The sequence below is a fragment of the Nylanderia fulva genome, unplaced genomic scaffold, assembly GCF_048542155.1.
Source record: "Nylanderia fulva isolate GAGA-0341 unplaced genomic scaffold, ASM4854215v1 Scaffold273, whole genome shotgun sequence".
NCBI lineage: Eukaryota > Metazoa > Arthropoda > Insecta > Hymenoptera > Formicidae > Nylanderia > Nylanderia fulva.
In genome coordinates, this window is record NW_028190340.1 from 3,426 (window position 1) to 75,514 (window position 72,089).

The following is a 72,089-nucleotide window of genomic DNA, read 5'->3' on the forward strand; positions in this document are numbered from 1 at the left end:
ATTTCTTTTAAATTACAAAAACCTCTGTAAAATGGAAACTTAAGAATGATTTTATAAGAGTTTTAACAAGGCTCTGTAATATAAATATAAATTTAACGTATAAGACGGGCAACAAGAGCCAAATCGCGGATGACAATGCGTTATCCTAACGAAACTAAATAATTTTCCGTTAGAATTAAATACCGGTGCACAAGGCACCAAATTTAACTTGGACACGGCCAAGATTTTAAAATATGAAATAATCTCATATTTGAGATTTAATTTCCATAACCCCTTTAACCCCCCTACGGAAAATAAATAAATGAATGCAAGAGAAAAATATAGATCCGAAAATCGCTGAATCGGGAATCGAACCCGAGACCTTTCGCTTGCCGGGCGACTGCTCTTCCAGCTGAGCTATTCAGATCCTTTCGATTCTATACTTTTCTCTGTTATATATATTAATGTTGGTAAACAAACGCATTTTTAAGCCAGCGTGTATCAATATAAGAGTTTTAACAAGGCTCTGTAATATAAATATAAATTTAACGTATAAGACGGGCAACAAGAGCCAAATCGCGGATGACAATGCGTTATCCTAACGAAACTAAATAATTTTCCATTAGAATTAAATACCGGTGCACAAGGCACCAAATTTTACTTGGACACGGCCAAGATTTTAAAATATGAAATAATCTCATATTTGAGATTTAATTTCAATACCCCCTTTAACCCCCCTACGGAAAATAAATAAATGAATGCAAGAGAAAAATATAGATCCGAAAATCGCTGAATCGGGAATCGAACCCGAGACCTTTCGCTTGCCGGGCGACTGCTCTTCCAGCTGAGCTATTCAGATCCTTTCGATTCTATACTTTTCTCTGTTATATATATTAATGTTGGTAAACAAACGCATTTTTAAGCCAGCGTGTATCAATATAAGAGTTTTAACAAGGCTCTGTAATATAAATATAAATTTAACGTATAAGACGGGCAACAAGAGCCAAATCGCGGATGACAATGCGTTATCCTAACGAAACTAAATAATTTTCCGTTAGAATTAAATACCGGTGCACAAGGCACCAAATTTTACTTGGACACGGCCAAGATTTTAAAATATGAAATAATCTCATATTTGAGATTTAATTTCAATACCCCCTTTAACCCCCCCACGGAAAATAAATAAATGAATGCAAGAGAAAACTATAGATCAGAAAATCGCGGAATCGGGAATCGAACCCGAGACCTTTCGCTTGCCGGGCGACTGCTCTTCCAGCTGAGCTATTCAGATCCTTTCGATTCTATACTTTTCTCTGTTATATATATTAATGTTGGTAAACAAACGCATTTTTAAGCCAGCGTGTATCAATATAAGAGTTTTAACAAGGCTCTGTAATATAAATATAAATTTAACGTATAAGACGGGCAACAAGAGCCAAATCGCGGATGACAATGCGTTATCCTAACGAAACTAAATAATTTTCAAAATTAAACAAATCATATATAGTAGGCCAACTGAACGAGCAAATAAATAAGGTGTAAAAATTTTTATTAATAGTTAAATAATTAAATTAACATTCCGTTACAGAATCGATATAAATTGTAAACGTTTCGACTGCACTACAGTCTTTATCAATACATAAAAGTTAAATATTAAAATACAAAGTTAAATGTTAAAAATACAAAGTTAGTTAAATATTAAAATATAAAATTGAAACGATTCTTCGCTGTTGACCAATAGATATGCAAGGCGATTGGTCTGAGATGCCAAGTTATGCGACATTTGAGCATGCTACGGATATAATACGCGAATTAAATCAATGTCAGAGAAAATTAAAAAATCTTTCAACTTACATTATCGTTTTAACAAGTCCTTTTCCCCGATATTTCAAGTGTGTGTTGCGAAGTCTGAATACCAAATGTCAAAATAGAGAGCGTGATGTATTTATTTATTACCAATGTTTTTTCTAAATTATGATTCAGCAAATTTTTTAAGTATGTCAAAATAACTACTGTCTAACAATTCGGTGTCTGTATTTAAATTAATTCCATTTTTCTGTTCTTTAATGTGGATCATTTCAGATATTAGTCTTTTATGGTAGTTCTTTTCGTGATCCATAATTTTAATATTGTCCCAGTCAAATGTATGTTGTTCGTTTAGAATGTGTTCTGTGACAACCGAATGTCTAGCAGAGTCTAATTTAATATTATTTTTATGTTCTTTAAGTCTCGTTCCTAACTGTCTTTTTGTCTGTCCGACATATGTGGCGTCACAATCGTTGCAATTCAATTTATAAATAACATTAGAATTCGTGGGGCAATTATTTTTGTCCTTTTGAACTTTTATGAAGTCATTCAATTTTTTAATGCAACGATATCCTACCACTACGTCAGGTCTTCTTATTGCTGAAGCAACTTTCTCAGATATTGATTCTATATATGGTATGACAAAATATTTAATGTTAGTATTAGTATTATTGGTATCTGTTATATTGTTATTATTAGGCTTGTTAAATTTCTTAGTTGAGAGATTTTTTAATCTGCGTTTTATTTCTGTGAAAATTAGATCAAGAGGATAACCGTTGGATAGCAAAATGTTAATAGCTTTCTCTATATTTTTTTTGTGAAATTGCGGATGTGATAGTAATAAAGCTCTATCTACCAAGTTATAAATTGTTCCTATTTTATGACAAGTCGGATGATTTGAAAAAAATGAAAGTAATCTACCTGAGAATGTCTTTTTGTGATACCAATCTAAATAAATTTTATTATCTATTACTTTGATCATTATGTCTAAAAAGCTTATACAACGATTATCCTCTTTTTCCAATGTAAATTGTAGTCTATCGTTATAATTGTTGAATTCGTTCAAAACATATGTAATATTGTCAGCGGAAGTGCATAAAATAATGTCGTCTACATAACGGAAATAGAAAGTCATTTCGCAATTTAAATTACTAATTACTAATGTTTCCAAGTCCTGCATGACTATATCGGCAATGATCGGAGAAAGTGGGGAACCCATAGGAGTCCCATAAATTTGTTTGTAAGTTATGTTATTAAAAGTGAAAAATGTAGAAGTTAATATAAATTTTATCATACCTATGAATTCATTTTTGGGAATCTTTGTGTGTGACTCTATAAAATGCCATCTATTATTGATACCGTTTAATGCAAGATCTACGGAAACATTAGTAAATAATGAAACAACGTCCAATGAAACTATTATGTCGGTATCTTGTATTGTTTTCCCTGATAGAATGTTGCATATATCAAAACTGTTATTTACAAAACTGTCCGCTCTAGGAAGGCTATCTTTTAAAATTTTATGAAAGAAAGAAGCAATATTATATAGAGAAGTATTTATTGAGGAAACTATTAATCTAAAAGGAATATTTTCCTTGTGGATCTTGGGGAGCCCATAGGCTTTAGGAAGAAGAGAGTCGCTTGAAAATAAATAATAATATTCTTTTTTGTTGATGAAATCTTTTTTCAACCATTTTTTTAAACAAATATTGAGTTCTTTTTCTATTTTTGTTGATGGATTGTTTTTAACTATGGTATACGTAGAATCGTCTTCTAGGAGACTCTCAACTTTTTTTATATAAAATTCTTTTTCTAGTGCGACTGTAATGCTGCCTTTATCTGCTCTAGTAAATAAAATATTAGGATTTTGATTGCAGAATTTAATTGTGTCTTTATGCATGTGAAATAATTTTTCTTGTATGTCCGTTTTTTTGTCGTTATTGTTTAAAAATAATGAAAATTGTGGAATGGCAGCATTACGAATCGAAGTAAGATTTCTGATCCCATTAGAATTGCTTTCTATATCTTTGATGAATTCGTGTATAGCTACTTTTTTATTTAAGTTAACTGGGAGACTAAATTCACCTCCCAATTGTAATAGATTGGTTACATTGGGGGGAATTTTTTTATCAGTTAAATTAATAAACCATTTCTGGTTAGTTTGTTGTAAAGGGTTATGTGTAGCACAACGAAAACTGTTGGCAGAAACAGTGTTATCAACAATATTTGTCGATGATATTGTTTTCAATTCGATAGGATCAATATTTTTAATGTACTCTGTTTCATGCGATTTACGTAGCCATAGGAATTTTTTCTTGTGTATGAGATATAATTTTTGGTTGAACAAAGAAAAGGAGTTGCAATGGTGATTTAAAATCTCCTGCCAGATATAAGATGGTAAAAGATTTTGGAGAATTTGGAATTGCCTTGACCGTTTTTTATTAAGTGAGTTTAAAGTTCTATATAAATCAAATATCTCTATGTTAAGAATTTCAGTTCTGATATTATGCAACAAACCACGCATCCTATTTTTTTATTTATAGTGGTGGAAAACAAATTTATTGTTACAGAAATTACGCAAATGGTTGGGAAACAAACAATATCTCTTACATTCCCTTAAAAATTTCAACTTCGACATTGCCTTAATTATCGCATAATTAAAATTTAGCCAAGATTTAAAATGTTTTAACGTTTCTAGACCAAAATAGTTATAAATAAAACTAGAATTAAAACGATGGTATTTAAACGGGTAATTAGTCCCACGCATTACAGTCGCACTAGAAAAAGAATTCTATATAAAAAAAGTTGAGAGTCTCCTAGAAGATGATTCTACGTATACCATAGTGAAAAACAATCCATCAACAAAAATAGAAAAAGAACTCAATATTTGTTTAAAAAAATGGTTGAAAAAAGACTTCATCAACAAAAAAGAATATTATTATTTATTTTCAAGCGACTCTCTTCTTCCTAAAGCCTATGGGCTCCCCAAGATCCACAAGGAAAATATTCCTTTTAGATTAATAGTTTCCTCAATAAATACTTCTCTATATAATATTGCTTCTTTCTTTCATAAAATTTTAAAAGATAGCCTTCCTAGAGCGGACAGTTTTGTAAATAACAGTTTTGATATATGCAACATTCTATCAGGGAAAACAATACAAGATACCGACATAATAGTTTCATTGGACGTTGTTTCATTATTTACTAATGTTTCCGTAGATCTTGCATTAAACGGTATCAATAATAGATGGCATTTTATAGAGTCACACACAAAGATTCCCAAAAATGAATTCATAGGTATGATAAAATTTATATTAACTTCTACATTTTTCACTTTTAATAACATAACTTACAAACAAATTTATGGGACTCCTATGGGTTCCCCACTTTCTCCGATCATTGCCGATATAGTCATGCAGGACTTGGAAACATTAGTAATTAGTAATTTAAATTGCGAAATGACTTTCTATTTCCGTTATGTAGACGACATTATTTTATGCACTTCCGCTGACAATATTACATATGTTTTGAACGAATTCAACAATTATAACGATAGACTACAATTTACATTGGAAAAAGAGGATAATCGTTGTATAAGCTTTTTAGACATAATGATCAAAGTAATAGATAATAAAATTTATTTAGATTGGTATCACAAAAAGACATTCTCAGGTAGATTACTTTCATTTTTTTCAAATCATCCGACTTGTCATAAAATAGGAACAATTTATAACTTGGTAGATAGAGCTTTATTACTATCACATCCGCAATTTCACAAAAAAAATATAGAGAAAGCTATTAACATTTTGCTATCCAACGGTTATCCTCTTGATCTAATTTTCACAGAAATAAAACGCAGATTAAAAAATCTCTCAACTAAGAAATTTAACAAGCCTAATAATAACAATATAACAGATACCAATAATACTAATACTAACATTAAATATTTTGTCATACCATATATAGAATCAATATCTGAGAAAGTTGCTTCAGCAATAAGAAGACCTGACGTAGTGGTAGGATATCGTTGCATTAAAAAATTGAATGACTTCATAAAAGTTCAAAAGGACAAAAATAATTGCCCCACGAATTCTAATGTTATTTATAAATTGAATTGCAACGATTGTGACGCCACATATGTCGGACAGACAAAAAGACAGTTAGGAACGAGACTTAAAGAACATAAAAATAATATTAAATTAGACTCTGCTAGACATTCGGTTGTCACAGAACACATTCTAAACGAACAACATACATTTGACTGGGACAATATTAAAATTATGGATCACGAAAAGAACTACCATAAAAGACTAATATCTGAAATGATCCACATTAAAGAACAGAAAAATGGAATTAATTTAAATACAGACACCGAATTGTTAGACAGTAGTTATTTTGACATACTTAAAAAATTTGCTGAATCATAATTTAGAAAAAACATTGGTAATAAATAAATACATCACGCTCTCTATTTTGACATTTGGTATTCAGACTTCGCAACACACACTTGAAATATCGGGGAAAAGGACTTGTTAAAACGATAATGTAAGTTGAAAGATTTTTTAATTTTCTCTGACATTGATTTAATTCGCGTATTATATCCGTAGCATGCTCAAATGTCGCATAACTTGGCATCTCAGACCAATCGCCTTGCATATCTATTGGTCAACAGCGAAGAATTCGTTTCAATTTTATATTTTAATATTTAACTAACTTTGTATTTTTAACATTTAACTTTGTATTTTAATATTTAACTTTTATGTATTGATAAAGACTGTAGTGCAGTCGAAACGTTTACAATTTATATCGATTCTGTAACGGAATGTTAATTTAATTATTTAACTATTAATAAAAATTTTTACACCTTATTTATTTGCTCGTTCAGTTGGCCTACTATATATGATTTGTTTAATTTTGAAAATTATTTAGTTTCGTTAGGATAACGCATTGTCATCCGCGATTTGGCTCTTGTTGCCCGTCTTATACGTTAAATTTATATTTATATTACAGAGCCTTGTTAAAACTCTTATATTGATACACGCTGGCTTAAAAATGCGTTTGTTTACCAACATTAATATATATAACAGAGAAAAGTATAGAATCGAAAGGATCTGAATAGCTCAGCTGGAAGAGCAGTCGCCCGGCAAGCGAAAGGTCTCGGATTCGATGCCCGATTCAGCGATTTTCGGATCTATATTTTTCTCTTGCATTCATTTATTTATTTTCCGTAGGGGGGTTAAAGGGGGTATTGAAATTAAATCTCAAATATGAGATTATTTCATATTTTAAAATCTTGGCCGTGTCCAAGTAAAATTTGGTGCCTTGTGCACCGGTATTTAATTCTAACGGAAAATTATTTAGTTTCGTTAGGATAACGCATTGTCATCCGCGATTTGGCTCTTGTTGCCCGTCTTATACGTTAAATTTAAGAATGATTATTTCTCCGGATCAAATCACTTTTGAGAAAAACCACTGCAGGGCGTTATGAGACTTGGATAGAAGAATAAAATGGCACACTTTGAGGCCGATCGGTGGGGGTCCAAAAAACCCGCCTTATTGTCCCAACTCCTTTAAATTATTTGGACAAAAACGGCAATCTAGAGTATGGCGAAAACGTAGTAAGGTTCTCAAAGAAATAAATATTCAGACGATTGTAAAACATGGAGGCGGTAATATTATGGTATGGAGATGCTTTGCATGGTCTGGGCATCAATAATTTAGCTCGAATTGAAAGTATTATGACTGCAGAAGGATATATTGATTATTGTGCGAGAATTTAGAAGAATCTCTTTTGAAGTTAGATTTAGAAGATAACTTTATTTTTTAATAAGATAATGACCTAAAGCATAAAACAAAGAAAACCACTGACTTTTTCAAAAATAGTCGTATAAAACTGCTAGAATGGCCACTACAATTACCCGATCTGAACCCCATTGAAAATCTGTGGACTTATTAAACAGAAATGTGAATAAAACGAATGTAACGTACAAGATGTCGTATTATGTAGCACTCCAGAAGCCTTGGAAAGATATTAATCTCGAATATTTAAAAAAATTAGTCGAGAGTATGCCCCGTCAATTGGAAGTTGTATTAAAAGCTAAAAGCGGCCACACCAAGTAGCATCATTAAAATTAATTTTGTTTGTTTGTAACTATTATTTACAAAAGTATGTTTTATTTTGTCCATTAGAATTTATTTTATTGTTAGACATAACTTTATTTCTAACACATATATTTGTCAAATAATAATCCTTAAGATCAATCAAAATTAATATTAGACGCTAGTGATAAAAATAAACTTGACAAACTTGATTTCGACGTAACTAGCAATTTTATTTAATTCTTTCACGACGTTTCGACCATTTGGTTGTGGTCTTTATCAAGTAAAAATTCCATTAATTAAACTGAGATTAACGCAACATCACACCGGTCTTATTTGAAATTAATAGTTAAAAGTTAAAAGAGGAACACGTCCCATCGCTATGATGTTTCGTCAACGACATTTAACTTTTAACTAATAAAGTAATAAACTAATAAAATAATAAAGAGCGCGCACTTATTTATAAAATGAGATCCCTTACAAACGGGACACGACGCAGCCGATGAAGCGGAGGCGGTATTGCTGCTTATCTTTTGTGATCGCGTAGGCTTCGTGAGGCTGAGAGGAGTGAGTTCTTCGAGAGCGCGCGCACGAGAGGAGATGAAGCGATCCAAATCTTCGTATGTCGGAATATCACTATTGTCACTTCCTCTGAGTTTCCAGGCCTTCCGCGTTGAATGATCTAGTTTTTGCGAAACGCAGTAGACTAGCATGTCGCTTAGAATCTCCGCGGGCGTACGATTTAATGTTTTGAGCGATGCGAGGGCTCGATTCGCTTTATCCCGTAGTTCGTTTAGTTCAAACGCGTTTTCGCGAGAGACTGTCGGCATATTATATAGGGCAGACACATGCACTTCAATTAATCGACGTTTATTTTCGTAACGAGACACTAGAGCTTTCCATGCTATTTCGAAGTTCTCTGCAGTGATTGGAGTGTTCTTTATTGATTCGAGAGCGCGACCCGTAAAGCTCGACACGAGAAAATGCATCCGTGCAAAATTTGACAAGTCTTTGTTCATGATGATAAGAGACGTGAAACGATCTCGAAAATTTTCCCAGTCTTCACACTTACCGGAAAACGGAGGAATAAGAATTGGCGGCAAGTGAGATAATGAGAACGACTCATCGCGTTTACTCACTGCGGAGCCGAACGACGAGTTTGCGTTAGCCGTCGGCTCGATCGCCTCGAGACACTCGGCCATGTAGTCCAGCGTGTTTTGGTAAATGTCTTCGTAATCATCGAGCTGCTGCTTTTTGAAGTAATCCATGGTTTCCCTTTTAGCTTCTGGAATGGTATGGATTAATGCTGTGTGAGTTTGAAGGCACTGGGACCAGGTTTCTTTTAGCGTGGAAACTCGCGATCGGATTTTTGCACTTGTCAAATTGTTCTTCCCGATTTTTTTGAAATTGTCTAATGAGCGAGCAACCGAATGAAGCAGCGCTTGCTGCGCTGAGATGAGTTCACTCATTTTGCCAATAAATTAGTTAGTTCCGCACGACACTGAGATGAGAGTACCGCTCGGATATCCTAATCCGGCTCGAAGGACCAAAATTATGTTCGCGAACCGAGAGTACAAAGTTCGGCTACGAACGAAATCAGCTGATATCGCTCGAAGGAGCGAAGGACACCGGAAGCGGAAAGAAAAAAAGAACACAGACTAGGAAGCGAACGTAAGAGAGAGAGAGAGAGATCGAAGACGATCAGAATCGGGCTCTGAGCGGGCCCGAGAGAGGAAGAGAGAGGAACACGAAAATCGTTACGGAAATGGACAGGAAGTCGGGAGAAAGAAAGGAACATTCAGAAACGTAATTTTCCTTTTGTTGTGTCGTTAAATTACTAATTTATTTAGCACTGAATCCTAATCTTTAATTTCAATATCGATTAGGAAAATATGACGAAATTTGCAACTGTGGGTTTGTTACACTTTGAATTACGCGTTATAAGCAAAACCGCACAAGTAGATCACGTTTCGTCGATCGCGTATTTCAATTATTTCGATTCACTCTTAGCGATGATTATTACGGTCAGATTCGCTTCGATTCTCGAAAAAGACTGACTCGTCGTTCGAACGAGCGCTGACGATTACCTCAATATTGAGAAGGGAGAATACAATAGAAGACCTGTCTTTTGAAACGGTGACACAAACAAGTAATAAACGACGAAAATACAAAACAAGTCATCAGCGAAGAAGATACAATATCGAACATGACTTGATATAAAAATAACGGACATAATATTGACAAAATTATTTGTTCCATCCTGAACATATATATATATATATATATATATATATATATATATATATAATATATACACATACCTATTGATTTATTTAGTAATCCGTCTATCTATCGAACTATCTATCATCTATCGATCAACCTATCTATCTATCTATCTATCGATCTATCTGTCTCTTTTCTCTTTTCTACATTGCATTCTTTTATATATGCACACGTATATAATAATTTTTTTTAAATATTATACATTACAAAAGTAAAAATAATTAAATTAACAATCTAAAAATATATAAAAATCTTTTATGAATATAATAATTACAAAGTTTTAGTAGATAATTTTTTGTAATAAATAAATGATTTATATAATTTATTCTTATCTAACTACTGCTCTGTTTTGATAATACTAGTATTATTATGTATTCAATCTCTAAAATACTTTTATATATAAATCATTTATTACAAAGAATTATTTATTTTATAATCAATTATAATTATTATAGATAGGCCTGTTTATATACATACACATATATATTGTGTGTAAGTGTGTGTATGTGTATAAACAGGCCTATCTATAATAATTGTAATTGATTATAAAGTAAATAATTCTTTGTAATAAATGATTTATATAAAAGTATTTTAGAGATTGAATACATAATAATGCTATTATTATCAAAACAGAGCAGTAGTTAGATAAGACTAAATCATATAAATAATTTATTTATTACAAAAAATTATCTACTAAATCTTTGTAATCATTATATTCATAAAAAATTTTTATATATTTTTAGATTATAAATTTAATTATGTTTACTTTTGTAATGTACAATATTTTTAAAAAATTATTATACACGTGTGCATATATAAAAGAATGCAATGTAGAAAAGAGAGAAGAGACAGATAGATCGATAGATAGATAGATAGATAGGTTAATCGATAGATGATAGATAGTTCGATAGATAGACAGATTGCTAAATAAATCAATAGGTATGTGTATATATATTATATATATATATATATATATATATATATATATATATATACAATACATACACAGAGTGTCCCAAAAAGAATCGGAACACTAAAAAATCTCGAAAAGTATACGTTTTACAGAAAAAAGTTTCAGACAAAAGTTATAAAAAATGTATTTATTGATCTTATCAGTTTGACCTTGGACGGCGTTACCAAGGTCAGAATAAGGTCACTTTGAATTTTTTAGATGGAATCCTATAATTTTTATTACATATTCTTGTAGCTTATCTGGAGAGTTTTCCAAAACACTAATAAAATTATTTTTTATGGAGTACTCTTTGATTTATAAAGGCTAACAATTTTTTGACATAAAATGTAAAATATCTTTGTAAAATATTCCATTTTCGGTAATCATATCTTTTTTGCACGGAATAATGAGACCAATGAATTGGTGTAAAAAAACACATAGTTGCTTATAAAAAAAAGTATGCTGCTGCATATTGAATATTACATATTCAATTATCTGTTTTCTTTAATAAATTGATTTTTTATTATACTGTGCAAAAAAGTAGGTATGATTATCGAAAATGGAATATTTTATAAAGATATATTTTATGTCAAAAAATTGTTAGCTTCTAACCTTTATAACTCAAAGAGCACTTTATGAAAAATAATTTTATTATAGTGGTTTGGAAAGCCCTCGAGATAAGCTACAAGAATATGTAATAAAAAATATAGGATTCCATCTAAGAAATTTAAGGTAACCTTATTCTGACCTTGGTAACACTGTCCAAGGTCAAACTGATCAGATCAATGAATAGATTTTTTATAACTTTTGTCTAAAACTTTTTTCTGTAAAACGTATACTTTTCGAGATTTTTCAGTGTTCCGATCTTTTTGGGATACCCTGTGTATATATATATATATGTGTGTGTGTGTGTGTGTGTGTGTGTGTGTGTGTGTGTGTGTGTGTGGGTGCGTGCGTGCGTGCGTGCGTGCGCGTGTGTGTATATATATATATATATATATATAAGAATAAAGGGCGTATCATTAGAATATCGCAAAAAATTTATAGATAAAGAAAATCTTGCAAATTTTAAAATCATCTTTATTTTTTGAATGATCTCAAGAATACAAAGTTTCACTGTGGATATCACGTTGCAGGACATCCTGCGTATATATACACATACATACATACATACATTCATATACAGGGTGTCCCATAATTCGCGAACCACCGAGAATGGGCAGATAGAGCGTGTTAAACTGAATAGAAAAGTCCTGTATCATTTTGCGATATTCGCAATAATTATTGAGTTATTTATTAAAATATCTAAACGAATAAGCAGGTAGAAAGCATTATTTGATCGAGAGGCGGCGTCATGCAGCAAGCGGCGACCAATGTAGTGGCGCCGAAAAGTAAGATGATACTTTTAATACTAAGCGGCATATAACAAATAAGTCATCCGACATGCACACCGAGTCCGGCCTACCGCTTTCTACCCGCTCATTCGTTTAGATATTTTAGTTAATAACTCAATAATTATTGCGAATATCGCAAAATGATACAGGACTTTTCTATTCAGTTTAACACGCTCTATCTGCCCATTCTCGGTGGTTCGCGAATTGTGGGACATATATATATATATATATATATACATATATGTATATATGAATGTATGTATGTATGTGTATATATACGCAGGATGTCCTGCAACGTGATATCCACAGTGAAACTTTGTATTGAGATCATTCGAAAAATATAGATGATTTTAAAATTTGCAAGATTTTCTCCATCTATAAATTTTTTGCGATATTCTAATGACACCTCCTTCATTCTTATTCAATATTTATGGGGTTCAATTGTTATAAATTTTTTTTTACTTAATATATGTATACATATTTTCTAAAAGTAACAATTTCTGAAAAATAATGCAGTCTCTTGCTTATTTTAAATAGTTGTTAGTAGTAGAAATATTATAGTAATTGTTACGGATTCAATCGATTTCGTGACAGCATCGATAATCGAAGCAATAATAACGGGCCGATCAGCCGCCCGCCACGTGAGGCTTTGGCGCCTAAAGGCGCCTTTAATCGTTCCACACGGGCCGCCCCCACCCCGGGGGCGCCCCACCGCGATCCCGGCGCGGTACCCCCGCCACGGACTCGACGCGGAGTAGGGGACCGCCGGACGGGTATATAAGCCGGCTCGGCGGACGAGCCGGCACCAGTCCCGTTCCAAATCTCCCAGACCAGGCAACGGGCTTCTCGTTGTGAAAGTGCCGGGTTTCTCGGTCGCTGGTTCCTACCGTTAGTATCGGGCAACGGGTTTCTCGTTGTAACACCGGGTTTCCGGTCTCCTCCTGTAATACGCCGGGCGACGGGCTTCTCGTCGTTACACTGGGTTTCCCAGTTTCCGGTCCATCCTGCTATCCGCCGGGCGACGGGTTTCTCGTCGTTACACTGGGTTTCCCGGTTTCCGGTTCATCCTGCTAACATCCGGGCGACGGGCTTCTCGTCGTTATACTGGGTTTCCCGGTTTCCGGACATCCTTATAAGGCTATATGCCGCCGTACGTTGGCTTCACCGCTCTCCGTTTGGAATAAAGGCGTTACGCCCCGTACCTAGTATCTCCAGCATCGTATACCGGGTAAATTGTAAGTCCCATCAGGACACCGCTATAGGCTATGCGCCTCCACCTGTTGTATCTCCAGCATCGTATACCGGGTAATTCGTAAGTCCCATCAGGACACCGCTATAGGCTATGCGCCTCCGCCTGTTGTATCTCCAGTATCGTATACCGGGTAACTTGTAAGTCCCATCTGGACACCGTTATAGGCTATACGCCTCCGAGCTTGTAAATACACCGGACGCTCCGTTCGAGCCTCACGCTTTGTACATATACCGGGTAGCTCTTAAATTCTTTGTTCAGGCTTTACGCCACCGGACGCTCCGTTCGATCCTCACGCTTTGTACATATACCGGGTAGCTCTTAAGTTCTTTGTTCAGGCTTTACGCCACCGGACGCTCCGGGCGATCACCGTTCACTACGGATACCAGCGATCCGCTAAACCCGTAGGATGACCTGTACCCTGCTATTAAACATTCTTTTCGTTGTTCTTTTTATTTGAATAAACCCACTATTTTTATATTAAGGAATAAGCGAGTCTGACTTTCCCCCTTCCTCCCGAATCCTGGAACCGGCGAGCCGATCCGCGGCGTCGGGAAAGGTGAACCGTAACACAATAATAACTCGCATGAAGCCAGAGAGGCAGCACCTCCCGTCAAGCGTATTTATGGCTATTGTTCTCACCAATCACGCAGAATACACGTGAGAAGTAGCAAGCCACGAAAACAAAATTCCTTTAGGTTTTTCGGCAGCATAAGCGAAGTCAGTCGTTGAGAGTCTCTCCAAGAGTAAAGTCGACATAAGTAAGCGCACTCTTCAATTGAAAATCATTATTAATCAAGTTGGATTAAATGATATAAATCAAAACCTAAGACTATTACTGTGTGCGAGTACTGAGTTACGCGGAGTGTTGTGCATACAATTAGATTGCCGCGAATAGTCCGGCAATAAAAACGAGGCATCGCGCTATCAAACAGGGCGCAACTCATTGTTTAAATACGAACTGTATAGTTCCTAATGATCACTCTCAATCAGCTCTCGGTTCACATGTCAGTGACCGTACATAAGTGTCCCACACTTAAGCAAGTTCACGTGTCAGTGAAATTAATCTCATTTTTTTTTCTTTCGCACATGACGATTATTAAATCGTATGTAAGAACAATTAAAGGAAATTTAATATTTGTGTAGGAGGATATTCTGCGCATACAGACCAGCAGTGTCCTTCAAATCAAACATAGTCGATGAACAAACAAGTGCGAAAAAACATTCTATGTGTACGACGAACAAAGGTTATCGAAAATTCCTTCGAATTTCAGACTCGAAATTATGATCATGAATAACAAGCGTGATCGACTTATGCATACTCAGTGTATTATACTCGCATTGTTGTGAAGAGAATAATGAAATAACTTTGTTTACGGTTTCATTTTTTTTGTTTAACGTGTACGATGTGAAGTAATAAATGCTTTTGTAAATGTGTTAAACTCGAATGTTCAATGATTTTTTGATTCGGCACTGGCCTAACTTGCTACTTCCTTCGCGCACCAAATTCGGAGCGCGTCCACCCTACATCAAGATAGTTTAAATATCTCGTTCAAATTGAAACATTTTTTGGTCCTTCGAGCCGGATGAAGGAGTGGCAGCGAATCAAAGTGTTCATTGAGTGTTTCGAAAACAAACTCTATTGACAGTCTAAGTGATAATTCAGTACATGTCGATTCAATGTTACTCTTATCGGCGATAGTGACCTCCCACGTGATACCATCAATAGCAGTTCAATAACAGTCAGTGAATTTTAGTGTCGAGATGGAATCGGCATTTGCAAATCAACAAACTGCATTCCACTCGATAGGGCGATCTCTCGCTAATTTCAAAAAACTCGGTCGTTCAAACTGGACGCCCGCAAAAATTCGCTCAAGATTAGCGAGTTTGCAAGAAACGTGGAATCAGTGCGTGCGCAATCACGCGATTCTTATTCAACTTGTTCCCGAAGAAGACCGAGATGAATTAGACTACTTCAAAGATGATCAATTTGCCGCTCATGAAGATATTTATCAGACAGCCAAGGACTTCATGAACGAGTGCCTCGAAGAAGTAGCTCCGGTCGTAAGTCACGATTCGTCAACCGACACTACATTTTCTCGAAGCGAACCCGCGTCTTTTTCGTTAAAGCATCTTCCACCAATTAAACTACCTCCGTTTTCCGGAAAATCCGACGAGTGGGAAACGTTTCGAGATCGATTTCAAGCGCTAATTATCGATAATCGAGACCTTTCAGAATTTAGTAAAATGCATTTTTTAGTATCGAGTCTCACCGGCAGTGCTCGCGACGCGATAGCCGGCATTAAAGTTATTGCAGATAACTTTCAAGTAGCATGGAAAGCATTAACAGTCAGATTTGAGAATAAACACAGACTAATTGAGACTCATTTATCTACTTTATATCATCTTCCTAAAATGACGCGCGAATCAGCTGTCGAGCTCCACGCATTGCGCGACAAAACCGAGCAAGTAATTTCTACGTTAAACCGTCTCGATCGGTCTTCGGACGATATAGTTAGTGATTTGCTAGTTTACTTTATATCACAAAAGTTCGATTCTGCGACGCGTAGAGCGTGGAAACTCAAAACGAGCGATAGCGATGATCCCCCACCTTATAAAGAATTAATACGTTTTCTATCATCGCGCGCTCTCGCTCTTGAAGAGCTTCATTCTTATGAAAGCGATAAATCGAAGTCACATTCGAAAGTGACGAGCGCAACAGCCACTGCGTCATTTGAATTGTCATGTTCGATGTGTAAACAACAGCATATTTTCTCTAAATGTCCACAGTTTGTTTCAAAGAGTCCTCATCAGCGACGCGAGTTAGTGAAAAAATTCCGACGTTGCTTCAATTGTCTGAGCAAAAATCACTCGGTAAATGATTGTTGAAGCAAATTTACGTGTCGTTTTTGTAGTAAAAAACATCATACGATGATTCATCTGGAAGCGGACTCCTTGCGACAAACCAATTCTAACGTATCAAATGCGCATAACGAGAACGAAAATGCGGCGAGCGTAGCAGCGCTTTCATCCATTACATTGACTACCGCTCCGACTCCGGTAGTCTTATCAACTGCCAAGGTAAACTTGCGTGCGTCTTCAGGCCGTTCGTTGACTGTCAGAGCCCTGCTTGACGGTGGATCGGAGCTCACTTTTATTTCAGAGCGAGTTGCACAAAATTTACGTCTAACGCGTATACGAACGTTTACGTCCACAACGGGAATCAGCTGCGTAAACACCGGAATTTGTCGCTCCGCAGCATTAATTTACATTACGCCTCGTGATAAACCCGAACCAATTTTTACTACCGTCGCCTACATTATGAAATCATTGACAAGATATGCTCCCAGAAGCGTTTCGAATTTGCATGAGTGGAAACACATTTCGAACCTCAAATTAGCCGATGATGATCCTACCGGATCAACGCAGATAGACCTCATAATCGGAGCCGACTTATACAATCAGGTACTCATTAATGTGCAGAATGGACCAGTCGGGCAACCAGGCGCCATACAATCACATTTTGGGTGGATCTTGTCAGGAACCATATCTGTTCCAAGTCATATCGAACAGAACACTTGCGTAGTTGGTTCAACCTTTATTTCATCGCTCGCGTCAAACAAAAATCAAGGTTCACGAGTTTCTAGATCAAATCAAAGATATCAAGTGGTCGCTCATCATTGTTCGTTAGAATATCAACTACGTAAATTTTGGGAGAGCGAAGAGACGCCTCAATTTAGACAACTCCCTCCCGAGGATAGGAGCTGTGAAGAGCACTTCCAGCGAACTCACTCGAGAACAGCAGATAAAAAATATATTGTGCGTCTTCCTTTTCGCGAAAACCTTCCAATTAAAATAGGCGAATCCCGAGAAATAGCGGCGCATCGACTTTCTTCACTGATTCACAAACTGAAAAGTCAACCCTCTATTACTTCAGAGTATTGCGAATTTATGCGCCACTACGAAGATCTAGGGCATATGCAACCCGTTCCTCCCGTAGAAACTCATCACTCACAAGTCGTGTACATCCCGCATCATCCAGTTATCCGAGAGGCAAGCTCCACTACTCGTTTAAGGGTTGTCTTCGACGCGTCTTGCAAGACGACCAACGGAACTTCTCTCAACGACCACATGCTTATCGGCCCTAAGTTGCAAACGGATTTACAGGCCGTTATATTGCGTTGGCGACAATATAAATTCGTCTATTCCGCGGATCTAGCCAAAATGTACAGGCAAATTCTTGTCGATCCGAGAGACCGAGACTATCAGCGCATATTGTGGATCGACAGTAACTCAAACATTCAAGAATATCAATTACTCACAGTCACTTACGGTACCGCTTCAGCTCCATTCCTTGCGCTCCGAGTAATTAATTAATTGAATGAAGACGAAGGTCCTTCTTTTCCGTTGGCTTCCGCCATTTTGCGCGATAACATCTACGTTGACGACGTACTATTCGGAGCAAATGACATTTCGCAGCTAAGACAAATTCGTAATCAATTTCGCGAATTATTAAACCGCGGCGGTTTCACCCTTCGAAAGTGGGCAAGTAACCAATCGGAGTTGTAAACAGATATTCTATCTGCTGATCACGGTCTAGCTTGCTCGAAGACTCTCGAATCCGACGATAACTTGAAGGTACTCGGCATCTCTTGGAATCCCTCGCATGACAGTTTTCAATTTCAAGTCAATCTTCCTAACACCTTTCCTATCACAAAGCGAACGATACTTTCAACAATAGCTAAGTTATTTGATCCTCTCGGATGGGTTACACCCGTCGTTCTTAAGGCAAAGTTAGTTATGCAACATTTGTGGCGACAAAAGATAGGTTGGGATGACCCCATTCCTAAAGAAATTCGGTCACATTGGAAGTTAATTTACGATTCTCTTTCTCATATCACAGATATCAAATTAGGTAGATGGATAAACCGTGATTCAGACACAACGAGTGTAGAATTACATGGATTTGCTGATGCATCAACCGTAGCTTTCGCCGCAGTAGTTTTTCTAAGAATAACCTCGCGTTCAGGACAAATCAAAGTCTCACTTCTTGCCGGACGATCTAAAGTCGCTCCCATTAAACTAATGAGCGTCCCTCGTCTTGAACTCTCAGCGGCAGTCATATTAGTTCGTTTGATTAATTTCATAAAGGAATCTCTTCATTTAACGAACGTTCCGATTCATTGTTGGACAGATTCCACAGTAGTTCTTGCTTGGTTGAACAAACACCCTTCAACCTGGAAAACATTCATTTCTCATCGGGTGTCAGAAATCCAAACACAATTACCCGACGGTGCATGGCATCACGTAAGCACAACCGATAATCCCGCCGATTGCGCTTCGCGCGGATTGCTCGGTTCCGAATTACATTCCCTTCGACTTTGGTGGCATGGGCCCTCCTGGTTAAGTCTCCCCGCAAACGACTGGCCTAAGTCTATCAAAGTAACCTCACAAGAAACTCAATTAAAATTAAAAGCTTGCAAAATTCATCAAGTCAACGCTCCTGATTTGTGGGACTTAGCTTCCCGCTATTCTTGGTGGCCGAAATTAGTGCGCGTCACTGCATATGTTTACCGATTTATAGATAATTGCCGAACAAAGCGACAAGAAAAGCATGACAATCATCTCAATTCTCACGCTCTCACAGCATCCGAATTCAATCGAGCTCGGAATTTTTGGATACAAACAGCTCAAGCTGCCGTGTTTGAGAGCGAACTTCACAAATTAAAACTTAATCAAGCAGGGCAACAAGAGCCAAATCGCGGATGACAATGCGTTATCCTAACGAAACTAAATAATTTTCCGTTAGAATTAAATACCGGTGCACAAGGCACCAAATTTTACTTGGACACGGCCAAGATTTTAAAATATGAAATAATCTCATATTTGAGATTTAATTTCAATACCCCTTTTAACCCCCCTACGGAAATTAAATAAATGAATGCAAGAGAAAAATATAGATCCGAAAATCGCTGAATCGGGAATCGAACCCGAGACCTTTCGCTTGCCGGGCGACTGCTCTTCCAGCTGAGCTATTCAGATCCTTTCGATTCTATACTTTTCTCTGTTATATATATTAATGTTGGTAAACAAACGCATTTTTAAGCCAGCGTGTATCAATATAAGAGTTTTAACAAGGCTCTGTAATATAAATATAAATTTAACGTATAAGACGGGCAACAAGAGCCAAATCGCGGATGACAATGCGTTATCCTAACGAAACTAAATAATTTTCCGTTAGAATTAAATACCGGTGCACAAGGCACCAAATTTTACTTGGACACGGCCAAGATTTTAAATATGAAATAATCTCATATTTGAGATTTAATTTCAATACCCCCTTTAACCCCCCTACGGAAATTAAATAAATGAATGCAAGAGAAAAATATAGATCCGAAAATCGCTGAATCGGGAATCGAACTCGAGACCTTTCGCTTGCCGGGCGACTGCTCTTCCAGCTGAGCTATTCAGATCCTTTCGATTCTATACTTTTCTCTGTTATATATATTAATGTTGGTAAACAAACGCATTTTTAAGCCAGATTCAGCGATTTTCGGATCTATATTTTTCTCTTGCATTCATTTATTTAATTTCGGTAGGGGGGTTAAAAAAAAAAGGGGGTATTGAAATTAAATCTCAAATATGAGATTATTTCATATTTTAAAATATTGGCCGTGTCCAAGTAAAATTTGGTGCCTTGTGCACCGGTATTTAATTCTAACGGAAAATTATTTAGTTTCGTTAGGATAACGCATTGTCATCCGCGATTTGGCTCTTGTTGCCCGTCTTATACGTTAAATTTATATTTATATTACAGAGCCTTGTTAAAACTCTTATATTTGATACACGCTGGCTTAAAAAATGCGTTTGTTTACCAACATTAATATATATAACAGAAAAAAGTATAGAATCGAAAGGATCTGAATAGCTCAGCTGGAAGAGCAGTCGCCCGACAAGCGAAAGGTCTCGGGTTCGATTCCCGATTCAGCGATTTTCGGATCTATATTTTTCTCTTGCATTCATTTATTTATTTTCCGTAGGGGGGTTAAAGGGGGTATTGAAATTAAATCTCAAATATGAGATTATTTCATATTTAAAATCTTGGCCGTGTCCAAGTAAAATTTGGTGCCTTGTGCACCGGTATTTAATTCTAACGGAAAATTATTTAGTTTCGTTAGGATAACGCATTGTCATCCGCGATTTGGCTCTTGTTGCCCGTCTTATACGTTAAATTTATATTTATATTACAGAGCCTTGTTAAAACTCTTATATTGATACACGCTGGCTTAAAAATGCGTTTGTTTACCAACATTAATATATATAACAGAGAAAAGTATAGAATCGAAAGGATCTGAATAGCTCAGCTGGAAGAGCAGTCGCCCGGCAAGCAAAAGGTCTCGGGTTCGATTCCCGATTCAGCGATTTTCGGATCTATATTTTTCTCTTGCATTCATTTATTTATTTTCCGTAGGTGGGTTAAAGGGGGTATTGAAATTAAATCTCAAATATGAGATTATTTCATATTTAAAATCTTGGCCGTGTCCAAGTAAAATTTGGTGCCTTGTGCACCGGTATTTAATTCTAACGAAAAATTATTTAGTTTTGTTAGGATAACGCATTGTCATCCGCGATTTGGCTCTTGTTGCCCGTCTTATACGTTAAATTTATATTTATATTACAGAGCCTTGTTAAAACTCTTATATTGATACACGCTGGCTTAAAAAATGCGTTTGTTTACCAACATTAATATATATAACAGAGAAAAGTATAGAATCGAAAGGATCTGAATAGCTCAGCTCGAAGAGCAGTCGCCCGGCAAGCGAAAGGTCTCGGGTTCGATTCCCGATTCAGCGATTTTCGGATCTATATTTTTCTCTTGCATTATTTATTTATTTTCCGTAGGGGGGTTAAAGGGGGTATTGAAATTAAATCTCAAATATGAGATTATTTCATATTTAAAATCTTGGCCGTGTCCAAGTAAAATTTGGTGCCTTGTGCACCGGTATTTAATTCTAACGAAAATTATTTAGTTTCGTTAGGATAACGCATTGTCATCCGCGATTTGGCTCTTGTTGCCCGTCTTATACGTTAAATTTATATTTATATTACAGAGCCTTGTTAAAACTCTTATATTAATCAAGCAGTATCTATAAAATCTCGTATATATTCATTAACTCCATTTCTTGACTCCACCGGTTTAATACGAGTCGGTGGACGACTTGAGCATTCACAATTATCATTTGAATCCAAACATCCACTCTTGTTAGCCGACTATTCAATTTCTACTATGATTATTTCATATACTCATATCGTTTCTCTTTATACCGGTATTCAAGCTACACTCTCAAAATTACGACAACAGTATTGGATTATCAAAGCTCGAAGTTTAGTCAAATCAATTATTTACAAGTGCGTTAAATGCACACGGGAGAAGGCTCAAGTAACTAATCAAATGATGGGCCAACTTCCCAATAGTCGCGTATCAGCACCCACTCGGGCATTCTCGCACAGCGGTGTCGATTACGCTGGCCCCGTACTCACACGCGCATCAGCTGGTCGAGGAATCGCCTCTCGAAAATCTTATATAGCAATTTTTATTTGTCTAGCAACTCGTGCAATTCACTTGGAGCTAGTCAGCGAGTATTCTACTTCCACCTTTCTGAATGCATTTCAACGATTCTGCGCCAGGAGAGGTCTACCCGAAGTCATGTATTCTGACAATGGCACCACTTTCACAGGAGCCGATCGAGAATTAGCACAAGCCTTTCGAGATTGCGCAACGCGATTCCAATTTTCTTAATCTTATCGCTTCAGACAACATACATTGGAAATTCATTCCCCCTCACGCGCCCCATTTCGGAGGGCTCTGGGAAGCTGGTGTCAAAAGCGTCAAATATCATCTTCGTCGCGTGTTAGGGTCACATACTTTAACTTTCGAAGAGTTCACAACTCTACTATGTCGAATTGAAGCTTGCTTAAACTCCAGGCCTCTCTCTCCACTCACTGATTCATTGGAAGATTACGAAATTCTCACCCCAGGTCATTTTCTTATCGGCTCAGCACTCACTACCAATCCCGAGCCTTCTATTCTGCACCTTAATGAAAATAGATTGTCGCAATGGCAGTTACTACGGCAGATAACGGAACGCTTTTGGAGGTTGTGGCAAACCGATTACATTAACACCCTTCAACAAAAAACAAAATGGCGTAAAGAAAAACCATCAATTCAAATTGGTTCGTTGGTTTTAATTCAGAATCCGTTACTCCCTCCATGCAAATGAGAATTAGGACGTGTCATTCAATGTCATCCAGGCTCTAACGGATTAACGCGAGTTGTCTCAATCAAGACTGCAAGCTCGGAATATAAGCGACCGATCACGAAGATATGTTTACTTCCGATAGAAGTTAAGTCCAGCGAACAAATCTCGAATCCCATCGCACTGTAAACCTACGTTTAGAGGCTCAGTATATATAAGATGCGTTCAATACAATAATTAATAAGTTTCGAAATTATAATTTCAAGGCGGGCGGTATGTTACGGATTCAATCGATTTCGTGACAGCATCGATAATCGAAGCAATAATAACTCGCATGAAGCCAGAGAGGCAGCACCTCCCGGCAAGCTTATTTATGGCTATTGTTCTCACCAATCACGCAGAATACACGTGAGAAGTAGCAAGCCACGAAAACAAAATTCCTTTGGGTTTTTCGGCAGCATAAGCGAAGTCAGTCGTTGAGAGTCTCTCCAAGAGTAAAGTCGACATAAGTAAGCGCACTCTTCAATTGAAAATCATTATTAATCAAGTCGGATTAAATGATATAAATCAAAACCTAAGACTATTACTGTGTGCGAGTACTGAGTTACGCGGAGTGTTGTGCATACAATTAGATTGCCGCGAATAGTCCGGCAATAAAAACGAGGCATCGCGCTATCAAACAGGGCGCAACTCATTGTTTAAATACGAACTGTATAGTTCCTAATGATCACTCTCAATCAGCTCTCGGTTCACATGTCAGTGACCGTACATAAGTGTCCCACACTTAAGCAAGTTCACGTGTCAGTGAAATTAATCTCATTTTTTTTTCTTTCGCACATGACGATTATTAAATCGTATGTAAGAACAATTAAAGGAAATTTAATATTTGTGTAGGAGGATATTCTGCGCATACAGACCAGCAGTGTCCTTCAAATCAAACATAGTCGATGAACAAACAAGTGCGAAAAAACATTCTATGTGTACGACGAATAAAGGTTATCGAAAATTCCTTCGAATTTCAGACTCGAAATTATGATCATGAATAACAAGTGTGATCGACTTATGCATACTCAGTGTATTATACTCGCATTGTTGTGAAGAGAATAATGAAATAACTTTGTTTACGGTTTCATTTTTTTTTTGTTTAACGTGTACGATGTGAAGTAATAAATACTTTTGTAAATGTGTTAAACTCGAATGTTCAATGATTTTTTGATTCGGCACTGGCCTAACTTGCTACTTCCTTCGCGCACCAAATTCGGAGCGCGTCCACCCTACATCAAGATAGTTTAAATATCTCGTTCAAATTGAAACAGTAATAATAAGTAGTAGTTACAATAATACAATAGTAATAATAATAGTTATAAAGTTGCAGTAGTAACAAAAAAAGATATTTTATACCAAAGACGATCCATTCGTCTGTTAGTTGCTTTAAAAATATCTTCTCCCAGAACGATTTGCATGTGCGTTCTGGTTATTAAAAAAAGATATTATATATCAGAGACGATTTATTCGTCTGTTAGTTGCTTTAAAAATATCTCCCAGAACGATTTGCATGTGCGTTCTGGTTATTAAAAAAAGATATTTTATATCAGAGACGATTTATTCGTCTGTTAGTTGCTTCTAAAATATCTTCTCCCAGAACGATTTGCATGTGCGTTCTGGTTATTAAAAAAAGATATTTTATATCAGAGACGATTTATTCGTCTGTTAGTTGTTTCTAAAAATATCTTTTCCCAGAACGATTTGCATGTGCGTTCTAGTTATTAAAAAAAGATATTTTATATCCTCATATAATTGAAGCAAGTTGTAACGACAAAAGTTTACAAATTATTGGAGAAAATTGCAGTAATCACTGGCGATGTATTTCTTTTGACGGCACCAAGCTTCGAGTGTACGACAATCTATCTGGCTGTACATACGAAACATTGAAGGCTAAAGAAAAAAATTACATTCATCGCCGTTATCCACAAATAAATAAAAATAATATAATATTTGAAAACGTTCAAACACAACCTGATGGTATATGTTGTGGAATCTTTGCTGCCGCATTTGCTACAACTATAGCTTTAGGAGAAAATCCTTGTAATGAGACATATTCTGCTGATGTTAAACGTATGAGACAACATTTCTTAAAAATAATAGCAGAAAATAAACTGTCACCTTTTGCTAACTAATAAAATTTTATCATTATACTAGAAATGTGTAATTCTAATAAATATTGTTGCAAAAAAGTGTCTAATACAAATGTCTCATTTGCAAAAATCGGAGAGACGAAAAAAATACATATATTATGATTGCGTTCTCACGGGAATGGGCGATGGAGGGGCCCATTTCATTCTATATATGCATAAAAATGTTTTGTATATTATATAATATTCTGTTATATTATATAAAAATATACAGCTAGTTATTTGAATATATTTGCTATTTTCTCAATTATTGATAAGAGAAGAAAAGCGAATTGTGCGTACTGCATACATTGTAATTTATAGAAAATTACAGGTAATATCAATATACGTACCATACACGTATGCTTATACCATACACGTATGTGTATACATGTATGTGTATATGTATATGTATGCATTTATGCATGCATTTATATATGTAAGAAATATATACATATATATACATGTATATAGATGCATATATCCATGCATAAACATATATATAATATGTACATGGTGATTAAAAAATCTGGCAATGGCCAATTATCTCCGAAAATAGTGGTCTTATAAAAAAAATACTAAAAGTGTTGACTTTTACCTAGGTGTCAAATTTTGAGATCATTTATAGGTCAACTTTTTAAAATCCTTTATTTTTTATTAGATATTCTTGTAGCTTATCTCGACAGCTTTCCAAAGCATCATAATAAAACATTTTTTCATGAAGTACTTTTTGAATTATAAAGATTCGAAGTAATTGTTTGACATAAAATTATATCTTTGTAAAATAAAATATTCAGTTTTACGTTATCATACTTTTTATTTTTATGCACATAATAATGAGACCAATTTGGTGTAAAGAAAATGCACCCAGCAAACACAAAATATAACTGCTATGTTACATGTATATAATACTATATAACGTGCATGTTACATGTAACATATACGGTAATTTCTCACTCATAGATGTAACATTTGTAATATGACATATGTTATTTATATATTGTAATTACATCCCAGATAGCATCGATATTGTAGGATGCCGAAAGATAATCTTTCGCTAAGTCACTATCCTATCTATAATTACAATAAATAATAGAATCCATAAGTGGGAAATTACAACTAACGTGTATGTTACATGTTACATGCACGTTATTTACGTGTTATATAGCAATTATAATGTTTGCTGGGCAGTTGCTTCTTGAAAATTACATATGTCTTTTGCAACTGTGTTTTCTTTGCACCTATTGATTGGTCTTATTATTCCGTGCATAAAAAGTATAAATGTATAATGAAAATTGAATGTTTTACAAGATATTGTCAATTTTATAAAAGAATTGTTCACTTCAAACCTTTATAACTCAATAAGTACATAAAAAAATATTTTATTAGTGTTTTGGAAAATTCTCGAGATAAGCTACAAGAATATCTAATAAAAATAGAGGGTTTTGTTTAATAAAAGTTGATCTTGAAATGACCTCTAAATTTGACCCCCTACGTCAAAGTAAAGGTCACTATAAAATATCTTATTTTTAATAAGGAAAACAATTAGATATTTAAAGACAAGGCTCGTATGATATTATAAAATTAAGATTTAGAAAGACAGGGCCAACTATAACGAGCATATTAAATTAGTGAGAGATGTAATGTCAAACACATAATTGATTTATTTCTTTAGTAGATACAATGATAATAAAAATAATAAAACGTTTCGGCTGTTACCTCAGCCTTCTTCAGTAAATTAAAAACAATAAAAATTCTTTAAGAAAATTATGACATATTACGCATTAGAGTCTATTTTTTTAATGAACATTTTGGTTTAATGAGTCGATGAATTTAAATTGGGTTACGCTTATAACATTTATTAAATTAGATATTTTTTCTAATCGGCTAACCATTTTTTAGTTAAGATGGTAAACTTTTTGATTATGTCAAAAAACATGTAAACGAGTTCCCTGTTGTTAGTAGAACAGGTTGACGGTCCATTCCACGTCATCAATTCTTTTGAACATTATTAGTTAAAATTATCGTCAGAACCGCTTGATATAAAAATTGAAAACAATTAGATGTTATCCAGCATCAAAAAGTTAGTCCCCATCATCAAGGATATTTCCGAGTAAGTTCGTCATTGCAGTATATTTCACCGTGATTGTCTAAGTATATTTTTATTATTTCGGTATATTAATTTATATTAATAAGTTATTTTTTTATGTGAAAGATCTTAATTGTGATTAGAATTGCTTACTTAAATTGATGAGTAGTCAAGATTCCGCCAAGTGATGTGTTCACTATACAAAGTCACAGTATGATGTGTCGAGTTAAAACTGTGACTCCTATTATTATTATTATTTATTTATTAGATAATTCTTCTAGAATGTCAAAATATGACTCGTCAAGCATATCGGTATCTTTTTTTTAGGTTTAGACCGTTTTTTTGTTCCTTTATATGGATCATTTCAGAAACATTTCTCTTCTGGAAATTAGATTCGGAATCTAAAATTTTTATGTCTTCCCAATTAAATGAGTGTTTGGTAATTAAGAATATGTTCCGAGATGACCGAATGCTTTGACGAATCTAACTTTATATTATTTACATGTTCTTTAACTCTCGTTTTAAGTTGTCTTTTGGTTTGGCCAACATATGTCGCATCGCAATCGTGACATGAGATCTTATAAACAACATTGGAATTAGTTGAAAATTGATTTTATCTTTATGAACCTTGATAAAACGATTGAGTTTATCAAGACAACGATAACCTATAGTCATTTCTGTTTTTTGATAGTTGATGCAATTTTGTCAGAAATGCTATTCACATAAGGAATAACAAAGAAATTCTTTTTTTCATTATCTCCATCTATTTTAGGAACCTTAGTAATATTATTATCATTAGTCAAGATGTTTAGTTTGGAATTAATAAGATACTTAATTCTTTGATTATAGCGGAGAAAATAAATTCTATTGATGCTGGATAACATCTAATTGTTTTCAATCTCATATCAAGCGGTTCTGACGATAATTTTAACTAATAATGTTCAAAAGAATTGATGACGTGGAATAGACCGTCAACCTGTTCTACTAACAACGGGAAACTCGTTTACATGTTTTTTGACATAATCAAAAAGTTACCATCTTAACTAAAAAATGGTTAGCCGATTAGAAAAATATCTAATTTAATAAATGTTATAAGCGTAACCCAATTTAAATTCATCGACTCATTAAACCAAAATGTTCATTAAAAAATAGACTCTAATGCGTAATATGTCATAATTTTTCTTAAAAGAATTTTTATTGTTTTTATATTTACTGAAGAAGGCTGAGGTAGGGTACAGCCGAAACGTTTTATTATTTTTATTATCATTGTATCTACTAAGAAATAAATCAATTATGTGTTGACATTACATCTCTCACTAATTTAATATGCTCGTTATAGTTGGCCCTGTCTTTCTAAATCTTAATCTTATTTTTCCTAGAAACAATTTTTATATATAACAATATATTATAAAATTATATAGAATATATAAAATTATACATATAATTGCAAAATTAAATATGAAATATGTCTATATATAATTAGATACGAGGGTCACTATTTATATTTCGGGAATTGGCAACACTGATGTCATGTGAGTCCATCTGACGGTTCCATCGTAAAGTTTGACATTTTTGACGATATACGTACTCAGAACATTTTGTCATACGGACGCTATTTGTTTATTTTATATTTAGTTGAAAGTTTCGTCTCGGCAAAAAATGGAACTGAATCGTGAACATTTTCGTGCGATGATTTTTTACGACTTTCGATGTGGATTATCACAACAAGAGTGCGTCAATCAACTTAATTTGACTTTTGGCGATGAAGCTCCATCAAAAACCACTGTGTATCGCTGGTATAGTGAATTCAATCGTGGTCGTAGTTCGCTGTCCGACGAGTTTCGTGAAGGTCGTCCAAAATCGACTGTAGTGCCAGAAAACATTGATGCTGTGCACGAAATGATTAAGCAAGATCGTTATGTAACCTATTGTGAGATTGAGGCATCCCTAAGCATTAGTTCCACCAGCATATATGCGATTTTACATGAACACTTAACTGTGCGAAAGTTATGTTCGCGTTGGATACCACATAATTTGACAATCGCTCAAAAAAAGGCTCGTGTCGATTGGTGCAAAGAAATGCTTAAAAAATACAATCGCGGTGCTTCAAAAGACGTTTATAAAATCGTGACAGGTGACGAATCATGGATATATTCGTATGAGCCCGAAAGTAAGCAGCAGTCGACTGTATGGGTGTTGCAAGATGAACCAAATCCAACAAAAATTGTTCGCGCACGAAGCACTTCAAAGAAAATGGTGGTTTGTTTCTTCGGAAAAAACTGGTCATATTGCAACAGTGCCTCTAGAGGATCGTAGAACAGTAAATTCTGAGTGGTACACAACCATCTGTTTACCAGAAATCTTCGGTGAAATAAGGAAAACAAACAAGAGACGTCGGATTGTTCTTCATCATGACAATGCGAGCTCTCACACATCGGCTCAAACAAGAGACTATTTGAGCACTCAAAACATCGAATTGATGGGTCATCCGCCGTACAGCCCTGATTTGGCACCCAATGATTTCTTTTTGTTCCCATCCGTGAAGAATAAACTGCGTGGTCAACTATTTTCATCGCCCGAAGAAGCTATTGAAGCGTTCAAAAATCATGTCTTGGAGATACCTCATTCGGAATGGAATAAATGCTTTGAAAATTGATTTAAGCGCATGCAAAAGTGTATCGATCATCGTGGCGAGTACTTTGAAAAACAATAAAAATATATTCGCAGTTTAACTATTTGTTTTTGTTCCTATTCCCGAAATATAAATAGTGATCCTCGTAAAAGAACTTTTTATATACATATACTTATATAAATATATATATATATATATTGTATATATAATAAATAAGTATTCACATATATAAATATATATAATCCCAGCAAACACAGATTATAATTATTATATAATCTACAAGTAACACGTAATATAACAGAAGTTATAAATTATTAATGTTGATGTTACATAATTTTCTTTTGTAACAACAATTTAACTGTATTTTAAAACTGTTATATTTTTTTGGTATTTTCTAGTTATAACAGTATAACAATAATAAAATAAAAATATAACATGTTATATAACAAGCGTTGCGTTAGCATTATTTAAATGTTATATAACATATTTTGTAATAAGCATTACTTTTAAATTTTGCCGCGCAACAAGTATTTCCGTGTCCTGTGTGTGTACGTATGTGTTGCTGAGAAGAAAGCTCTTTCCGGTTTGCTGTTCATCAACGGAATTTTGGCGGCTAATTTATATCAAAGGTAATCGTTTCTGTCTTTATAAATAATCATCTAATATATACTAAATATGGATTTTTTACACAATGTGAAAGTAAATTGATTTATAATATTCTTTTTTATTAATATTTGTTCTAAATTTTACAAAACTGTTGTCCAAAAAATAGGTTATGCTCCACGTGCCAATATAAATTATTCATATATATCCTATTTTGTTACATTTTAAGGTGGATGAATTAGCTTTTTATTCATTTAAATTATAAACTATAATTATGTGCAAATTTCGATAATTTTTAATAAAGAAAATATGCAGTGAAACAGATTCATAAAAGCTAGTTATCGGTTCTTATAACTCTGTTTAATTGCATATTATTTAATTAGATGTAATGTTTATTGCTATTTATAATGAACATGATATTTAATGTATTGAAATGATATTATGTGTCGATATTAATGTATTTTAAATATTTTGTTTTACAGCATACTCCAGGCTCTTTGCAGAACATTGATAGAAATCAACGCTTGCCTAAATTGGTTGATTAGCGAGTTTGATTTAATTTGGCTTCGAAGCTGTTCCCTGTGTTACAATTCATTAAAAACTGCTGTTTCATCAAAAGTGGTAAGTAATTGATACAAATATCTGTAATAATTATACTTATGAAGTGGTTATGTCTAACGATGAACATTTGCATCTAGTAACGAAAATATGTAGTTAAATAAACCTAAAAGTTATTAGTTTTTATTCAATTGCATCTTTTTTATTAATATAAATGTTTTTCAATATTAATCAATATAAGTTATTTTATTATATATTATTTTATTTTAAATCGAGTTATTTAATTATATATTTCTTTCATTCAAATATTAATATTATATACATTAATTGCTATTTATTTACAATTACAATACTTTGCTATTTTACATTATTTGAATGTTTACATTATATAATTTAATAGTATAATTTAATAATATATAATTTAATAGTATATATTATTTTTATCACCTATGCATTTTGCATGCTATGTACATATACTTATTGGATAGAACACATGATTTTTTATCAAACATATTACTTTTTAATTTTAATAAATGTAAAGTACTTCTCGTACATAGTTTGGGTTTGCATCAATAGTTTTTGCAATGAAATAATATTTTTGAATACGATTGTTACTGTTTGTGAAAATACTCCTCCAGTATCAACAAAATATTTAAGAAGAAACTCATTTTCAAATATCTTAAAAATTATAAAATAATTGATTGTTTTTTTATTAAAAAACGTTTTATTTAACATTAATGTCATTAATATTTCTTTAACATTTATGAAGTATTTATTTTATTATTTTATTCAATTTTATATATATATATATATATATATTTTTATTTAATTAAAATATATTTTTATTTTAAGATTCTTTTCAGATTTAATATAGAGGTGTGTAACGCGCGTATATTTTAACAATATTTGTTGAGGTATAACTTTATTTATCATGCCTAAAGATATTAGATATTTATCACAAAGACGAAGGAATCAGATTATTAATCGAGATTTACGTAATGAAGATTCGATTTTATTACATAATCAAAATTCGACTTTATATTTAACTTTATCAAATTTAGAACCTAATGTAGTAGAAGAAGCGGTTAATATTAACACAAATTCAGAAAATTTTTGCACGAATAGTACATTATTCGACGAAACAAACCAATCTGATGAATTATCAATAGATTTTCAACTTGAGAACAATAATATATGTACTTTTGATGAGACAAATAATATACCCACATTGATAGATAATAATAAGTGCAACCATGAGCTAAGCTTACGAGAAGATTTACAGAAATTAATTATAGAACGTAACGTTCCTCACAATACTGCTAATGAATTATTGAGAATATTAAGAAAGCATGGCCATACTGAATTGCCTAGTGATGTTAGAGTTTTAGTTAATACACCACGTAACGCATCCGTAAACATAAAACATATGGGTAATGGTCGTTATGCACATTTTGGCCTTACTTCTGCTCTAGAACGATCTATAAAAAATTACTCCCAGTTTATTAACACAAATAAAATTAAAATAAATATAAATATAGACGGCTTACCTATTTCGAAAAGTTCTAATAGTCAATTCTGGCCTATCATGGCATCTATTGAAGATATCGGTATTCATACATTGCCATTCGTAATTGGTATATATCATGGTATGTGTAAACCGAGCGATGCGAATGATTTTCTTGGTAGTTTTGTTAATAAATTTTGTTTCTTTTTGAAAATGGCATAATTGTTAATAACAAGAAATATAAAGTGAATATTAATGCAATACTTTGCGATGCTCCAGCCAAATCATTTATAACGTACACAAAAGGCCACACAGGATATTTTTCGTGTTCCAAATGTATGCAAGAAGGCGATTTCGTAAATAATAAAGTAATTTTTCCTGAAATTAATAACATTTTACGTACAGATGACTCGTTTAAGAATCGAATTCAAATAGAACATCACACAGGCGATTCTGTATTGGAAAAGCTTTCCATCGGAATGGTTTCGCAAATTCCGCTTGACTATATGCACCTTGTTTGCTTAGGTGTTATGAAACGGTTGTTACAATTATTGTTTGAGATGTTAAGTAAAATTTTTGTAAATTCTAGAATTTTCCATCCGCGTCAATAATAAAAGTCACGGTCGTTTTTGTATGTTTGTCACGGTAAAAAACTGTCATAAATTAAACCTGTCATCTCATAAACACTCTTTGCACACAAACAATTAGCGGTTTCGCAACCGTCTTTACCGGATACTTTTCGCGCTACAAGCATGCGCAAAATTGCCACGCGGCCTCGATCACCAATTAGAAAGAGCGAGCGGCCGCGCGCGCATGGCAAGACGCGAGTTCGTTGCGCATCTTAAAAAAGCGGCCAATAATGAGCTGTGCCCTCGAGTCACCTCGAGCACAATTCAAATTGCTCGCAATAATTGGCGCTTTCCAAAAAAGTGGGCTTTTTTCGGAAACCCATAAGAGAGAGCTCGCGCCCGAAATCCGGGCCTTATCGCTTTCCGCAGTGACCGCATAACGCAACCGCATATTATTCTGATCCGCTAAAATCTCGTTGACGACCGCCGCTTATTCCGTACTTTGTTCTCGATTAGATTTTCACTGAAATATTTAAATGTTATAAGTCTTGTTCAAGTAATTTGTAATTAAGTGTGTATTGAAATTAAACTTTTTTTAATACAAAAGAAAGGGTGACTTATCCTATTGTGTCGCGCGATCCTCTCTCACGCAGCGCGTTCGCGAACAATTATGGATTAAAGGAAATAAAGAAAATAGATTAAATGCAGAAAGTATTGATTCAATTTCACAATATTTAATAAATTTTAAACAAAGCGTTCCATCTGAATTTGCTAGAAAGCCTAGAACTTTAGTTGATATTGATAAATAGAAAGCCACGGAATTGCGTCAATTTTTGTTGTATACTGGAATAGTAATTTTGCAGTCAACCATTCCTCCAATTTTGTATAATCACTTTCTTTCTCTTAGTGTTGCAATAAGAATAATGGCTAATCCACAAATACGTACAAATGAGACAGGTCTTGCTTATGCACATTCTTTACTATTACATTTTGTATCCAATTACAGTACTATTTATGGTAAACAATATCTATCACATAATGTTCATAACCTTCTACATATTGCTGATGATGTAAAAAACTTTGGTTGTCTTGATAATTTTAGTTGCTTTAAATACGAAAATAATATGCATAAAATTAAAAAGAAATTGCATCAATGTGGGAAACCCTTAGAAGAACTTTCAAATTGCATATTTGAAGAATTACAGCAACCAATTATACAATACCCTATCGTAAATTATCCGGTTGTTGTATATACAAATAAAGCAAAAATTTCTCATTTTCAATATAAAAACTTTAAGATTGCAATAACTGAGAATGATAAATGTGCTTTGCTTAATGATAATTCTGTAGTTTTTATTTTGGATATTATTGAAGAGGAAGATATATTATTTTTTCGCGCAAAACGTTTTCTAAATCCGAAATCTTTTTTTACTGTGCCATGTGCTTCTGAAAAACTGGGTATATTTTTAATATCAAGTGCAACTAATTCAGAAATTATAACGATTCCACTCAATGCAATAAAACAAAAATGTTTAATATTAAAATATATGAATGAGACTGATTGTTATATAACAATACCGCTTTTACATACTAATAATTAGATGTTATTCATCGTTAATAATTTAATATTTTTATTTAATTTTCCGTACTTTTGTAAAGAATCAAAAATTTATTTTGAATAACGTAATATAAATGTCATTTTAATGTATTCCTTTGTCTTTGTGAAAATACTTTTAATTTGCATATTTGGAAAGGCGCAAATTGAATAAACATTTGTAAGATTGAGTATTTACAAATTGTATTAATATTTAATTTTTTAATTTTGCAATACTTTATGTACATAAATCTTATGCATAAAATTATAATTTTGATTGATTAAAACTATGAACTATTAAAAAATATAATTTATATCATATATATATATTGTAATTGCAAGAGACGATGTGAATTAAAATTAATTTGATTTTAATTTTTACTAGGCTAGTAATAATTTTTATATCTTTAATTTTATCTTAAATATATGTAGATGTAACAAGTATTCTTTATGTATTATTAATTATTTATTATTAACAAAATTAATATAAATGCATTTGAGGATTGTATTTCAATAATATAATTATATCAGTAATATGGCATAAAAACGTATACATAAGCAATATAATTTTATTAAAATTAAATATAAACGTATATTTTTCTTACAAAATATTTATATTATTGCATAGTTCGAGTAAAAAATATTCTTGTAAAATCTATTTATTACATTGATGAAAATATATGTGTACATATATTAATATTGTATAAAATTTTAACTTATAAAAGAATTATTTTATAACAAAAATTTGTCTTATTTTTGCATTTATTAATGCAAAAAAACTTTTGCATTAAAGCAAAAAAACTTTTATATTACATATGATATCAAATGTGATTTTTAAAATTTTGCATTAAAGCAATCAATTATTTTGATCAATAATTTTGTCAATAAGATATTACTAATGTGATTTGATGTATATACATATTTTTATTTGTGAAGAAATTAATTTATATACTGTTTTTTTGTTTAGAGAAAAATGGATTCTGGTGGTACTATAGGAAAAAGATATTCCGTTGTCAAGTTTATTATAGATAATTCATACTCAGAAATACCAACAGCGTGGCTTATACTAGATGACAATCAACAACAGAAGTGCTGGTGGCCACGGACAGCAAATGCTGCACCTCTAATCGCAAACTATGCAAGTCCGAATTTTGAAACTTGGGATCAATATAATATTGAACTCATAAAACATTGTAGTAAGTACTTATGCATTTTTATCTTTTGTGTGTTATGATTATATTATATTACACTATTAAGAGTCATTTAAGTTTGCGCAGAACATATTTATTGTAATGTTTTTATTGTGATTATTATTAGTATTATATTATTATTATCATTAATGCGCAATTTAATATATCTATTTTTTTATTATAGGATCTTTGGAATCTGCAAGAAAAAGTGCAGCTGACTCCAACTACCAAACAACCGACGAAGACAAATTGGGACGTGGCAAAAGACAGCATACTTTGTACAATCGATATAGCAGTGAAGAAGAAGAAGACGACGATTATGTACATCGACCAATTGCTAAAATTAAGAGTACGTATTAAAACAGCATGTTTTATTATATTTGATAATCTTCATTTTTAAAGGGCTATATAAGAAAATTTTTTTTTAAATATTTACAGAGAAAGAAAAAGCAAACAGTATGAATAAAATTACATCTGCTTTCCCACTGTGTCCGGACAATTTAACCTTCAATAATTTCACCAACAATGAAATTGAAAGCATCAAAACTGTGATTGATTCAGTAAAAAAGATTCCATTATCACAACCTTGTGGTACGTATAGTATGTGATATTATAATCTTTGATATTTTGATTTGTATTACATATTGTATACATTTCCAGAGAAAAAGAAAACTTCTTGTACACAAGAAGTGGATATACGTCAGATTTGTGATATTCCCATTCAAAGTATGTATATTGTCATGAGCATCGATATACAGAATGGACTGAGCATCGAATAAGAAGTAACAAACTGACGTCATTAAACGTCAAAATAACGTCACACGACGTCAAAATAACGTCATTTTGACGTTTAATGACGTCAGTTTGTTACCTGGGTTATTTATTGATGTTCAGTTCATTTTATATGTCGATGATCATAAGTATATAAAGTCAACAAAAATTATATTCATGTATATATATTGTTGCGCCCCCGTGTTACGCCCCTGGATCTACATCTTTGTATCGGGTGATACTTTTCGCGGGATCAACTCTTTACGCCTCCGGGAGATCGTCGTCAAGGGAGTTGTTGTTAAACAACTAAGGGTCTTCTTCTGTTTTCGGGAGACATGACAGTTTTGGTCTAGCGGTCGCATCGTGCGGACGTTTTCCGAGACCGGAGCTTCTTTGCATTACGAATGCACTATTTGTTATATTTCATTGGTTTCGTGTATTGGTTCCTCATATTAAAGTTCATTTCCCTATTATGCGAGTGTCTTTATTTCGCGCGCGAGTGAGAGTGACTGTGTGTGAGTGACTGAGCGAGAGGCGTCCCGAGGACGCAACATTTTGGGGGCTCGTCCGGGATCAAAACCGAAAGAATCGCATCTTCCTGAGAGAACGCCAAAATGACGACTCAACATTCGCCGAAAGCGACGCGTTCCCGAACAACGATGAAGGAGATAGACGAGACGGATGCGTTGCAGACCGCACTGCGAGAACTACGAGAAATGCGGGCCGAACGAGAACATCAGCAAGCTCGCTTTGAGACTCTTCTCCGAGAGAAGGACGAACAGCTGCACCAGCTCGAATTGAGGATCTCCTCGCAGCAAACTAACCAGCTAAGTCCTTCTAATATAAGAGCTTCTGGGGATACACGACTGAATTTAGCTTGCGCGAGTACCGCGAGTGCCGCGATAGCCGCAAGTGCCGTGATAAACGCGGGCGAGACGACCGGTGACTTTCGTGCGAAAACGGGCTTAAAACTGAAGCCCGATACATTCGATGGAAGGGTTCCGCTGCGGGAGTTCCTCTCCCAATTTCTTTTGATAGCCGTCGCGAATAATTGGGATGAGAAAGCAAAAATGATTACTCTCGCTGCAAATTTAAGGGGAAAAGCTCGGTCCGTTTTAGAAAATGTTGAGAATTTTGAAGAATTAACATTCGCGGAATTAAAATCAAAATTAGAGTTGCTTTTTGAAGACGGAAACTTGACGCAAAATTATTACTATCTTTTTACGACACGGAAACAAAAATATGGAGAGGATTTCGCTTCCTTTGGAGCCGAACTTGAGAGACTGTCGCGTCTGGCTTACCCCGAATGTCCATATGCGGTCCGCGATAAAATAGCATGCGCGCAATTTGTCTCGGCATTAATAGACGGGTTTGTCAAAAGAACCCTTCAACTGGAGGGAATTACATCTTTAAATTTGGCTATAGAAAGAGCTAAGGCTATAAAAATAATTCAGGGGGATAGTTTTGATAGAAAAAGAGACAATTTTAGTAACAAAGGAAATTACGGCAAAATAAGTCAAAATCATCAAAAGGGAGAGAGGAGCGACGCGCGAACCGATTCCGAAAAAAAGAAAAGCGAACGGTTTGACTCGAAAGGGAAAGCGCAAGCGAACAACTTTTCGGCCAAAGGGAAAGAATGTTGGTCTTGCGGGAAGATCGGACATTTGCGTTTTCAATGTCCTGAGGCGAAGGAAAACTAGAGGTAGTTGAATTTTTCGGGGAAAATTCAACTCTTACAGAAAACGCCCCGACGTCCGATTTTGTTGATCTCATTGATTGTAGTGTTAGAAGGATTTCTAAGAAAGATTCTTATTCGTATTTTGGTAGATTAAATAAAAAGGAGTGTCTTTTTAAAATAGATACAGGCTCTGATGTTTCCATATTAAATAGCAGATTAGTGGGAGAAGATCTTGAAAAGATTCGAGTCAATGATATTAATTTAAAATATCCGACGGGAGAAAAATTTTTAATTGAATTTTTAGTAAAAACAAAAATTGAAATCGGAAATTATTCGGTTGAAATTCCGTTGTTAGTTGCTGAAATTAATGATCAATGTATTTTAGGAATGGATTTTCTTAAAATGATTAATTTGGAAAACGTTTTTGATAAAGTTTTTAATAAATCCATTTTTGACGATAAAGATTTTCAATGTTCAAGAATAGAGAATTTTCCAAAAGGAATCCCGTCTATTTTAAAAGAACTTTTCGAAAAGAGCTCGATTCATTTGCAAAAAAAACAGAAAGAAACCTTTGTAAATTTTCTAAATGAATTTCAAGATCTATTCTCCTGTAATATTGTTGCTGGGAATTGCAATATTATCGAACATGTCATAAATGTAAAAGACTCTCTCCCCATAAAACAGGTACCCCGTAGGATTCCTTTTCAGATGAGGGATGAGGTTGATAAAATAATGGAAGAGATGAAAATAGAAGGAATCATAGAAGAATCTCAAAGTCCTTGGGTTTCGCCGGCTGTTATGGTCAAAAAGAAAGACGGAACACTGAGATTCTGTGTTGATTACCGGAAACTTAACACTATCACGGTAAAAGATTCCTATCCCTTACCTCGAATTGACGACATTTTGGATCAGTTATCAGATTTGGAAGGGCAACTAGCTCGTTGGTTGGAAAAACTCCAAGAATACGACTTCGAAGTACAACACCGGAAAGGAGAATCTCACAAGAATGCCGATGGATTGTCCAGACGACTATGTGAGACCTATGGGTGTGGATATTGTGCCAAGGTCGAGATAAAGAGTACGTCTGAAAACGAGAAAATGGTTGCACGACTTATATTCCAAACAGAAGATCTGGGAGAATGGCGTAAAGATCAAGAAGAAGATCCTGACATTGCCGTTTTTATTCAGGGAAAAATGAAAGAAACACGACCATCTCGTTCTGAATTCGTGACTCGTGACATTTCTGCTCAAATTTATTGGACTTATTGGGATGCATTAATTCTTCAGAATGGAGTCCTTTACAAGAAGTGGGAAGCTCCGAATTTAAAGTCTAGTTTTCTTCAATTGATTGTTCCTCGAAAGCGAGTTAAACAAGTCCTTGAGGAAGTACATGATTCTCCGTTCGGAGGTCATTTTGGTGTAAACAAAACCTTAGAAAAGGTACGAAAACGCTTTTATTGGGCGACTTACAAGCAAGACATTGAAAATTGGTGCAGATCTTGCAAGGTCTGTATTTCTAAGAAAGGCCCCACAGGAAAAGGAAAATCTCCTATGCAGATCTATAATGTCGGAAGTCCTTTTGAAAGAATTCAAATGGATATCCTAGGTCCACTTCCAATAACTTTTTCTGGAAACAGATATTTAATTGTCATCGTAGATTGCTTCACCAAATGGGTAGAAGCTTTTCCCCTGAAGAATATTAGAGCAAAGACAGTGGCAGAAATCTTCATTTATGAGTTTATTTCAAGACATGGAGTACCTTTAGAAGTACATACCGATCAAGGGAAGAATTTTGAATCGAAACTGTTCGCTGAAATAATGAAGCTTCTCGGAATTAGGAAAACGCGAACTACTGCGTTGCATCCTCAGTCTGATGGTCAGGTCGAACGACAACATCAAACAATAATCAATTATCTAGCGAAGTATATTTCACAAAATCAAAAAGATTGGGATCGGTGGATTCCCATGTTTCTTCTAGCTTACAGATCTTCAAAGCACGAAACCACTGGGATGACTCCTGCGGAATTATATTTCGCTCGAGATCTAAGACTTCCAGTGGATCTATTGCAAGGAAATGTTCCTAGATTAGAAGAAAAAGAGCCGTCTTCGATAGAAAATTTCGCTAATACTCTCAAAAGAAAGTTAAATGATATCCATTCCGAAATTAGAGACAAAATGAATATTAGATCTTCTAGGGTGAAGAATTGGTACGATAAGGGAGTTAGACAGATTCTTTTTCAAGAGGGAGAGAGAGTCTAGTTTTATAACCCTCGAAGAATTAAAGGTAGAGCTCCCAAGTTACAGAGTAATTGGGAAGGACCTTTCTCTATTGTAAAGAAATTCAGCGATGTGGTGTACTGCATTCAGAAGACACCCAGACATCGGAAGAAAGTAGTGCACGCAGATAGATTAGCTCCATTTTTAGATAGAAATATTGATTGTTAATTAGAAATAGTACAAAACTCAAATAAAGATTGCTAGGAATTGGAGAGTTGTGTTTGTGTGTATATTTGTAAGTGCATTTTTTTAATTGGTGAATTTATTCTGCGTAAGGAATGTTTTCTTTTCTAGTTGGAAATTTTTAAGAAGAGGCTTGCCTGAGTTTCTGTTACAAGAGAATTCTCTGAGGAAGTTCCTGCGACCATTACTCATCGAGGGCAACTGGCTCCTTTCAATTGAGAAGACCGTCTCATCTTCAGAAGATTGGTCATTTGGTTCATCACGTTGAAGACTGTCCCTCTCGTGGTTTTTGATCCGTGGTTTTCCCACGAGACTGAGGGCAAATGCCGTGACAGAGACTTAGGGTGTTCACGAGGAACGTTGGGTCCACGGAAGATATTCCCCCCCTTTGTCTGAAGATTCATGGACCATTTCGTTATCCTTCCGGGAGACGGCGAGTATAGTGAAACCGCGAAGACAGCAGGGATATCTTCTATCAACTCGACTGTTATAGGAAAAATCTGGCCAATTTTTCTTCAAAAAAACAGTTCGAGTACGGAGAGGAGGAGGGCGAAGCTCGGTAACCTGTAGCAGCAGCTAAGGGAGAGCAGGATTCGTCCGGACAATGTAGACGCAAAAAGAGAGGGACCAGGCGTTTCGTTCGGTAACCTGTAGCAGCAGCTAAGGGAGAGCGGAGTATCGTTGGTGCCCTGATAGCAGCGTCAGAGTCCTAGGTCTTCAATCTCCGTGAGAATTGTCGGGACGACAATCTTGAAGAAGGGGGGCAGTGTTGCGCCCCCGTGTTACGCCCCTGGATCTACATCTTTGTATCGGGTGATACTTTTCGCGGGATCAACTCTTTACGCCTCCGGGAGATCGTCGTCAAGGGAGTTGTTGTTAAACAACTAAGGGTCTTCTTCTGTTTTCGGGAGACATGACAGTTTTGGTCTAGCGGTCGCATCGTGCGGACGTTTTCCGAGACCGGAGCTTCTTTGCATTACGAATGCACTATTTGTTATATTTCATTGGTTTCGTGTATTGGTTCCTCATATTAAAGTTCATTTCCCTATTATGCGAGTGTCTTTATTTCGCGCGCGAGTGAGAGTGACTGTGTGTGAGTGACTGAGCGAGAGGCGTCCCGAGGACGCAACAATATATATATATATATCTAATATTTCTTTTTTGTAGATTGTGATCCATTATCTGAAGAACATGAAAACCATGAAGAATTGCAAGAAATAGTTAATGAAGTATCAGACCCTAATATAAAAAGTATGTATTAATATATATGCATATAATGGCTTTTAGTTAAATAGTAATATAAAATTATGTATAATAAGAAATACATTGTACACATTGCAGAGTACTTTAATCAAGTGATACGTACACAGCAAGATATAATACGTAATCAAGGACAAATAACACGTACCCAAACTACGTCCAATTTAATCTTAAGAGACATCAAACAATTGATAAACCGATTGGAAGATGTTATGAAGAGCCGCGCTCTTCTTCCAACAAAGGGTAATGACAGCTTGATTGCTGAAATTTTACCGTTACGCTCGGTTCAAACTATAAAAGATTTTGAGACTTTATTGCGTGACACGGAGGAAGCAGTTACTCAATTTGTAAGTTTTACATTAATTTATTTAATTAATTGTATAATTTAATTAATTGGATAAAAATTTTTTAATTTATTTTTTTTACAGAAAGAATTTATCTTAAAAGTTGGGGGAAATAATCCCAGAGACAACATTCATCGCGCCCTTTGCAAAATATTTACGAGCCAATGTGCGATGGATTGCTCATGGAAGGGTGTTCGTAATAATTTTAAAATATGCGATTTATATTTTATCAAAATTATGAGAAGTGTGTTTTCTATATTATTAAAAATGTATCTATTATCCTAAATTTCTTGTTTAACTATATATTATTCTTTTTAGGAGACATTACTCTACAGTATTCTTCTTTAACAGAAGCTGAATTTGATAATATTGTGGCGGAATGACTACGTTTCGCTAAGCAGAGGAAGCAGAGGGAAGAAAAAGGAGGAGCACAGGAACAAGATAAGGAAAATAATTAGATTTTCCGTTCTCTAATTAAAGGAAATTTTTTTTTTCTAAGTATTATCTTTTGGTTTAAGTTTTTAAAAATATATATGTGATAGATAATGAATACCAAAAATGTTAATATATTTATATATGTTGCTATATTTCATAAGCTTACACATGTGTACCTGTACGTACCTGAGCAACAACACGTATATATAACTATGTTTAATGTATATATGTATACATATAAAAAAGTGAAATAAAATTTTATTTAATTTTGCTTGAAATTAATTAAAGAATTTGATATTTGTAGTATTCGCGTTTGTAATAAATATATAATAATTAAAATTTTTATTCTCAATTAAATATGTAACAATTTAGTAACAAGTAAACATAAAAGTCTTATTACATAAATATAACAGCTTTATAACACATATATAATAGCTTTATAACAATTCTGTAATTTATATTGCAGTTATAGAATTATTTTATAATTCTTTTTAAAGTTATATAACATGTTATTTATGTGTTACATTAACGTTATATATCTGTAATTTATAAGAGTAGGAAATTACTCCTAACGTGTATATAACGTAGTACATTTGCGTTATATTGCGTGTTATATTCCGTTTTATTATAGCAATGTAACAATTATATATCGGTGTTTGCTGGGAATGTTTCATATATAACTTGACATGAGATTATACATGAACTTCATAATTTATATATAAATAAATTTAATTATATATAAAATGAACATATTTCACATATAATTATGTATAATTATATAATTATTTAGATATAATTATATATAAAAAATTTTTCCCGGGTTGAACCCTGCAATTTTTATATTTTATTCATAAGATCACTATTTCTTGGACATAATTGACCGTTGCCGGACTTTTGAACCACCTTGTATATATATATGGTAGATTGTATATTTCCTTTGAAAAATACATGAAAATATGCATATATCATCAAAATATATAAAAGAGCAATATTGAAATTGTGTTCAACTATGTCATAAAGAGACACATTTATATATGTATGTTTTACTGTTATTGACGCTTATTGTTAGATGCGTGTGCGAGATGATTCGACAGTAAAAATATATTATATTGTCTGATTTCAATATGTTGAACACACTAAAATAGCTTTTTGGCATATATGGATTATTATCGATAATAGCGGAATTAAAATTATCGATAATTATCGACAATTTTAGTTCCACTTAAATGAGGGCGCTAACCCGTCGGAGTTCGGCCAACGCTCCGGCATCCCCTTAAGAAATTTGTATCCTATGGTTGGGATCTCAGAAATTCCTCTTGTTCCTCTCCTAACTTCCCCTGTAAAGAAATAGGCAAGAAAAATATTGATCCGAAAGTCGGCTGAATCGAGAATCGAACCCGAGACCTTCTGCTTGCCGGGAGACTGCTCTTCCAATTGAGCTATTCAGACACGAAACGATACTTCTTTTTGCTTTTGTGATTAAATAATGCCGTAACTTTACGGCGTAAAATTAACTTTATTTGTTTGTTAACTATTACTTATAAAAGTGTATGTGTTCGAGAATGCGCTTTGCGAAAGGAGGTTTCAGTTAGATAAGTCACTTTGAGTATGAAAAACAATTTAATTATAAAAGTACACTGATCAACAAAAATATACACGCATAAAAATTAATATAGACTTTTAATCTATTTCAGTAAACGTAATCGTAATTAGATAATAGGTTTAAGCAGCGATTGTCAACAAATTTTGCGGTTTGTCAAATATACGGAGATGCGATATGCGGTTCACGGCGGAAAAGCGATACAGCGACGTTGTCCGGACGTGAACTCCCTTTTAAGGTTTTTTCGAAGGAGCCCATCCTCTCGTAAAGCGCCAATAATTATGAACAATTTTGAGTTTGCGAGATGACCTGAGAGCACGGTTCATAATTGGCCGCTTCAACGAGATTACGCAAAAAGACGCGGGTTTGACATGCGCGAGCGTGTGATGGCTTGAATTATTGGTTGTTCGGGACGCACGTGATAAGCCGCGCATGCTTGTCGCAACATAAACATCCGGCGAAACGGTTGCGATATCGTTAATTGTTTATTTCGGTGCCATTTTTTTTGGCGACAGATTTATGACCTGTTAAAATTTACGATGGGTTTTTTTTATACATATAAACAACTTTGACTGTTTACTAACTCGACAATTGATTTTTCTAACAATTATTTCTAAAAAAATATGTAACTTTTACATTTGCATTTTGAACATTCCCGCCCGCCTTGTCGCGAAATGACAAAATAGTTAGTGGTGGTTTCCAGTCGCGAATCGCAGTCCAATAGCATTTGATGGTGGGACTGACGCGCGCCTGCGCGGTGAAATGCACGTGGTGATGGCGTGAAATATGTGATAATCATGCGGCAACGTGATGATACACGTGATCGGAACAGAATGGCGAGTGTGAAGTGAAATACAATGCAAGGAAATCGTGAAATGACAAACGAGTGCAGTGGTGAATGGTAACAATGTTGTGCGCGAGTGGCGCTGTGGAGTGATATTGCGAGACGCAACTGCAAAGATGAGTAATGGAGTGATCGTGAACGTGAATGGTGTTGAGATGTGTTATGAGGTGTCGGTGTTCGACGCGGTTGCTTTGATCACGCCCAGGAACAAGACGAGTTTGACGAGTGTGCGCACGAGTTTGAAGGTAGTTGTTCGGATTGAGACCACGCGTATGATGCCGTCGCCCTTGGGATGCAGGTTCGTTATTCGGACGAGGGGCCATTAACTCGGAGGGGTGAGCTCGGAACGCACGAAGTAGAGATCGTTGATGCGGGGTGCGGCCTCGTCCTTGAGCCACTTGGATCTCGGGGTGAGTCTGTGGATGTACTTTGTTGACCATCGATGCCAGAAGTGATCTCTCATGACCTGCAAATGACGCCATCGTGACAATGTGTTTTCAGGTCGGCTGGTCAGCGATGGCTCGGGCACAGCGAGGAGCGGCGCCCCGACGAAGTGACCGGGTGTCAATGCCGATGTCTGAATCATCGGAGAGTGCCTGCAACGGACGAGAATTAAGACAGGCTTTGATCTGGGCGAGGAGTGTGCTCGACTCCTCAAAAGTGAGAGTGGTCTCGCCGATCACCTGACGGAGATGAAACTTGATCGATTTCACGGTGGTCTTCTACAGATCATCAAAGTGCGGAGCCGGTGGCAGATTAAAATGCCAGTGAATTCCTTGAGCGGTGGCGGCAAAGGCATACCATGACCTTCGGATGTCGATGCCGTGAAGAGCTCGCGCAACGTGCGATCTGCCTCGATGAACGTCGTACCGCAGTCACTGTAGATGTCGATGCACAGGCCCCGGCGGCAGACAAAGAGTCTGTCTTAATTCTCGTCCGTTACAGACACTCTCTGATGATCCAGGCGGGCAGGAGACGAAGCGGCGTAGGGCGGCGATAAAGGCCTTGGAAGAATAGTCTGAAACAACTTCCAGGTAAATGGCCTTTGACCAAAAACAGATGAAGACAGCGATATATCCTTTGTGAGCGCGGTGTCCACGCCCTTCGATAGTCCGGATGAGGATTGATCCAGCGTAATCCAGGCCGGTGCTGAGGAACGGTCGAGTCGGCGTCACTCGGTCACGAGAAAGGTTGCCCATCAGAGGTTGTGGTATGACAACTCGCTATTAAGTGCAGGTTTCACACTGGTGTAGCTGCTGTTTGACGACAATCCTCCCGCATAGCACCCAGAATCGAAGGCGGAGCAGGCTGAGTGTCAGCTGGACACCTCCGTGCAGAGTCCGACGATGGCAAGACTCAATCAGTCGATTTAACCAGAAGACCGGCGGGCCGATCATCGGGTGTTTCTTATTGTGAGGCAGCAGCACGTGTTTGAGACGTCCTTCTACGCGCAGCACGCCTTGGTCGTCGAAGAACGGATTCAATTTTGCCAAAGAGCTACGTGGTGAACTGGTACGTCTACCTGTACCTCGTCTGGAAAGTGGAACGTCTGCACTACTCGAAGCCAGGGAAGTAGGGCGGCATCCAACTCGTCTGGGTGCAGTGGACGGTCAGGTGACATCATGCTCTGCAATGTTGAGCCATCAACGACACCAAGCTATAACTCGCTGCAGACGATGCAATGTCGGGAACCTGAGAAGAAGGTCCGATTCGACGGTGACAGGTCTCTTGGTCATTAGGCTAGTGGCTCGTTGTTCAGGAAGGTCATCCTCTGGAGCGTCGATTTCTGAGTTGAGCCAAGTAGTCTCGTTGAGTGACAACCAGATAGGTCTTATCCACCACAATGCGTGGTTGAGTAGCTCGCTAAGAGTAATGTCTCGTGATATACAGTCTGCAGGATTGTCCTTTCCGGCCACGTGTCTTCACTGGGCGTCTGAAAGCTGCGTCTAGATGGAAGCTACTCGGTTGGCGACGAAGGTTTTCCAGCAGCGTGTTCCTGAATCCAGTGGAGCGTGACCTTCGAATCGGATCACAGGTGTATTGGTGTAGCTGCCAAGCCCAGAGTGTTGCGGACATGTAGCGTAAGAGTGGTGAGTAGAGCGGCGGTGCATAGTTCAAGTCGTGATAACAATACTTGCTTGACAGGTGCGACCTTGAACTTCGCCATCAACAGCTTGCCTGAAGCCTTGTTTTTTTCAGTGTTGCGGATGTAGACCGTGGCGGCGTATCCTCGCTCTGACACGTCGGCAAAACCATGGAACTGCAGATGTGAGTGATTGTCTCCGGTGCCAAGCCAAAGGGCCACGGATGTAATCAAGAAGAGGAAGCTGATTCAACAACTGCTGCCAGCGTTGTGCGCCCTTGTTAGGCAGTGGGGAGTCCCAATCCAATTGCTGAAGCCACGTGGTCTGGATCAGGATTTTGGCTCGGACTACGACAGGCGCGAGCCAACCCATCGGATCGAAAAATCGTGCAGTCTCGGCAAGGACTCGTCTCTTCGTGAAGTCGGTGACTGGACGGGAATGTATCCTGAATGAAAACCAGTTGCCTTGAGGATGCCACCGGAGGCCCAAAGTGGAATGGCTCTTTCCTTCCCATGAGTGCAATGCGCGCTGAAGACGATGTTCCTGCGGAATTCCCGTGAGGACTTCCTGGTCGTTCGAGGCTTAATTTCTCAACGGAAATCCGTCCACCATGCAAAGATTGCGCAGTTCTGTCTAAAGATTGTTTGCATCTGTCAGGTTGTTCGCGCCGGTGACCACGTCGTCGACGTAACAATCCCGCCGTAGCGCCATAACACCATGAGGAAAATGAGCCTCTTAGTCCATTCCGAGTTGTCGCAGCGTTCTGATGGCAAGGAAAGGTGCACATGCTAGTCCGTAGGTTACTGTCCTCAGCTCGTATTCGTGGGTGTCGTCAGCATTGTCGTGGCGTCACAATATCGTTTGGAAGCGGCAGTCTTTAGGATGTACAAGAATTTGGCGGTACATCTTCTCAATGTCCGTGACAAAGACGTACCGATACCAACGCCATCAAAGTAGTACGTCGACGAGTGCTGATAGGAGGTTCGCATCAGTGAGGGATGCGAGTTCAGTGACTCACCAAACCATGTGCGTTGAGAGCCGTTGAATATGACCCTGAGCTTTGTGGTAGTGCTCGACTCCTTAAGGACTCCATAAAGCGGTAAGTAGCATTTGGTACTGGAAGCGGTTGTCGATGTGCTAACTTTCTCCATATGTTGCAGGTCCTCGTACTCCCGCATGAAGCTTCGGTATAGGTCACCAAATCGAGGATCTTGGCTTCCTTTTTTCACCATCGCTCCCAGGAGGCGCTACGTTGGCCGACGGGTCTCGTTGAGCGTTGTCGGCGGTAAAAAATGGCAATCTCACCATGTATCTCCCAGTAAACGTGCGCACAAAGAAGTCCTTGCACCTGGCTTCGTCGGGAGTGATCGAGGCACTAGTTACTAGCTTGCTCTCCTGCTCCCAAAATCGTTGAACCAAATCGTGGGGTCGTGGTCGACGGTGCACTGGAATGTGCGGCAGCTGGTTGCTGCTGCGTCGTAGCCCCCGGACAGGATCGATGTTAGGCTGGTCTGCTGGATCGGTATCCGTGATCCGCCCTTGCAAAGATCTTCCTCGAGGATCAAGGTGTAGACTCCTGCTCCCAGAAGTAGCTCCGCTGGATCGTCGTTCAGGAAGCGCGGGTCGGCCAGCTGGAATCCTTGTATATGAGGTCAGCTGCGGTTTTCTCTCGGAACGGAGCCTTGCTGAAAAGAGATACAAGGCAGTATGAAGGTGTACGGGATTATCAAACTTAAGTGGTTTCTCTTGTAAGTAGCCACTTTTGAACCACGAATACTTGAATAAATTTATAAACCGAGAAGATAATTGATTGTGAATTAGTGATTAAAGTTTGATAATATTGTTTCCTAAATGTAAGTTTACATCGTATTTATACAAAATAACTATATCTGAAAAATATTTAATGAAATTTTTCCAAATCTTGAAAAAACTTCGACAGGTTGTATCATTCCAGTCCCTACGGAAATTGTTAAAATTTTTATATTTTGTGATAATTTATCTATTGTTTCAAATGTTTTCGAATTTTGGCCACTCCATGAATCTAATAGCAGAAGTTTTGGAAATAATCGACCAAACTAGCAAGTAATAATCGTTTTTATTAAATTTTACGACGTTTCGACCATATGATTGTGGTTCTTAAGTGAGACTAAAATAATTTATTATATATATAGTTATTGTCAAATGAAACACTAACATAAATTTCGCAATTGAAAACGTACATAATACTTACCAATAAATTAGTAAAAATTTGCTCATTATACAGCAATGCACAATATTAATTTTAATTAAGAAATATACAAGTCAAAAATCAAAAATAAAATTAAAATTGTGAAACAGCCACAACATATCCCAACCAAGGATCGTCAAATTCTAAAGTATTTTAAGTAAAATTGTTTAAACGACCTTAATTATTTTATTATATATATCATTTAAACTGTCTGTATCCTTCTGTGAGTTTCTGTTGTTTAGTTTTTTAATATAAAACATTTTGGCTATCTCTCTCTTCCTTACATGTTTTTCAGTGTGTAAAATGTTAAATCTATTCCAACCAAAATCATGTTCAAATTCAGACCGATGTTTACTTATAACCAAATGTAAACTATGATGTAATTTAATATTATTACAATGTTCCTTAACCCGTGTACTAAGATGTCTCTCTGTTTGTCTTATATATAATGCGGAACAATCATTGCAGTCAATTTTGTACACCACATTAGTCGCGCAATCGTTAGATAGCATATCTTTACCACATGTAATTAGATTATTCAGTTTTTTCGGTAAACTGTACACAACATTAATGCCAAACTTCTTTAAAGAGTGTGATATATTGTCACTAAAATTATTCATGTATGATATTGAGATGTAAGGTGCTTTCTCTTGTGAATCAGTTACAATGTCATCCATTTCACTAGACTTATTGTATTTTAGAAAATTGATTTTTTTTGTACATATAACGGTTGATTATTTTTGTAGAAAAACAATTATTCCGTAAAATATTTTTAATAATTTTGATGTTTTTTAGATGAAATCGCTGATCAGATAATAAAATTGCGTGGCCAACCAAATTATAAATCGTGTTGATTTGATATTTAAAAGGATGACTAGAAAGATAATTGATATATCCCAACAAATTACATTCCAACTTATACGTAAATTTTAAACGTTCGTAATAATAATTAAAAATGAATAATAACATATCTATTTTATCAATAGGTATTATGATAAAAATGTCGTCAACATATCTATAGTACACGGGAACCGTAAAATCTAGTAAACCAAGACAATGTGATTCCTGGTCGTCCATGATTATATCAACTAAAATTGGGGACAACGGCGACTCCATTGGACTACCATAAATTTGTTCAAAAAATTGTCCCTCAAACCTAAAACTAGTTGAGTCAAGGATGGTTTCAATGACGTGTAAAAATTGTGCTAAATTTAATTTCGTATTCTTAGAAATGTCATCTCAACGCTTCTCAATTCCATTCATTACCAGTTCCTTAGGAATGTTGGTAAAAAGCAAAGTGACATCCAGAGAAATCATTATTTCAGAATCATTAATTATTCTGTCTTAAATGTTCTTAGAAAACGACCAACCATCCTTGATGTGTGACTCTGATTTTTTTATGAAACATTGTATAATATTATGGATATAGTTTGCTATATTGTAGAAAGAACTATCAATTGAAGACACAATGATTCGCAAAGGAAAACCGTTCTTGTGGATCTTTGGAAGTCCATAGCACCGCGGTAAATTATTGTTCGTACAATTCAAATGCTTATACGTTCTCTCATCAATAATATTATTCAACCGCCAAGATTTTAGCAATAAATTTAACTCATTTGTTAGAGGTTTTATGGGGTCTTTTTTGAGTTTTCTAGAGGTGCAAGAATCATTGAGTAAAACGCTCATTTTTTGCAAATATTTCGTTCTATCTAGAATTACGGTTGTTTGTCCTTTATCAGCCCGAGTGACTAAAATATTTTTATTTTCTTTAAGAAACCTTTTACACAAAGAAAACCCGTCAGATAACAATCTATCAATATAGTTAATATGTTTTTTATCACGCAAAAATTTTGTAAGGAAGTCTACTATTAAATTTCTAGCGTCAAATCTGTCATTTCTATGTATCTTTAGAATATTGACCTCAAAATTTTTTATGACATCTAACGTGTATCTAATTTGATACCTGCTATTCGATTGCTGTAACGGAAGTGAAATTTTGACTTAAACTCAAAATATTCATAACCGTATCAGGAAGTTTCTTATTGCTGCTATTCACGAGCCATTTTGAATTATCGATGTTCTTAAGGGGATGCCGGAGGTCTACTTTTACCGGCCGAACCGATTATATTTTGCCAACACCAAGAAGTTTTTATTGCGTTAATAGAATAACAAATGCTTTTCCACGATTAAAGTTCATACAATAATAAAGTAAGAAGCTGTCTGAATTTGTGATAAAAAGACAAAAAATTTTTAAATACGAGTTTTTTTTCTGGCTTCTCGCGTCACGTCATAACAATATTTGCTTGTATAAAAGTTTCACAATTTATACGTACAAAATAAGACAGGTTCCTACAAAAAATTGCATAAAGGAATATTAGTGAGCTTGCAGAAATAAGTTTAGAAGTCTAATAAAAAAGATCTTGGTGTTGGAATATTTCATTCACATGTGTATGTGCGAAATGACATTTGGGAATAATACAGAGCAGAAAATTAGTTGCGCGATGTCGCGATAGATGGAGCTGCAATCGCGCAGTTAGACAAGGACAGACAGTCATATTATCTTCGTCTCTCTCATGCTGTCTTGTCTTCTGACCACGGTGTGTATACGACCATGCTTCTGACACTCTCTCTCTCTCTCTCTCTCTCTCTCTCTCTCTCTCTCTTTCTCTCAAATTGCTCGTTCATAATTGTATGCGAGTGATTTGAGAAAGAGAAAATATGCTTTCTAAAAATTAAACACAACATTATGGAGATCAAAGAAAGTTGGTTTATAAATTTATCCACTGTTATAATTCCGAACGACATGAAATGTTTATTGCAACTGGGCGAGAACTTTAGTTTGCCTTTTACCAATAAAACTGATTTAACTATTGACTTCATAAAAAATTTAGAGTATAATTTAAAGAAACTTCCTACGGACAAACTTATTACTATCAGAAATAGAGTTACACAAGTTTTTAACTTAATTCACAATTATTCTTATCCGCGTAACAACAACAATAACATTTTAATAAAATTAAATTCGATAACAAATAATTTCTTGAAAAAAAACCCAAATCTCATTTTGACCAGAGCTGATAAAGGCAATGTCACTGTTGCTTTAGACAAAAATGAATACATAAATAAAATAGAAAACATGTTAAAAGATAATAGCACATACGTTATTGTGAACAAAGATCCGACTAAGAAATTAACCACCAGCCTACGAGACCTATTGCTTAGATGGAAAAATAAAAAATACATCTCTGTACAAAGGTATAAATCTCTATTATTTACTGACGGCACTTTTGCAAGAGCATACGGCCTCCCGAAGATCCATAAAAATAATTGTCCATTTAGAATTATAGTCACCTCAATTAATAGTGATCTCGCTCTATTTTTACATAAAATTATGAAAAACAGCTTTCCAAAAGCTAATAGCCATATAGAAAATAGCTATAAATTGGTCAACAAAATTCAAGATCTTTATATTGACAATGATTTCAAATTAATATCGTTAGGTGTTGTTTCTCTGTTTACGAATATTCCAATCGATCTGGCATTAAAAAGTGTTTCTGATAGATGGCAATATTTGGCTGAGAATTGCGACATTCCGAAATCTGAATTTATGGTAGGATTAAACTTAGTTTTAAATTCCTCATTTTTTACTTTCAACAACAATTTTTACCGACAAACATTTGGCACTCCTATGGGATCGCCACTTTCACATATTATTGCGGATATAGTACTTCAGGACATTGAAAAGCAAGCGCTCAATCTTTTAACATTTACACCACCGATTTATTTTAGATACGTAGATGACGTTATATGTGCTGTTCCATCTCATAAAATTCAACAAACTTTAGACATTTTTAACTCTTTTCACAATAGAATTCAGTTTACATTGGAATATAACAATAATAATAGTCTTGATTTTCTCGATGTCACACTCATTTTAGAAAATAATTATATTAAGACAGATTGGTACCATAAATCAACTTTCTCTGGTAGATATTTACATTACTTTTCACAACATCCTCCTTGTCAAAAAAGAGGAACAATAATTGGGTTGGTTGACAAAGCATTTTTATTATCGCACCCAATTTTCCATAACAAGAACTTAAAGTTGATAATTGATATACTGGTTAATAATGGCTATCCTACTAAATTAATATTTCAAACCATAAACCAACGTTTAAAATTATTGATCGACAAAAACAACAATAGTATTAACAATAATATTTCCACTGAAAAATTACCTTACTCATATTTTACCATTCCATATTTACCAACCATATCTGAACAATTTAAAAATATTACTAAGAATCTTAATACAAAACTCTCTTACTTCAGCTTAAATAAGTTAAATAAACACATTAAAGTGCATAAAGATAAGGTTCAAACTTTTTCTAATACCAATGTTGTTTATAAAATTGACTGTGCAGACTGTAATGCATCATATGTGGGCCAAACGGGACGTAAATTAAGTACTAGGATTTCGGAACATAAACTTAATATTAATAGAAATACAATAAATAAATCTGTTATAACTAACCATAGGCTTGATTTCAACCACGAATTTAAATGGAATGAAGTAAAAATTCTTGATAAAGAAAATTTCCTCGGAAAAAGATTAATCTCCGAGATGATTTATATTAAAAGACAAACAAATAATTTGAACTTGCAAACGGACACAGAATGTTTACCTGATACATATATAAGCAGTATTGATAAACTACCGAAACTCTGAAAATAGATACACAAATATAATAAGCTAACACCGCTCGTTTTTACCTTTCGATCACTTTGTCTGTGACATTATAAGTGTGCGGATCTTAGGAATCGATGTTCCTCCTACACTACTGTTTTCACGTTGCAATCTAATCATATGTAAGTCTATAAACATCTTCATTTTTGTACAACCTATCAAGCTTAAATAAATCAATAAATATTTAATAACATTATAGGATTCAAATTATTATGTGTCTATCGGGTCTAATAACCGGAGTAGAAACACAATTTACGAATTTTAATCATCACATTATGACTATGTTGGAGGAATATCGCTTTTCATTTTTACATCATGTTCTCTTTTTCTATTACGATAATATTTGTCAATCATTATATATATCATTGTATTTTTAATGCGTTACATACTCTATGACGTTTATGACTATTCTTGATGTATATATTACCGTTATGACACCTGTTGTGTGCCTCGGGAGAGACACTTAAGGGTCGCGCCAAATTGGGATGGGAATCCGGGGCGTCAGGACTTGTCGGGTGTTTGTAGAGAAATGCACTACACTTTTTGTATTAAAATTCTTTATTCAACTTCAACCACTTGGTCTTTATTTTATTTCACTATCAATACACTGAAGCTTCACGAGTGTGCGGCACTGACTTTATATTACTCCGCGTATCGCGCACAACTGCGAGTCGATGCTAAGTGCGCGCGCGGTTAGCGAGATCGTGGTTAGAGCGATTATTTGTGTCTGCGACTGAGCGAGCTGTCGCGTCTTTACTCTCTTTTTATATCGTTGTTTTTTGGAGTTTTCCCGATCGGAAGGGGTGCCTGGCAACAGGTTTCCCCGGTCGAGAATCTAGGTGCAAGCGAAGCAGATTCAAAGTCCTTCTGCTTTGCTTGCACGTTGACCAATTTCTGTTCCGCGTATATCTCGCATTGTATGCGTTTTTAACGCGGTCATTATCTGTCGTAATTCTGATTTCGCGTATACCTCGCATCGTATGCGCTTTTTAACGCGGTCATTATCTGTCGTAATTCTGATTTCGCGTATACCTCGCATCGTATGCGTTTTTTTAACGCGGTCAGTGTCTGTCGTAATTGCGGATGCAATACGAGTACCCATTTCTTAATATTAGTTAACTTTTAATAGTTATATCTATTGTATATCTTTGGGGGATATAACATCCCTCCCCCGTTAAAGAAGAAAAACGAAGACATGAAGTTTTTCGCTTACAACTAAAACTTACAAATGTTTATCCCGTTCACAATATAATTATAATCGTTTCCTATTTCCTAAAAACGCGTACTATTACTCCTTTTTAATATAGATCTAGGTACATCCCAGTCATCGTCGAGTATCGTTCACTCTTGGTCTTCTTTTAATGTCTTTTCTATTTTTTACTTTCCAAATTATAATGACAATGATAAAATATTGGATTAAAAAACCACTCCTCAATGTTTAAAGTCGACCAGACTGGCAATAATTTATTATAAATAATTATTTGAAATACAACTACGTTTTCGGCTGTCATTGCAGCCCTTTTCAAGTACATCTATAAAAAGTTCCATCAAAATAATTATAATTTAATACACTTATTCGCAACAATTAATTATACATTTAAAAACAAAAATGTGTTACATACCAAATTTAAAACAGTAAATCAACTTCTATGCAAACCACCGACAATGTTAACGCTTGTTTTGATGAACAATGCAAGACTGACAGAAGTAAGCACATATTCAATAGATGTTAACTGTTCGCAAGAATCTTAGTCACTAAGCGTTAAGAAGATAGAGACGAAACTAAATGTGTCTTTCGTAATTTAAATCGTCATAATAAAGTCAAATAAATAAAAATAAATAAATAGGTGGATATAAAAATAAAAATAAAATTAAAAGTAAAAATAAATATAAAACGACTTAAATAACGTCAAGAACACGATCATAAATCCCACTGAAATTCTCCGTATCTTTCTGTAAATTAATACTTTTTCCTTGTTTTTTTATGTAAAACATTTCTGCAATTTCTCTTTTTCTTGTCTGTTTTTCCTCATGCAGAATCACCGGAGAATCCCAACGGAACTCATGATCGTTGCAAGTCCGATGTAAACTAACGACAGAATGCAATGTCTTGTCTTTTTTTATGTTATTTCTATGTTCTTTAATGCGCGTTTCTAAATGTCTCTTTGTCTGTCCTATATAAGCCGAATCGCAATTCGCACAATCAATTTTATAAACAACATCAGTTCTTTTTAAGTTTTCGATCCCATCTTTACCTCTTTTTATCAACGTGTCCAATTTTTTTGGAACAGTATACAAAGCATCAATTCCACTTTTATTGATGCAACGCGTAATATTCTCGCTAAGATCTTTAATGTAAGGTAACACAATGCAATTTCGCGTATCAAATTTATTTCGATTGGGCGAGTTAAGATTACCGCCAAATTTAATCGCTCGAAGTCTTTTATTGATGTTTTTGTTTATAATTGTTAACGGGTAACAATTATTAATAAGGATTTTTTTGATTAAATTAATATTTTCTTCATGAAAAATAGGGTCAGCGAGTAAAATAGCCCTATCAACTAGGCTTGTAATCACGCTAATTTTATATCTCATAGGATGATTTGACAGAAAATTAATATAGCGGCCTGAAAACGTAGGCTTTCGGTACCAATTAGTCGTCAATCTACCACCGATACGTATAACGTTCGTATCCAAAAAACTCAGAGAACAATTTTTCTCTAGTTCGAACGTAAACTTTGGTATGTAACACATTTTTGTTTTTAAATGTATAATTAATTGTTGCGAATAAGTGTATTAAATTATAATTATTTTGATGGAACTTTTTATAGATGTACTTGAAAAGGGCTGCAATGACAGCCGAAACGTAGTTGTATTTCAAATAATTATTTATAATAAATTATTGCCAGTCTGGTCGACTTTAAACATTGAGGAGTGGTTTTTTATTAAAAAAAAGTTTAAAATTTGAAATCTCAAAATTCGACTTTATAAAATGGGCGAAATAACAGGTCTTTTTGCCATCACTCTTTCCGAGACGGAATTTTGTCAGATTTGTTTTAAATTCCACCTTCTTTGTGTTTAACAAAATAATTTATCAACAGACATTTGGTATACCTATGGGCTCTCCCCTCTCTCCGATTATCATAAACATTGTTTTACAAGATATTGAAAGAGCTGCATTACAAACTTTGAAATTTACACTGGTACACATAGGAGTATTTGAATCGAAAAGTCGGTCAAAATTATTTTTGTTAAAAATTATTCTAATAAATTTTAGATGAGAAGATAAATTAATTTATACAATATAAAAAAAATTTTGCTTTTTTTAGAAAGAATAAAAGGCGTATTTTACCTGAAAATATATTTATAATACAATTTATATGAATTATATCTCATTTACACATATATAACTTATACTATAATAATATTATTGTTTTAATCTGCCGATGCTGTCCATAATTCTTCATTTGAAGATTCTTTATCTGAAAGTTCTTATGAAGACTTCTTTTTTTCAGCTTTATTTTTAGTTATATATTCATTTGTCATTTTCATGAGTGACTCAGGAATAAGCATCTCTAATGTTTTTTTTTTTTTTTTAATGTTATGGTTTTTTATAGGTATTGGTCTTATAGATGTTAGAAGAGGATCAGAGTTTAATAAAAGTCAGTTCAGAATATACATATTGCAATTCTTCGTAGAAAATTTTCTAGCATAATTTAGACAATATAAACAAAAATATAAATTTAAAGTATAAGACAGGCGATAAGAGCCGATCGCGGAAGACAGTGCGTTATCCCAACGAAACTAAATTTTTTCGTTGGAATTAAATATCTGTGCACAAGGCACCAAATTTTACTTGGTCACTGCCAAGATTTTTTAAAATATGAAATAATCTCATATTTAAAAAAATCTTGGCAGTGACCAAGTAAAATTTGGTGCCTTGTGCACAGATATTTAATTCCAACGAAAAAATTTAGTTTCGTTGGGATAACGCACTGTCTTCCGCGATCGGCTCTTATCGCCTGTCTTATACTTTAAATTTATATTTATATGACAGAGCCTTGTTAAACTCTTAAATAAACAAAAATGTTTGTTCTTTGCTTCTACCGCCTCTTCTGATAATTACCCAATTGATAACAGAGCATTTTCTATAATAGCAGGTCCATGTATTAAAATTTTATATAGTGTGGGAGTCATAGGATGCCATGAATATAACTGTATATAAACAACTAAGAATAAATTACGGTTCTGTAATATTAAATATAAATCTAAATCACTAGAAAGGCGTAAAGAGCCATACGCGGTTGTTACTGCGCACATTTCCAACGAAACAAAGTTTTCATTGGAAAATAAACCATGCATAAGGCACGTGTTATTCTCGGTATACTACTAAGATTTTTAAAGTTTGAAATAATCTCATACTTGATATTTAATTTTAAAAACCTCTTAACCCCCCTACGGAAATAAATAAATAAATGCGAGAGAAAAATGTATATAAAGTTTCGCTGTATCCATGGCATAATCACGGAATTTATTAGTATCAATTTTATATCCACTGAATATTGTTTTTAAAATAATCTTTAATCGAAAAATTAATACCCATAATTTCAGCGGTAAGTTCCGGATTGCTGAAAAACCTCCGACTGGTATTACCATTATTAATATTTTCAAATTCAGGTTTAGGTACATCAACAATAAGGCCAAGTTTGTTTCTGAACTCTTCTTGAATAATTTCTTTTATTAACTGTATTTTTATCATCTTTTGATCTACGTTGCTATTTCTTAACAGAAAGTTTGTATGCTAAGTGAAGTACACATTCAAATAATCGAATTCTTGCATGTAAAATTGATAAGCCAAATTGCAACGCATTTTTATTAATATTTTTGATTTGGTCAAATTATTAAAATCTTTTGATGTAGCTCCGTCGAGATGTAGCATTTCATCGTTAATTTTGTATTAGTCGCCGAGTTACAGACTTTTGCATCAACCATAGTGAAAGTCAATCTATGTTTTACTTCTACGCATCTATTTCCGTTAATCCTTGTTTTATTAAGTAAGTTGAATTTTGTCTGGATGTATTTTATTTCGCTCTTTGCTATGTCCGTGGACTCTTCTATAAAGGTTATTTTCCTTTATAAAGCTTATTCTTATTGATTGACAATATAGAGGACAAGATGGAGTAGGATTTTGCCAAATAATTTTTTTATTTATATCACAAATTAATCGTAAGGGTACTAAAGAGCTTTGAACTATATTAGCGTCTGAGTCTGTATTATTTTGAAATTTTTGTTTAAATTGTGTTTGTTGCGATCCGTCACATTCTCACTTCGATATTAATTCTAATAAACTGCATTCATTTTTACTCGAAGCTTCTATTACTTCTTGCAAATAAATTAGTAATCTTGCGGCAGTATGATCCAATAAATCTTGCAAATTTACTTTAGCCAAAGTACTCATCATAATATATGACTCATAACAGTCTTTTTTAGTTTTTCGCACTAAACTGTAACATGGGAACAGTTTTCTGTCACTCGTAGTAATGATTTCGTACGGTATTCTGGATAAACCTGCTTTTTCAAATATAGAAAGAGTTTTAAATGGGGATAAATTTTTCCTTTTTTCTCTTTTAGATTGTCTAACAATAAGTAGGCTTTTTTATATTTTTGTGCTTTTTCAGGAAATAAAGTAATTTCTTAGAGAAAGAAGCTTTTAAAGCATTAATTTTTCCAAATGCTCGCAGTCTCATTTGACAATGAGTGGCATATGTTAATTCTTCTGTGTCTATATTTTCTCGGATACTTTGTGTCTTGCTTCTTTTATTTCGTAAGCTCAACTCTTCAAAAGATTTATTTAGCTGCCCTAGTCTGGTAGTTATTGGAATGGGTAATTCAAAAGTGCCTTAAAACCAATTTTCATTATTTTTTCTAAATAATTTATTCTTCCTATGTGCATCCGACCATCTACGTTTAAATTTAAATTTTAAGTACAATACCTTAAGCTTCAATTTTTTTATTTTACTATCAGAATAGAAATATCTGCTAAATATATAATCTTCTAGATAATCTAACTTTTTTCTATCTTTTCCTTTTTGGTTTTGCATAATATCATATAACTGTTTTCTAGACATTACTCTCATACCGGATGACCCTAATAATAAAAAAGAAATTTGTAAGATATTGCCTAAATATTGTTCGTAAAAATTCGCAGCTAATTTTTTTTGTAAAAAAGCTAGAATCTTTGAACTTTTTTAATATGTAAAAAGTGCTATCCAATAATACTCAGAAGAATAACAAAATCACTTAAAAAATATAAAAAAACTAAAAAATTGAGTTTTATTATTATTAACGAAAACAAAATATAATACATACCTGCCACAGAAAAATCCATAGTATAAAACTTAACATAATAAATTATTATATTACAGAGATATTTATATTACAGAGCCTTGTTAAAACTCTTATATTGATACACGCTGGCTTAAAAATGCGTTTGTTTACCAACATTAATATATATAACAGAGAAAAGTATAGAATCGAAAGGATCTGAATAGCTCAGCTGGAAGAGCAGTCGCCCGGCAAGCGAAAGGTCTCGGGTTCGATTCCCGATTCAGCGATTTTCGGATCTATATTTTTCTCTTGCATTCATTTATTTATTTTCCGTGGGGGGGTTAAAGGGGGTATTGAAATTAAATCTCAAATATGAGATTATTTCATATTTTAAAATCTTGGCCGTGTCCAAGTAAAATTTGGTGCCTTGTGCACCGGTATTTAATTCTAACGGAAAATTATTTTAGTTTCGTTAGGATAACGCATTGTCATCCGCGATTTGGCTCTTGTTGCCCGTCTTATACGTTAAATTTATATAATAAATTATGTTAATGCGGATTATTTCCAATGATGATTTTAAAGGTGAGTAGTATAATGGCAGGTATGGCCCGTCAAAACAAACCCCCACCACCGACCCGTCTGGCGCCGGGTCTTATCTTATCTTTCCCCCACCACCGGCGTCTGGCTTTTCCGAGTGTGGGTGTTAGGGGGAAAGGGTGTTGGGGGAAAAAAAAATGGCGACTGGCCCCGAAAGGTGGGGATGAGAATTTTTATTTTTTATTTTTTCTGATTTTCTCTGGATTTGAACCCGGGACCTCCGTGTTTCCGAGCAGGGTCCTAGTATGTTGAGCTTAACGAGATCTTACTAGTCTAAGGATTAGATGTGGTATTTAAGCTAAAGTTGCGTAGAGTACGGCATGGGGGTTCGGGTATACGTATGGCAAGGATAGCTCGTCGAATCAAATGGTCGATATTGGACGGGGGTGGGGTAAAAACAGTTCGGGTATACGTATGGCAAGGATAGCTCGTCGAATCAAATGGTCGATATTAGACGGGGTGGGGTAAAAACATTTTGGCCAAGAAAAGCGTCGTGCGGTCGACCGGTGGCAGGTAGTAGCTGACAATGGCGTAGGGTAATAAAAAAGAACACGCAAATATTTGTACAGGCGAGCATTCCGACTCGCGTCACGATAAAAAATAATAATACATCGTCGTAGATTAGAAAGATGTCAGATAAAATTTTATTTTAAAATAACTCGCTGCTTAATGAAGGTAAACAGGAACATGCATGTGGAGGAAATTTCTGGAAAGAGGAAGTGAAAGAAAATTGAACAATAGTTTTAAAAGTACAAATATGGATTATATTTAAAATATTTTTACAGAACAAAATTTATTTATTCATACTAAAATTCATATTATATATTGTTATAATTCGCTTATTTTTTGTGAGTAAAAATTTTACGAAATAAGTGTATGATTAAACGATCGTTATATTCACAATCTTCGGAAAAAAGAGCGAGAAACTGATTAAGATTATAACCGCTGCACATATAATATAAAAATACACAGCAGTATTGTCCGCAAGTCTTAGAAAAAATTCCTTGTAATTGTTGAATATTCCAACGATGGATGATGGAGTTTCGTCGAAGTCGGATGAGAAATCCTGGATACAAGGGGGGCAATCCGTAGCTGTCGAAATAAGTGGCTGTACCGTGTTCATCGAGGTAGAAGGCGATCCAATGTTCTCCAGGTCGATCGTGATTGTCGGTGTTAGCGACGATAGCCGTCGACCTCGTCCACACCCTCGGAACTCTGTCGGCTGCATAGACTCCAACATGTCTGGCATCGAGATGATGCAATGCTTGTAGAATTTCGCGAGAGTTCATTTTTTTTTGTCCCGAATACGAACGAGTGTACGGTATTATTTGAACAATACCGGTTTTTACCTCTTTCGATAATGCGTCTTCTTCTATCTTGAGTTGTTTTGAGAGGTTTTCAATGTCAGTTTGCGTCGAGATGGAAATTGTTTCGTTCTTGTCCGTCAACGTCGATGACGATTCAGAAATCACAAATCTCTCTTCTTCTTCTTTTTCAATCTGCTGTTCGTTGCTTTGCTGATTTTTTTCCTCTATTTGTATTTTAGTTATATTCTCATTTACATCGCAAGAAACGGCGGTTTCGTATTTATCGTCGCTATCGTCGAAAGTAATTTCCCAACTTTCGTCAGAACTACAAGTAGCTTCAGTAGAGGTCGAAACGTTCTCGCAATTATTTTGCGCACTTAGCCAGCATTTTAATTTATAAGCATTGTATAACGCGCAATGAAAGGTTCCAAATTTTCGAATCCCGTGATGACCGCAATATTGTACGATATCCTCCTCATCCGGTAGATTTTTAAATGCTGGTGAGGTACCCTCCAAATTATTTATATCTCTGGAAAGTAAATTCCTCAAGTAGTTTGCTTTTTCGTTACCTCTGACGTAAATGCAGCGCGCGTGTCTTGCAATTTCGCGGAGATACGAGGTAAAATATTTCGGATTAACTGAGCCGTCGAACCACTCGATGCCGTGATAATTTCGTGAGAGCCAATTGTTTTCTCGTCTTGCTTTTGCGGGTAATTTTCCAAACGCGTATGGTGGCATCATAATCCAGTGCTCGACAATCGGAGTATCGATCGCGACAACGGCGACTTCCTTCGCGATAAATTTATTGGCTTCATCGCGGAAACCTTGTATGTCGACGACTATGTCCATATTGTGAGATTTTCGTTGATGAGGTACAAGCTCTTAGCGAAACGTGCGCGTTTGGTTGTGTCTCGTACAAAACTGAATTTATTCTAGCGCGTTACATAGTTTCCACTCCGTGAAAAGTGTCATCGAAATTTCCAAAGGAAGAGGAGGGGGAAAATTTTCTAATCGCGTATTACATTACGGTGTAAGAATACATGTTGGTGAACGAGTGTTAAAAGCTAACCGGAAAAATCGACGATAACTTGACGCGATGCATCGATTTCTATGACATTATCGAATTCGGCGTAAACGATACAATTAATTGTTTCGGTGAGCGCCTTCTCGAATCTCCCTTCTAACCGTAGACTTCCGTGTTTCACGAGATTCCAATGACCGGCGCAATTAGCGGATAGATCGGGTGTAAGATCAAAAGCGAATAACGTATATCCCCGAGAATAATCATCTCTACTTATAGAATTTCCCTCGTTCAAAAAATGGATACCCGTCCCTGAGAAGAGCGTATGATAAGCTTCGATGTAAAGCGGTTCGCGAGACGAGAAAACCGGTTGTAACGGTCTACTGGGTATTTGTGTACCGTCGACGTATAGCGAGAAGAAATTTATTCCGTAATTTTGGAAATTAAACGGATTCAATTTTCTGTCACCGTTAAACGCTTTATTATCGACGAAACCTACTATTATTCGTTTCGGCAATTGTCCCAGTATTACATTATCTAACGATTCACCCACAACCCCGCTGTGAATCGTGAATGTTTTAATTTCAACTCTCGTAAGCGGATACTTGGCGGTAACTTTGCTCAGCATTCTAGCATGCGCTAGTAATACTCCGGAGCTTATTTTCGCTCTTCTCACCATTAGACTTGCATCGAGTATACGAATTTTCGACGTGCAATTAGTTTCTATAAAACAAAACGTATCTTTCGAACGCACGAGTCTCAACCGCACCTCGACGCCATTAATTAAGAATTTATCCTGATTGAAAACGTCGCAATGGAGGTGACCTATAAGATCTAGCGCGCGCCCTCCGCGTATGTAACGAGCTCGTCTCGCTATAGCGGTATTGCCTTCCGCTCCTGCCGTATCGTCCATGTGTCCGGGTGTATCCGCATCCCATAAGCACGAGGTTAGATGGGAAGTTTTTGCGGGCGATGAATAATTTAACAATGCTTCGATGTACGCGCGGTACGCATAAGCGTTGTTTGGAGGCGACACGAGCTTTTGATTGAAATACACGTCGATTTGATTGAAGATGGAATGAAGAAAATGATTTACGGGGCCCACGTTGACGCCTGATCCGGCGGCGAGACCGGGTAGCGGCTCGGTTTCTACGCGTACCCGAAGACTTAGTAACGTGTGTGTGAGATCTAAATATTCTTCTCCGTGACCCGGGATGACGAATTCTAGCGGGGAGTCGTCCGAAAGCGAGGTCACGGGTTTGTAATGAATCCATTGCGAACTTTCGATGCTAGTTTGCGTGGGCGGTAAAGAGAAGAGATCGAGCTCGCTCTTTAAACACTCGCTCGAGTGTGTGTGAAGAAATGACATTCTTTTCTATCGTCGCCCGCTCTACCAGCGTTATTGTCACGGACAAGCGTATTTAGAAATAATGGTGATTATGAAAATATATCGTATACTGTGCGCTTTTTACCGCTACTAGCTTTACGCCGTTTCGCGGACGATTTGAGCCTTTTTACAGTCGAGCGATTTTTCCTCGTATTATTTTTAGTTTTCTTTGTATTTGTTCTTTTTTTCCCACGAGACTTGATTTTCGATAAACTTTTTTTCTTATTTGTCTTACGCCGTTTACGCGACACGGTTACCGAGGATTTAGCGACGTGAGTCTTAGGCCTGCCGAAAGGAAACTGCGCTACATGAATTTTTTCATCTGATTTATATCCCGTACCCTTCATTAGACTACTTATTTTTTCCCTAGCTTTTCTCTTAAGATTGTCACGCGATTGTTCAAAACGATGTTTGACAGCTACCTTTAACGGCATTTTATTTTCAACATCCTCGATTATATTAACCCCGGCCCGCAAAGCTTCTTTACCCACTGCCCCTAGACCTCTAGTTAAATAAGGCAATACACGTCTGAACATTCCTCCGAGAAAACTACCTATTCCATGACCTCGTTGATAGGGTGAACCGACAAAAACTCGTGGAATTCCGCCACCGCGAGTTCCACCGTTTTGTAATTCGTTATAATACTCCGAATAATAATCCATATTAATGAACAAATCCCTTCTTTCTTATCAAAAAAATCTTTACAGAGTATTTTTAAAAATCTAATCGATACGTTTGAAATGTAAAGTCACCGTTAACGTGCCGGATTCAAATGGTATTTTGTTTCCAGTATCGTCTTTTATATCGATTTCAATCCGTCGGAAATTTGTTAGGCGCAGCGGGATATAATGCAGAGGTGAGAAATGTTTTACCTGATTCGTTCCATATTCGTAATCGCGCCCACCCCCTGTGACAGGCACTATTCGGAGAAGAGGAGTTTGCACATCTCCTGTTATGTAAGGTTCGCAAATATCACAATAAACGAACAGTTTATCGGGAATACCCCGCGCCAAACTACACGCTTCGTAACCATAGAATCCCTCGTCACGTACTCCATTTTCGTCAAGAAAACCGAGTTTAAGAAAAATTGAAGTAGACTTTTCTTTGGAATTAAGCTTAGATGTCGTGAGCATAGAACAATAGATACTTTCCCCCTTAGGAGCGTTATAAAGAAAATCAGCTAAACCGATCATTTGCAAAAGTCTATCGGAAAAATGCATATAATGAATCAGATTGCAACCAGGAGGACACGCGAGGGGGAACAAAATACTACCGCCTGTAAATCTTTCTTGCTTCAAACGAAAATGGGAACCGACTTCTTTGCATGACGAATTAATCATGGAGACGAGCTCTTCCATGTTATTATAAATGCCGCACGGTATTGAGGCTTCCTTCGAAGTTAACACCTCATCTTTTTTATTTTTCTCTTTAACTTGAGAGTCGATATCGACGAAACTGAGTATATTTTCTCCGCGCCTTACATGAAAAAAGGTATTAGGGAATTGGATTTCGCTCAACGCGACTTCCCAGTCACCGTGTAAGTGCAGCGATTGAGGTAATTCCGTAATGAACGACGAGGTTTTATTGTCGGGGAAATAGCGCATGCTGCTATTGCTTGGAAGAACCAGAAGAAATTGATCCGCCCTCATTTCGAAGAATAGTTAAATTCGAAGCGGGTATCCAGGAGTTAAATTTAGAAGGATAACCTTGCCAGCTAACTAATAATTGTTTATTGCTACCGCGTCCCCTGCTTTTTATCACACGATCGACGATAAATTCCTCGTCGCGTAAGTCTTTAATAACCGGTGCTAATTCTTGTTCGTAAAAAATTCCGTCTATAACTTCACCCGATAAATCGCTTAATTCATATACGCGGGGTTTTCTCCATTCGAGAACTCGATGAATTCGAAATATCTCCTCGCTCCACTTCGCTTCGTATCCTTTCTCGAAGATTACTTTTGCTCTACTGACGCGTACGAGATCGTCCACGCGATATTTAGCCTTTTGTTTACGCCCACGCTTCTTTTTCTTTTCTTTATCGTTATCCCATCGTCGTTTCATATTTTCACACGCGGTACGAGCATTTTCTCGCGTAACGACAGCGGGTTGCATTTTGATGGTGGAATGACGGGTATGATTGTAAGCGTGAACAATATCTTGTAAAACATCAAAGTAACGACGTGTATTTTTATGCGTAAAATAACGCCACATCCGCTCTTTGAGTGTTCTATTAAATCGTTCCACTATAGACGCTTTAATAACGGGATTGCGCGTTACACGAAAACGGATGTCTTTTTCTTTTAAGAAATTTTGTACAGGGCGGGCGATAAATTCTTTGCCTTTGTCGGTCTGTAAGTATACAGGTAGTCGACCCTCGTTTCTGGAAAATATTTGTTGAAAGGCCTTTATTACACAGTTGGCTGTTTTGTCACGTAAAGGTTCTACCCAAACAAATTTACTAAGCACATCGATAACCGTTAGTAGATAAGAATAACCGTCATTATAGCTCTTGAGATTACGAAGATCGATCAAATCGGCTTCCCATAAATCATCGATATTTGTTACGTTATAATGTAAACGAGGAAATTTTCGTCGTACCGGACGATGCAGCGTGTATGCATCCTGCGATTTAAGCCACTCGACGACTTTGTTACGCGTAAAATTCGGTTTAACGGCTCGCGATAAATTGTCCACCGCAGAGTAGCCTGCATAATGCGAGGGGTCGTAATACAATTTTTCGAATTCCATTAATTGAGATTTATCCAATCGAGTAAACCTCTTCTTCTCTTTGACGGAGAAACTACGCTATGTGCTAATGTTCTATCGTCGTCACCGTCGTCGTCACCGTCCTCGTCGGCGGATATGAATTGCGTATCTTCTTCGGTTTCACTCGCTTCGTCTAACCTGTGACTGTACGATTTTGAACGTGTGATCGGAGTGGAGGACCCGCGAGGTAACGCGGAAGTAATATAGCGAGATCGCGCGCCTGCTTTTAATAACTTTTGATTTCCTATGAGACGCGGTGACGTACCTATGTCACGTAGTAATCGAGCAAACTGATTTCTTCCGGATGCTTCTACCGTTTTTCTCTCGCGTACCGCATCGTTTATAAGTTCCGCGATATTCGAACCCTCCACAATGTCACCGTCTATGGTTACGAGCCCTTGTCTATTCCAGCTAATTTTAGATGACGGAGTATCGAGCAGATGCTTCATTAGTAAGCGTGCTTTACTACGATAACTTTTCGGAACACTATTAAGTATTTTTTGTATCATTTCCGCTGATTAAGCGCGTTTTTTCTCGAAACTACTACTAACGGCGCTAATGTTACCGTCGTTGGTAATTAAAGTTTGCGTTTCCATAAAATCATCGTCATCATCGTGGTTATCATCCTCTTGCTCTTTCGTGTCTTCGTCCTGTTCTCCATCACCGGCGTGCGCGTCTTTGCGTAATCGTTTTCTCGCAGCACGAACAAATTGAAGATAACGCTGAAGTACCTCTTTATACATTTTCCATCTTTCGTCCTCGCTGACCTGAGGCGTGAGATTCAGAATACGCCACATCTCTGCATCGAGCCGTGACAAAGGAGTTCCCGGGGGTCCGTACGGTATTATTAGCATCATTTTCCACATTTGATATCTCGGTAATTTTATTCGATGAATTATCGGCCGGCGCGTTAGAGGAAATTTCCGGTTGTCGCTGCAGTCTTTCGAGATTTTCCGACGAAATTAAAACCATTTTTTTTGCTCTCTCCATTATTGAATTGTAAATATTTTATCTTTTTCACATTTGACGCAACAAATATACATAGAATAGCGCCCCTTTTTTAATCTCCAATGATCCGGGATAATATAGCTCCGAGTATAGGAGCAATAAGATAGGGTAAGAATCCGCCGCGTTGCACCAATAGTTTTCTCTTAACTTTCAAATTACCTTTTTTCGCAGCAATACGCCGTAGGATCGATTTATGTCTAGCAAGGCGTTTTTTTTCACTACTTGCAAGCGGTACGTTACCTTTAAGAGTATTGAAAACGCACTCTTGAATACACTTTATGAGATTATTATCGACGGTACGTAAAAACGCTGTTCTTTGATTTTTTTTCAGATAACATAAAGTTTTCAAAAGATTCGTGTTTCTTTCGCCGATAGATCGTCTAGCGATTTTTACCGCGCCGTCGGGTGAATTCTTCGACGACGATGATGCCGGTTGCGATTTTTTTTCTTTTTTTACCATCGCAGTGTAATTGCACGAGTGACAAGTCGTGTGTGAATACGAGTCTTTTATACGCCTCTTTTGATCGATCTACGTGGAATGTACGCGTAATGCAGCTTATCGTTGGGAAAGATACACGTCCGAAATCGATATTCATCTGGAGTCGATTGTTTTAAATCGAGCAATAAATACCCGTGAGGCTTCGAGGTAGCGTCGTAGTACGCTTCTTCCATAAACTTAGGATCGTCCGGATATACTTGACGAGCTAAATGCCGAATTTGCGCGCGATCGCGTGGATTTTTGAAAACTACTATGTAATTCGCATTGAGAGATATGTCGCGTTGTCCGCGTCCCTGATGGAAAAGATTTTGCGAAATGAGAATAACACTGAGATTCTTATGATGGCTTCCTTTAGTAAATAGATCTACGATAACATCGCACGATGACGACTCTCTCATAAGATCGTCGATTATCACTAATTTCGGGGTGTGTGGATCGTAAGAATAATCTTCCGGGCGCGGGTAAACCCTCGTGAAATTCGATTATATTTTTCTTCGAGTTTATCGGAATGCTATTTGCATATACGTTCTTTTTTCTTACGCTACTCTTTTCTTCTCTTTCATTTTCATCGCATTGCAGGCGTTGATAGGCATCTTGCCACTCGGCGTAATAAAATAAAATTCTCTCGAATCGAGTATCGGACACGTTGGACAAATAACGAAGAAATGTTTTCACGAAAATCGTTTTTTCCACATCCCGTAGGCCCGCAGACGATCGACGGTCCAAGGATGTTTCCAGCGTACATCCATTTCCCCAAAATGAACGCGATATTCACCGTTTACGTACAATCTCGTAAATGAAAGAAAGTCTAATCCGGCGCGTTCTTAAAAACAAAAAATTAGCGTAAAGAGCGTCCGTGTAATTAAATTTTAATATTACTCATAGTATGAAATGAGTTACGACGGAAAAAGCTTATTCGGGGGGCCAACCCGCGGCGGTCGCATGCTCGTGCTAGCGAATAGCCCGATCAGCTGACGAGCGCCGATCAGCTGATGAGCGCCTGGTTAGCTCGCAACTACCGATCAGCTGATGAGCGCCTGGTTAGCGCACCGCTACCGATCAGCTGACGAGCGCTTACGTTGCGCTGCCCACAATCAGCTTTTATCAAATGTTCTCGTTGGTGTGTATGTCTTGCGATAGCGGACGTATGTGAGTTCGGCATGAATCTATTTGAATATATAAAAATTGTACGTAACAAGAATTTTTTAAAAATTAAATATTTTTAGTGTTAAAGTTTTTCAGACAAAAAAAATTATATTAAAAATTTTGTTAAAAATTTAATATTTTACTAAATAAAAATGATTTTGCTTAAAAGGATAATTATTAAAACTAAAATGGGAAAACAATATTTTTATTAAAATATATAAATTTTATTAATAAACAATATTTTTATTAAAAATATAAATTTTTGTATTATATTTACAAAGTATTTTTTCTTATTACTAATATCTACATCTTCTAACTTTAGTTAAACTACTCCTTGTCCTTCCTATTATAAAATAAAATTAAAACTACGGGTATTTTAAAAACTACGATTTATAAAATATAATATAAAGTATAATATTTATAATATTTTATGAAATATATATATATATATACATTTTACTTTTACAATATTTACACTTTTATATAATATTTGCATTTCTATGCAAGTGGCGGAAAACGTACGCGTATCTTCGTAAAGATAGAAGTGCGAAGAGGAGGAGCTATGTCATTGTTCGGTAAATAACCGTATGGAAGAGAATATCGATTTTTGATAAATCTTCGTTTTAATAACACAGTCCTTGCATATTTTTGTTTCGTCACGCGTTATTATATCGTGAAATGCGGTTCGCCGAATGGCTTTAAAACGAAGATTTATCGATGTCCCAGGAATCGCCTCTTCAACTGCTCTCCGCGCGCTCTCTCTTCCCGTTCCTCTTCTTCTTCTTCTCTTTCTTTACGTAGCAATAATTCTCTAATACTATTAAAATTAACTAAACGCGAGTTTTCAAAATTCAAGGTTATACCCTTTACTTTGCAAACTTCGCGTGTGAGTCCTTCGGTGTACGGACCACATATGCGTAAAATTTCGGACCAACCGGATACGAAACGACTCAATGTAACTACCTTGTCCGTAGCTAGCGAGTTCATCCGTCATGTCGCCTAAAAAATTACCCGTATGCGGTTCGTATTCCTGCGGATCTCCGCGACTTACATAAATACAGGAATCCGTTTCGTAATATAAAACACGCTTGTCCTAATTTTTCTAAATAATCGTACAATTTTAATCGCGCTTGAGCCGTCGTGTAAGCCGCTATTATAACATTAGTAAGAGGCGAAGGTACGATAGCCTCTTCTCGTAGTCGAAACGAAACATATATCACCTCGGTCGTTTTACAGGCAATATATCGGTTATTTCATGCTGAGGGCTAGTGAGCAAACTCATTAATCGTTCTTGTGTTTTGAACAATTACGGTATTCGGTAAGTTTGCACGTTGACCAAATTTACCCCAAAAAGATTCCAAGCATAATTTAGCCCACGGCGGCTGTTAAAGCGGATATTGATGCATGTTATCATTGTGATTCAAATAACGGATTGGCCTTACTACGAAATAAAAAGTAAAGTATTCCTCATACTCGCGGGATTACGCTCATGTTAGCGGAAGCATTATCGGACACAATCCGCGGATGAATTCGAAAACCAGTCGCAGTCGGGGGATATCTGCCACAAGTGGAAGGGGTCAAGGGTCGCGTTGCAACTTTTTCTTTTTGTGGCTTTAAAAAATTGTAAAAATGGTGTGGCATGCGAATAGTAG

At 35.6% G+C, this 72,089-nt stretch overlaps 6 protein-coding genes and 1 pseudogene across 6 annotated transcripts; 4 read left to right on the plus strand and 3 right to left on the minus strand.

Annotated features, from left to right (window-relative positions):
- The first annotated feature begins 16,693 nt into the window (after positions 1 to 16,693).
- LOC146722774 (uncharacterized) lies at positions 16,694 to 18,139 on the plus strand. The gene has a single exon (XM_085483870.1). It carries the CDS (start codon positions 16,694 to 16,696, stop codon positions 18,137 to 18,139), a length of 1,446 nt encoding a protein of 481 aa, XP_085339996.1.
- Positions 18,140 to 30,424: 12,285 nt separating this feature from the next.
- Positions 30,425 to 42,487, plus strand: LOC114934772 (uncharacterized). Its single transcript, XM_029307487.2, has 8 exons — positions 30,425 to 30,540; positions 30,997 to 31,135; positions 35,707 to 35,935; positions 36,114 to 36,278; positions 36,368 to 36,520; positions 36,590 to 36,655; positions 42,006 to 42,089; positions 42,180 to 42,487. Exons 3-8 carry the CDS (start codon positions 35,713 to 35,715, stop codon positions 42,485 to 42,487), a joined length of 999 nt encoding a protein of 332 aa, XP_029163320.2. The 5' UTR covers positions 30,425 to 30,540; positions 30,997 to 31,135; positions 35,707 to 35,712.
- On the plus strand, positions 32,004 to 33,187 carry LOC146722775 (uncharacterized). Its single transcript, XM_085483876.1, is given in 2 exon segments — positions 32,004 to 32,772; positions 32,775 to 33,187. Coding segments are annotated over 2 exon segments (1,182 nt in total).
- LOC146722776 (uncharacterized) lies at positions 33,329 to 34,847 on the plus strand (annotated as a pseudogene).
- Positions 42,488 to 62,109: 19,622 nt separating the features above from the next.
- On the minus strand, positions 62,110 to 63,633 carry LOC146722777 (uncharacterized). The gene has a single exon (XM_085483872.1). It carries the CDS (start codon positions 63,457 to 63,459, stop codon positions 62,143 to 62,145), a length of 1,317 nt encoding a protein of 438 aa, XP_085339998.1. The 5' UTR covers positions 63,460 to 63,633; the 3' UTR covers positions 62,110 to 62,142.
- Positions 63,634 to 63,674: 41 nt separating this feature from the next.
- On the minus strand, positions 63,675 to 65,000 carry LOC146722778 (uncharacterized protein F54H12.2-like). Its single transcript, XM_085483871.1, has one exon. The coding sequence runs from the start codon at positions 64,998 to 65,000 to the stop codon at positions 63,675 to 63,677; it is 1,326 nt and encodes a 441-aa protein (XP_085339997.1).
- Positions 65,001 to 65,389: 389 nt separating this feature from the next.
- LOC146722779 (uncharacterized) lies at positions 65,390 to 68,296 on the minus strand. Its single transcript, XM_085483873.1, has one exon. The coding sequence runs from the start codon at positions 66,665 to 66,667 to the stop codon at positions 65,741 to 65,743; it is 927 nt and encodes a 308-aa protein (XP_085339999.1). The 5' UTR covers positions 66,668 to 68,296; the 3' UTR covers positions 65,390 to 65,740.
- Between the last annotated feature and the right edge of the window lie 3,793 nt (positions 68,297 to 72,089).

Coding starts and splice junctions, on each gene's coding strand:
- LOC146722774 (XM_085483870.1), top strand. CDS start 16,694: ATGATTCATCTGGAAGCGGACTCCTTGCGACAAACCAATTCTAACGTA.
- LOC114934772 (XM_029307487.2), top strand. CDS start 35,713: ATGGATTCTGGTGGTACTATAGGAAAAAGATATTCCGTTGTCAAGTTT. Junction 36,279..36,367: donor ACCAATTGCTAAAATTAAGA/GTACGTATTAAA, acceptor AAATATTTACAG/AGAAAGAAAAAGCAAACAGT. Junction 36,521..36,589: donor TCCATTATCACAACCTTGTG/GTACGTATAGTA, acceptor ATACATTTCCAG/AGAAAAAGAAAACTTCTTGT.
- LOC146722777 (XM_085483872.1), bottom strand. CDS start 63,459: ATGGACATAGTCGTCGACATACAAGGTTTCCGCGATGAAGCCAATAAA.
- LOC146722778 (XM_085483871.1), bottom strand. CDS start 65,000: ATGTCATTTCTTCACACACACTCGAGCGAGTGTTTAAAGAGCGAGCTC.
- LOC146722779 (XM_085483873.1), bottom strand. CDS start 66,667: ATGAGGGCGGATCAATTTCTTCTGGTTCTTCCAAGCAATAGCAGCATG.